Source organism: Hibiscus syriacus, unplaced genomic scaffold (genome assembly GCF_006381635.1).
Source record: "Hibiscus syriacus cultivar Baekdansim isolate YM2019G1 unplaced genomic scaffold, ASM638163v2 tig00111779_pilon, whole genome shotgun sequence".
Taxonomy (NCBI): Eukaryota; Viridiplantae; Streptophyta; class Magnoliopsida; order Malvales; family Malvaceae; genus Hibiscus; species Hibiscus syriacus.
This window is the reverse complement of record NW_024063176.1, coordinates 944,769-1,016,857: the sequence shown is the minus strand read 5'-3', so window position 1 is coordinate 1,016,857 and position 72,089 is coordinate 944,769. Positions and strand designations below refer to the sequence as shown.

General features: G+C 36.5%; 2 protein-coding genes and 3 pseudogenes across 2 annotated transcripts; 2 read left to right on the top strand and 3 right to left on the bottom strand.

The window, feature by feature from the left end:
* Window positions 1–1,346: 1,346 nt before the first annotated feature.
* On the bottom strand, window positions 1,347–4,453 carry LOC120170289 (annotated as a pseudogene).
* Window positions 4,454–5,373: 920 nt separating this feature from the next.
* On the bottom strand, window positions 5,374–7,776 carry LOC120170372 (annotated as a pseudogene).
* Window positions 7,777–15,880: 8,104 nt separating this feature from the next.
* On the top strand, window positions 15,881–26,234 carry LOC120170371. The gene is made up of 4 exons (XM_039178323.1): window positions 15,881–16,049; window positions 16,474–16,766; window positions 17,378–18,232; window positions 25,144–26,234. Exons 1-3 carry the CDS (start codon window positions 15,881–15,883, stop codon window positions 18,071–18,073), a joined length of 1,158 nt encoding a protein of 385 aa, XP_039034254.1. The 3' UTR covers window positions 18,074–18,232; window positions 25,144–26,234.
* Window positions 26,235–37,439: 11,205 nt separating this feature from the next.
* Window positions 37,440–49,167, bottom strand: LOC120170274 (xyloglucan endotransglucosylase/hydrolase protein 22-like). Its single transcript, XM_039178250.1, has 6 exons — window positions 48,898–49,167; window positions 48,621–48,814; window positions 48,115–48,524; window positions 47,051–47,059; window positions 38,037–38,042; window positions 37,440–37,450 (listed from the first exon to the last, which is right to left on the bottom strand). Exons 1-3 carry the CDS (start codon window positions 49,159–49,161, stop codon window positions 48,134–48,136), a joined length of 849 nt encoding a protein of 282 aa, XP_039034181.1. The 5' UTR covers window positions 49,162–49,167; the 3' UTR covers window positions 37,440–37,450; window positions 38,037–38,042; window positions 47,051–47,059; window positions 48,115–48,133.
* Window positions 49,168–53,915: 4,748 nt separating this feature from the next.
* On the top strand, window positions 53,916–54,978 carry LOC120170271 (annotated as a pseudogene).
* The last annotated feature ends 17,111 nt before the right edge of the window (window positions 54,979–72,089 follow it).

Here is a 72,089-nt window from a genome sequence, read left to right as displayed (position 1 = left end):
GAAGAACTGGGGATAATAGGCCTCATAAGAGAGCTCCCAGAACTGAAAACACAGTTATCTACCGGATGCTCCTCATCCAACACGAGGAAGGAAGACACCTCGTCAAAAGCCACGTCAAAAGTCCTAGTGCTGGTGAGTATGGGTTGATCGCCCATGCTAGATCCATTCCCCTATTAATATTAATTAAACCAGCACTATCGTCAAACACGTGCTTCTCACGACTACACTCCACTAAATCAGTTGCATGCTGTCCCCCTTCATCCATAAAAGCTTGACTTTATCGACAGTAACATGCTCCTCACGAAGCTCATTAACAGAGGGGATAGGCACAACATGGAGCCCTGCACAGCCCACGTTATCAACTACACTTTGTCCCCCATCATCCAAAAAAACTTTGGTTTCATTACACCTCTGACATACCTAAATTAAATTGAATTTTATTTTATTTATAATTAATTTTATTTTTTTGATGAATATTTTATGATTTAATCAGTTACTATTGGTGTCGGCTTGAGGGCCATTCATCGGTCCCATCCATCTCTTCGTATTTTATGATTTAATCAATTATCTTTATTCTTTTATTATAAAGCAAAATAGTTTCTCTCGATGTTTGATCTTAGCTTTGTCATTGTTTTCTTCTTATACCTTCTCTTCTTTCTCATCTCTCCATGTCTATTTTAGACTTGAGCTCGAGTTAGAACCTAAACAAATTCAATGCCAACAACTCGACCAAGTCAGATTATGACCGTATTGATCCGAATCTTGTCACATAATTTAAATCTATATAATATTATATCATTACGATTAGATGTTGATTAAAAATAAACAAAATTAAATTAATTTCTTACTACGTATTTACATTTAATCAATTAATTATCTTTATAAATATATATTGCTACCAGGGTTTGAAGCTTGAGAATTGTGGGAAATTGCTGAGCTTGAACTTCGTGGAATTCCACGCATGCTTAGTAGCTTATTAGTTTGAGTAAACTACATCATTCATCACTTAACTAACTTCTCACTCCTATTGTAGTAACTAAAATTTAAAATTTTTAATTTAATCCCTTTTGAATTGCTCCTATTTTAGTCACTAACATTTATTTTATTAATTTTTTTCTATGATGTAGCATATTATATTACCAATTACATATACACTTATTCTTATACATTTCCATTCAAGAAACAGAACTACAAATAATAAGAACAAAGATCAAATTGTTCTTTAAATAAAGGATTAAAATAACATTAGAAACAAATGATGCAAATATTATTCGGACCCGGGATCTCTAGGTAGAATAACTCTCCCTCTCACCACTTGGGTCGCTTGATGGATTCGAATTACACACTTCAAACAGTAAAAGAATCAACTAATCATATAGGAGTTGTAGGGCTGAAAAACTTTGCTATAACTCTTGAATCCAATATCTCTAATGCTTCTTCAGATTTCAAGCAAATGGGTGTCTTGTATTGGCTCAAAGAAGCTCCTTGGGACACAAAGTAATCCATTAGTGCCTCAAAAGTTCCTTGTTTTACAACCCTAATCTCCAATGCTGCAATTATGTTCTCTTTCCTGTACAATCTGTAGGTAAAATGCAACGAATCTTCGATTCGAGAGCAGCATTCTTCCATTACCTTAGGGTCGACCTCGTTGCAATCGTTGCCTTCTTTTGGTTTAAGCTCCCACAATATGACATAGTGGCCCGGTGTTGAAGATGTATCGCTGTAGCTAGTGAACTCTGTCAGGATGAATCCAATAGGATCGAGAAGAGTCTTTGCTTCTGTAACTGCCTTCAATAGGTCTGCTTCGCTTGTTTTTTCCCAGTCAACGGCTAGAGCAACATTTTGCCTCCCCACGAATCGGAATTGAGGTGTATTGTTGTAGAAACCGGTCACCATAACAACGTCTCCGACTCTATATCGATATAATCCTGAAACATCAGATCATTATCCGATGCGTTAGTATCGGCATTTGATTAAATTTGGTTTATGATTTAGAAGTAGGAGAAATTTTACCTGAAGAACTTGTGACAAGCAGTTCGTAACATTGACCAGGCTTCACATTTACAAGCTCAACAGGTTCAGTATCTTCACCGTTGCTGCTGGCTTCTATAGATTCCTTGTGAGACACACCACTAAACTCAACCTGATTTCGAGATTCCATAACACATTCGTCCTTTATCGGAATGAATTCGTAATAAACCTCGATGGGGAGAAACGTGTACAAGACATCCGAAGGTTTACATAGAGGATCTAAGTTGATCCCAAGGGCACCTTCCGAGCAACCATAAAAACCAGACACTAAAGGGAGCCCTCCGCAATAGAACTCAAGTTCTGCAGTGTATTGCATCATAGAGCCTGTACATACAGCACCTATGTACTTTGTTTTAGGCCATAGCTTTCTGATGATTCCATCCCATGAGTTGAAACTACATATGTTTTCTATCAAGTCAGCCAGTTCCGGATTAGGCTTCAAGATCAATGACGCTGCATTTCTGCATCCCGAGTCAGTGATTCGATCGCTTAATGACCAGTTCGTATATCAGAGCATAGCTCTTGCCAATTATTTTCAAGAATTTTGAAACTCTTAGAACCGTAGATGCGAAGAGTGAACCAATCATGACAACCTCATCTTGTTGTATTAAACCGAAGAGTAATTGACAGTACATGCTCTGTCTGGTGTCTCGGCAAACGATGGTCTCGAAAGGGCTTGTGTAAAGCTTAGGCAAAATGGCTCTAAAGCTACTCGCATTGTATACTCTTGTCGAGGCCGCGCTTGCCTTGAGGCCAGAAGGAGTTTCAAGCTCTGGTTTGGTAAACATGAGTTCCATTCTTTTACCGGCTTTGTCTATGTCACCCATGTGCCTGCAATGAATGTGGTTATACGTGAGACAAAGTCACCAACATAACAAAGGATACCAATCTCGATGTTCATTTTTACTCGACCACAAATACGAATTGAAGGGTCTTTGAAGAGTCATCTCTCTATACTCATATCTAAATATAAATGATTTACGAAAAATGAATAATGAGAGTAACGTCATTGGTTTTAGAGCAACCTTTTAACAGCAATATCTATAGGTGTACATGGATGGACTGAACCGAAGCAAGCAAGGAGACAGGCATGCCCTAAAAATTTTAATTAACGTATATTTTAGATATTTTATATATTTTTTACTGATAATATGTTTACATCCCCTTAGCAAAGGATTCAAATAAAGGCAGGGTAACAGAATAGTGACCGCTACTTAGCGAGTCCGAAACTGTTATTGTGAAAAATTGCGATGTGAAGCAGAATAACATTAACAGTGATGGATTGCAGCTGCAATTTAACAGTTAGCAGCTAATTGTGGCAATAGCATGCCGGTATTGTTCCATTATTCTATTTATAAAAAATTCATTTTTTTTATAAAAAGATCAACTCCTTTAAAAAAAGAGAAAATAACTTCAGTGACCGAAAATACCTTATAATATACGATTTTAACCAACTTTTTTTTGGATTTGCGAAAATAACCAACAAATTCGCAACGCGAATTCCAATTTCGCAACACAGTTTCCAAATTCGCAACGCGAATTTCCCAGATTCTCAACTCAGTTTTGAAATTCGAGTTGCGAATCTGGGAAATTCGCGTTGCGAATTTGGAAATTATGTTGCGAAATTAAAGTTTGCGTTGCGAATTTGATGGTTATTTTCGCAAATACAAAAAAAGTTGATTAAAATCATATAATATAAGATATTTTCGATTACTGAAGTTATTTTCTCAAAAAAAAATCACAATCATGATACCTGCAAAAAAAAACACAATATCGTCTATAATGTTCATAACTACGATAAACACAACGAGAACAGTAACGCAGCCGCAACCACAACTGCAATCACAATTTAAACCACTACTCTTCACATTAAATCATGCATTGGCCATGAAAAGATATAAATCAAGTTATAAGCTTGAATAAAATTAGTATGGGATTGCTTACTTTTTCATCACAGACCGGAACAAGTTACCAAACATTGCCGTAAAGTTATCGGTTTCAGAGATGACAGGTATGAGCTTCGGCTTCCCACCTGAAGTCCCACTACTGCATTTAATCAAACAGATGATAAACTCATAAGAAAACAACGATAAAACACACAAAGAGAAGGCAAAGAAATCCCCTGCCTTCGGAAGAATCCAGTGATGGGTGCTGCTAAAAGTATATCTGAAGAAGCCTCCCCACTAGCAATCCGGTCGATGTATGGCTTAAGATCTTCATAAGCAACAATGGGTACGTTCTTCTTGAAGAGTTGCTTATCGGTTTGGCCATGGAGGAACCGCCTTAAATACTCTGTTCCTGCGTTTTCACGAAGCATTTCACCCAGTAACTGGTCTTGGATTTGCTGGGCATTCGTGGTCAGTTCCTCCAACAAATTCAACCCAGATTCGTAATCATTTGTCGCCATCAAATAATACTGGAAACGAGAAAGATCTTCGTTTTCTTTATGTTATGGAAGCTCTGTGTTGTTGAATAATTTAGAGAAATTTAATACTGAAATCACTCCTTCAATTATTGAATAATTTACCTCAAATGTCATTGTAAGTCATTAAAGGTATGATTTTCCTGATTTCCAGTTTGATTGTATACTAATTTTACGTATGGATAATCAAGCATACATCATTATAAAGATTTTTTTTGTTTGTTCCAAATATTGTCATGATCAAACATAAATGACTAGATCTTGGAAGATTCAAATACAGCATGTGTTCCGTAAAGATAATCGAGTCATCGTTGGCATTTGTTTTAAAGAATATTCGATTGAGTCAAATTAAAAAAATATAGAGTAAGCTGAATTAATTTGTCTTATTTTCTGATTCAAATTTTATTTAAAAATTTTAAATGGAATTGGGTTGTTTGAATTATTTTTTAAATCTAACTATAATTTTTTATAATATTATAGCACATATTGATTTGAATTTAAATGAATTTTTATAGACATGTAAGATATGGTATATGTTTATTTGAGTTATTTTTAATTATGATTAAATTGGTAGAATATATAAATTTTGGGACTAAAACTACTATTATAGTATATCATGCGATTCTGAAATTGTTTATAAAACAATGGAACCAAATTATGGTAATGTTAAACAAGAAAACCATAGCATAATCCTAATTAACAACAAGAGTGTTTTTAGAACTAGGAAGGATTACACATTTTTTTTCTAATAGTCGGGATGATTATAAACTAATTTATACTCAGAATTTTTCTGAGTCGTACACACCCTATAGACAGCTATTCGGACCTGGGATCTCTAGTTAGAATAACACTCTCTTCTACCACTTAGGTCGCTTGATGAGTTCGGATTACACACTTAAAACAGTAGAATAATCAACTAATCACATAGGAGTTCTAGGGCTGAAAAACTTTGCTATAACGCTTCAATCCAATACCTCTAATGCTTCCTCAGATTTCATGCAAATGGTGTCTTGTATTGGCTCAAAGAAGCTCCATGGGACACAAAGTAATCCATTAGTGCCTCAAAAGTTCCTTGTTTTACTACCCTAACCTCCAATGCTGCAATTATGCTTTCTTTCCTATACATTCTATAGGTAAAATGTAATGAATCTTCGATTCAAGAGCAACATTCTTCCATTACCTTCGGGTCGACCTCGTTGCAATCGTTGCCTTCTTTTGGTTTAAGCTCCCAGAATATGACATAGTGGCCCGGTGTTGAAGATGTATCGCCGTAGCTAGTGAACTCTGTCAGGATGAATCCAATCGGATCGAGAAGAGCCTCTGCTTCTGTCACTGCCTTCAATAGGTCTGCTTCGCTTGTTCTTTCCACGTCGACACTTAGAGCAACTTTTTTCCTCCCTATAAATCGGAATTGAGGTGCATTGTTGTGGAAACGGGTCACCATAAGAACGTCTCCAACTCTATATCAATATAGTCCTGAAAACATTAGATCATTATCCGATGAGTTTGTATTGGCATTTGATTAAATTCAGATTATGATTTAGAAGTGGGAAATTTTACCTGTAGAACTTGTGACAAGTGTTCATAACATCGACCAGGCTTCACATTTACAAAGATCAACGGGTTCGGCATCTTCATCATTGCTCTTCATTTCTAAAGAGTCATTGATTGACACACCGCCAGACTTGGACTGATTTTGAGTTTTCGTAACACATTCTTCCTTTACCGGAACGAATTCGTAATAAACTCCACTAGGGAGAAATGTGTAAGAGACATCTGAAGGTTTACATAGAGGTTCTAAGTTGATCCCAACGGCACCTTCCGAGCAACCATATAAACCCGACACTAATAGGAGTCCTCCGCAATAGAACTCAAGTTTTGCAGTGTATTGCATCATAGCGCCTGTACATACGGCAGCGATGTACTTTGTTTTAGGCCACAGCTTTCTGATGATTTCATGCCATGATTCACATCTACATATGTTCTCTATCAAGTCGGCCAATTCCGGATCAGGCTTCATAATCAATGATGATGCATTTCGGCATCCCGAGTCGGTGATCCAATCACTTATTTGACCTGTTCTTATATTAGAACAAAGCTCTTGCCAGTTGTTTTCGAAAAACTTGATACCCCTGAGAACCGTCGATGTGAATACCGATCCGATCTTGACGACCTCGTCTCATTGTATTAAACCGAAAAGTAATTGACATTACATGCTCTGCTTGGTGTCCGGGCAAAAGATGGTTTCAAAAGGGCTTGTGTAAAAGCTTAGGCAACATGGCTCTAAAGCTACTCCCCTTGAATAATCTTGTTGAGGCCGCGCTTGCCCTCTGGCCAGAAGGAGTTTCAACCTCCGGTTTGGCAAACATAAGTTCCATTCTTTTACCGGCTTGGTTTATGTCCCCAACATGCCTGTAAATGGACAAGCCGGTCGTTGATAAAATATTAAACAATGAATGTTGTTCTTCAAACAGACTTCCAAATTTCATACACTTGAAGTGAGATAAGTGAAGAACTAGAACCTACTTGTGCTGTTTTCTTTGACACCAAAAATCGAGAATAAAAGAAAGAAATCATCAAATTGAATGTATGCAAAATTGTCAAATGAGAACTATTCATTGCATTCGCTCCCTAAATATGGATTATTCACCCAAAATCTAACTTCCACTATTCATATTAGATATTAGACATAATGTCAAAATTAGCTCTCAATGTTTATTAAAATTGTCATTTTGATCTATTTTTTTTAAGAATTTTAACTCAATGTTTTATTTTAGTGCAAAAAGATCTATAATATTTAGTTGAATAATTACTTTAATTCTTATTTTTAGTTTTAGAGTATTTTAACCTTCAACATTTTATTTTAAAGATGAAAATACTTCTATTTTGAAGTCTTAATCGTTTATTAATCAAGGGTTTTCATTCATAGAAAAAATCTTTTACTTAAAATGAAATATTGTGATCAAAATACTCTGAAAAATGAATAAGGAGCAAGATGATTATTTTGATAAACGTTGGATTAATTTTAACATAGGACTTTATATTACTCACAAGTAAAATGGGGACAGGTTCGGGAAGGAATTACTCACTTTATCATCAGAAACCGCTGCAAGTTACTGGATATTGCGAGTCTGTCGGCACTTTCAGCCGTGACAGGTATCAACTTTGGCTGCCCACCTGAAGTCCCACTACTGCATTTAATCAAACAGCTGATAGACTGATTAAACAATTTATCTAACGCATTTGTGGTCTTGTATGAAAAATTTCATGGATATATTATACATGTAGACCTTATTATGTTGTCTCTTCTCTAATTTAGTCATTGTGTTATGAAGTTTTATTTTAGTCTTTAATATTAATTGATTAAACAATTTATCTAACGCATGATTTTGTTTGGTTCCTTTTTATTGTTGATGTATGTAATATTATAATTGTTTCTTATTTATGTAAGTATATATTTACTTAATATTCCTTAATTAACTTTATATGTTTTTTATTACTCATCTATGTTATTTTATTCTATCTTATTTAGCATAATTTAATTATTTCTTTTATCAACATTTTATACATCCCTTGTACTTGATAATATCTTTTAAATATTTTATTCGAATGTTTTCAAGAACATTCTATCGTAAAATGGGCGTGAAAATCACAATTTTATGGAAGTCGTGCGATTCAAGACGACATTCAAACGATAAGTGAACTTGAAACATATCAAATTTATTTTTATAATAATAATTAATTCATTCTTTTATTTTAGTTTAGTTTAATGGCAATATATGTTTCTTAAAATGTTATGTTATTTCATGAAATTATCGATGTTCAATTTATATTTGATTGATGATTTTCTTGATAATATTGAGGAGGGACATTTCTTGTATATAGGAGAAATATATAGGATATGTTGAAATTCTAGATGGCTGCCATTCTAGATGGCAGCCGGTTGAATTCAAAAATAGGGGCTGTTGTGTTTTGTTGAATTTGAGCAAGGGTAAATCACACATTTAGTCATTGTACTTTAGGGTATTTTCAAAGATTAGTCCCTAAGTTTCAACTATAAATACCCTAGCTCATTTAGCTTCAAAATCATCCCAAAATCTTCCAGTTCTCTCTCAAGTGTGTTTTGTAAACACTTGTAATTTTTCTCTTCAGTAAAAGATCTGCAGCAGTCCGGAGACGTAAGCACAATTGGCTGAACTCCGTTATCAATTTTTCGGGTATTATTTTCCGCTTTTATTTCGTATTCTCACTAATCTGGCTATAGGGAAATTACTTGTTCTCGTTATATTTCCTAACAACTGGTATCATGAGCTTTTGGTTGTGAATTTTGCCAATTTTTCTGCGGGGTTACTATTCACGTGAATAGTGAATTTCGTGAATAGTGAAATTTTGTCGGCGATACGAATTTGTCGACGGAGGTGTTCAAATACACGGCGGTTCGCAGAAATTGTCAAAAACGATTCAAAGAAACCAGATTCGAGTGGGAGCGATGGCTGCAGACGAAGGGAAGGTGAAAATTGAAAAGTTCGATGGTGCGGACTTTGGCTTTTGGAAGATGCAGATCGAAGATTTTCTGTACCAGAAAAATCTATATCAACCCCTCTCAGGAAAGCAACCAGAGGGCATGAAGGATGAAGATTGGGCTCTTCTCGACAGACAAGCCCTCGGAGTTATCCGACTGACGTTATCCCGCAATGTTGCTTTCAACATAGCAAAGGAAAAGACCACGGCAGGTCTTATGGTGGCTCTCTCCAGTATGTATGAGAAGCCATCGGCCTCAAACAAAGTTCATTTGATGAGGCGATTATTTAATTTGCGGATGACGGAAGGGGCATCGATGGCACAACACCTAAATGAACTCAACACAATCACAACCCAGTTGAGTTCAGTGGAAATTGAATTCGATGATGAAGTTCGAGCTTTAATTCTCTTATCATCTTTACCAGACAGTTGGAATGCTACTGTTACAGCAGTCAGCAGTTCGTCGGGAAACAGCAAATTAAAATTCGACGATGTTCGGGATCTGGTACTGAGCGAAGAAATTCGACGGAGAGAATCGGGTGAAGCATCAACCTCCTCAGCCTTGCACACGGAGTCCAGAGGGAGAACTTCAGAAAGGAATTCAAATCGTGGCAGATCGAAATCCAGAAGGGGAAAATCAAGAACAGGAAATAAAGATTTTACATGTTATAATTGCGGCAAGAAGGGTCACTTTAAAAGAGACTGTCGAGCACTGAAGAAAGATACCAGCGCACAAGGATCTGCCAACATGACAGAGGAGACAGGTGATGCCATGATTCTAAGCGTCAACAGTCTGATTGAATCATGGATCTTGGATTCAGGGGCATCTTTCCACTCCACGTCATGCCAAGAAATCATGGAGAACTATGTCAGTGGTGATTTTGGGAAGGTTCATCTTGCTGATGATGAAACCTTGAAGATCGTCGGAAAAGGAGACATCCGACTAAAGCTGCCAAACCAGACCACCTGGAAGCTGACAGGAGTGAGACATATTCCTGGTCTCAAAAGAAATTTGATTTCTGTAGGACAACTTGATGGAGAAGGATACAGTACAACCTTTTCAGGCTGTGAATGGAAGATTACCAAAGGAGCACTCGTCATTGCTCGTGGTAAGAAGACTGGTACTCTCTATGTAACCTCAAATTTAGAGAATATCATTGCAGTAGCAGATGCTGATGGAAAATCAAACCTATGGCACCAAAGGCTTGGCCATATGAGCGAGAAAGGAATGAAGATACTTCTGTCAAAAGGGAAGTTGCCGGATCTAAAGAATGTAGATGTCGGACTATGCGAGGATTGCATCTTTGGCAAACAAAAGAAAGTCAGTTTTGCAAAGATTGGCAAGACACCCAAGGCAGAAAGGTTAGAATTGGTTCATACTGATGTATGGGGACCATCCCCAGTTCCATCTCTTGCAGGCTCACTATATTATGTCACCTTCATCGATGATTCAACAAGGAAGGTGTGGGTTTATTTTCTGAAGAAGAAATCAGAAGTCTTCGATATCTTCAGAAAATGGAAGGCCATGGTGGAAAATGAGACTGGTTTGAAAGTCAAGCGGTTGAGGTCTGATAATGGAGGAGAGTACAGAGACAGTAGATTCAGAGATTTCTGCGCAAACAATGGGATCAAGATGGAGACAACAGTTCCCAAGACACCGCAACATAATGGTGTAGCAGAGCGCATGAACAGAACTCTGAATGAACGTGCCAGAAGTATGAGGATACATGCCGGCTTGCCCAAATTTCTATGGGCTGAAGCAATCAACACTGCAGCTTACTTGATCAACCGTGGGCCCTCAGTTCCTTTGGATGGCAGAATACCAGAGGAAGTTTGGAGCAAGAAGAAATAAACCTTTCACACTTAAGAGTGTTTGGTTGTATTTCTTATGTACACATAGACTCTGCTGAAAGAAGTAAGCTTGATGCTAAGTCCAACAAATGTGCCTTTGTTGGTTATGGCGGTGATGAGTTCGGTTACCGGTTTTGGGACTATGAAAATCGGAAGATCATCAGAAGCAGAGATGTCATTTTCAATGAGAATGTGATGTACAAAGACATGTCAATTGTAGAATCAAGTAGTTCAAATACCAAAGCTGAAACAAAGGAATTTGCTGAGTTTGAGGAGATTCCTGGAAATGATGTTCAAATCAATCCTGAAGCAGTTCAAGAAGAACCAAGCACACCAGAACTGAGACGCTCCTCCAGAATTCCTAAACCAACCCAACGGTATTCTCCTTCTTTGCACTACTTGTTGCTAACTGACAATGGTGAACCAGAGTGCTATGATGAAGCAATGCAAGTGGAGGATTCAGTCAAGTGGGAGTCTTCCATGAAAGATGAGATGGACTCGCTTATGCCAAATCAGACATGGGAATTAGCTGAATTACCACAAGGCAAGAAAGCGCTCCATAACAAGTGGATTTACAGGATCAAAGAAGAGCACGATGGGAGCAAACGCTATAAAGCAAGATTGGTAGTCAAAGGTTTTCAGCAAAAAGAAGGTATTGACTACAATGAAATTTTCTCTCCAGTCGTAAAACTGTCTACAATCAGACTGGTGTTGAAAATTGTAGCTGCAGAGAATTTACATCTTGAGCAGTTAGATGTAAAGACAGCTTTTCTTCATGGTGATTTGGAGGAAGAAATCTATATGAGGCAGCCAGAAGGCTTCATAGAGGCAGGCAAGAAAAACCTGGTATGCAGGTTGAAGAAGAGCTATTATGGTTTAAAACAAGCTCCTAGACAGTGGTACAAGAAGTTCGATAGTTTCATGGGTAGCAGTGGTTTTACCAGATGTCAAGCAGATCATTGTTGCTACATCAAGAGGTTCGACAATAGCTTCATTATTTTATTGTTGTACGTTGATGACATGCTCGTTGCAGGCTCAAACATGCAAGAGATCATAAACTTGAAGCAAAAATTGTCGAAGCAATTTGCAATGAAAGATCTGGGCGCTGCAAAGCAGATTCTTGGGATGAGGATCAAGAGAGACACAAAGTCGGGGACTTTGATGTTATCACAGGCTGAGTACATCAACAAAGTACTCTCCAGATTCAACATGCAAGATTCTAAACCAGTAAGTACACCTTTAGGTGTTCATTTTAAACTCTCCAAAGAACAGTCACCAAAGACGGAGGAAGAACGTGCACACATGGTGAAGGTGCCATATGCCTCAGCAATTAGAAGTCTGATGTATGCCATGGTTTGTACCAGACCAGATATTGCTCAAGTAGTGGGAGCTGTTAGCAGGTACATGAATAATCCAGGCAAGGTACACTGGGAAGCAGTTAAATGGATCCTCAGATATCTACGGGGTACTACAAACAAAGCACTTTGTTTCAAATGTGGAGATACGATACTGACAGGCTATGTAGATGCTGACTTAGCCGGAAATGTCGACATCAGAAGAAGCACTACAGGGTATGTTTATACTCTAGGAGGAACTGCAGTGAGTTGGGTTTCTCAACTACAGAAGATAGTTGCTCTCTCCACAACCGAAGCAGAATATGTCGCTGTTACGGAAGCCAGCAAGGAGATGGTTTGGCTCCAAAGTTTCTTGGAAGAGTTAGGCAAGAAACAAGAAAACAATGTCTTGTATTGCGACAGTCAAAGTGCTATCCATCTAGCGAAGAATCCGTCTTTTCATTCCAGGACAAAGCATATACAATTGCGATATCATTTTATCCGGTCTCTTCTGGAAGATGGGATTTTGAAACTTGAAAAGATTAGTGGAGCTCAAAATCCGGCAGACATGTTGACAAAGACGGTGACAACGGACAAACTGAAGTTGTGTTCAGCTTCAATTGGCATGCTAGAATAAAAGACTAGAAATACTGCTGCATCGATCAAGGTGTGAAGACAGATTAAAATCAGTCTTCAAGTGGGAGATTGTTGAAATTCTAGATGGCTGCCATTCTAGATGGCAGCCGGTTGAATTCAAAAATAGGGGCTGTTGTGTTTTGTTGAATTTGGGCAAGGGTAAATCACACATTTAGTCATTGTACTTTAGGGTATTTTCAAAGATTAGTCTCTAAGTTTCAACTATAAATACCCTAGCTCATTTAGCTTCAAAATCATCCCAAAATCTTCCAGTTCTCTCTCAAGTGTGTGTTTTGTAAACACTTGTAATTTTTCTCTTCAGTAAAAGATCTGCAGCAGTCCGGAGACGTAAGCACAATTGGCTGAACTCCGTTATCAATTTTTCGGGTATTATTTTCCGCTTTTATTTCGTATTCTCACTAATCTGGCTATAGGGAAATTACTTGTTCTCGTTATATTTCCTAACAGGATAGTCTTCACATTGGAGGACGTACAAATCCTGTGATTTCTTCTCAATTTAAGGATTGTTTCTTAATAAATAATTTGAAATAAATTAATCAATATTTAATAAATAGATCGTAATTTAATTTTTCATTCGAATTTATAATTTCCACCACGAAAATATACAAGCGATTAAGTACCAATTTTTGGGCGTTGTGGGGGTGTTAACCCTTCCCCACACGTAATCGACTCTCGAACCTATTATGAATCTTTGACAAGCGCAAACTAGTTTTTTTGTCTTTAAAATTATTTTTCTTAAAATTATTTTAAAGAATGTTTTTAGGTATTCAACCTATCTAACCCAAAGGTCGATGATGACTCCAAATCAATTTAATCAAAATAAACACAAAAATTCAATTTTTCCAAATAAGTCGTAAATTTGAGGTTTTCATCGAAAACTCATTCGTTCGTCAAAAAAGACGTTAAGACAAGCTTAACTTATTAATTGCCTTTTTCCTGATATAGGTGAGCTTGTATGTGATATGATTCCGCTCCTGTCAGTATATGCATGCATTTACACATATAGTACTTATTTTATCAATAATTGTTTCCTACTCGGTCTGCTAGAGGATTCTGTAAGCATTTTGGAATCCACTATTGGTCCTGTAGCTTGTGTTCACTTTTGAGACAACATTGTTATGGTCTTTTACCGTAGCTTCTTGTCCATTTAAAGTTTCTTTCGTGAATCTTCCCCTTTTAACAACATTCACCTTTCTGTACGCATGCATGTCCCCATTTTCTGACATTCCTTTTTGTAGGTTTATTTTGCTAGCTTGGGCCACTTAAAAAATGTTAGGGCAGCCCATTGTAGAGGAAGAGCGTTAAAATGCACCAGAAGTGGGAGACCAGGAGCAACAATTGGATGTCGTGTTGACCGGTGTCCTAAAACATACCACTTGGTATGTGTTTTGATATCTTTTGTCCAAAGAAGTCTCCTTCAATACATCCTCCTGAGTTCCACTGCTTCAGTTTTCGTTTGAGAAATATGAAGATGTTCATGTTACTTTCTTATTGTTGACATTCTATTTTTTGCAGCCTTGTGCAAGGTCTAATGGTTGTATCTTTGATCATCGCAAATTTCTCATAGCTTGCACTGATCATCGACATCTCTTTCAACCTCAAGGAATATAATATTTATCCAAGATAAAGAAAATGAAAGCTAAGAAAATGAAGTTGGAAATGAGGAAGGTATCAAATGATGCATGGCGAAAGGATATTGAGGCAGAAGAAAAATGGTTGGAGCATTGTGGTGAGGATCGATGAAGAGTTCTTGAAACGTGAGGGCAAGAGACTTCATCGAGACTTGTTAAGAATAGCACCCGTCTATATTGGAGGCTCAGAGTCTGATGGTGGGAGATCTTTTGAGGGTTGGGAATCTGTTGCTTGCTTGCAGGGTGTTATCCGGTGCATGAAGGAAGTTGTTATCTTACCACTGTTGTATCCCAAGTTCTTTGATAATCTGGGCCTTACAACACCAAGAGGTGTCCTTTTGCATGGATATCCCGGAACAGGTAAAACTCTTGTAGTGCGAGCATTGATTGGTGCTTGTGCTCGTGGGGATAAACGGATTGCATATTTTGCCCGCAAAGGTGCTGACTGTTTAGGGAAATATGTTGGTGATGCTGAACGTCAGCTGAGGCTCTTGTTCCAGGTTGCTGAGAGGTGTCAAATTTTAATAATATTCTTTGATGAGATAGATAGATCAGACACATAGTTCAGTTGTGTCCACACTGCTTGCTCTGTTGGATGGTTTAAAGTCCCGGGGCTCAGTGGTGGTGATAGGTGCAACTAATCGCCCTGATGCTGTTGATCCTGCATTGAGGAGGCCTGGAAGATTTGACCGAGATATTTATTTTCCACTGCCATCAATGGAAGACAGGGCTGCAATCCTTGAACTTCATACTAAAAAATGGCAAAAAACCAGTTACTGGATCTATGCTGAAATGGGTTGCAAGAAAGACTGTAGGGTTTGCTGGTGCATATTTATAGGCCCTTTGTACTCAAGCAGCTGATATTGCCCTGAGGAGGAATTTTCCTTTGCAGGAAATTGTCTGCTGCCGAAGAGAAAACTCCGGGTGCTAAACGTGTTCCTCTTCCTACTGTCAGAGTTGAGGAAAGGGATTGGGTGGAAGCTTTGTCATGTTCTCCACCTCCTTGCTCACGTCGATAAGCTGGAATGGCTGCTCAAGATTTAGTTGCCTCTCCTCTTCCTGCTGATCTCATTCCTTGTTTGTTAGAACCATTATTCACTTTGCTTGTTTCTCTCCATTTGGATGAGCGCCTCTGGTTGCCACCAGTTCTTTCTAAAGCTGGTGGTGTGATCGAGAGTGTGATTGTTTCCACATTGCATGAAAAGAGACTACCCAAGGATCATTGGTGGTTGCATGTTTGGGATCTTCTTCAGGACGGAGAGGTTATCAAACAGATAGAGAGAAGGCTATCATGTGCTGGAATGCTAATTGGACAGAATTATGATGCTTTTGTAGGTGATGTTAGTGATTAGGTTGGCAAGTTTGAACATCCAATTTTGCGTAATGGCAGTTCTAGTTTGTCACAAAATACTTATTTGACTTCAAAAAGGAAAATGGGGTTTCGAATATTAATTGCTGGCTGTCCAAGGTCTGGCCAAAAGCATCTTGCTTCTCGTCTGCTTCACTGTTTTGTTGGGAATGTTGAAATACAAAAAGTCGATTTAGCTACAACTGCACAAGAAGGGCATGGTGACTTAATTCAAGGAGTAACTGAAATTTTGAGTATGTTTTTCGTACTTTATCATTATGTTCTAGGCAGCATTAGTTTTTTGGTACCACCTGTTAACTTTTTAACTAACCTGGGATATTTTATGTGATGCTGACCTCTGCGCTTTTACATGTGTTTCCCCACCTTTTTTCCTTGTATGCTCCTTGGATCGTGGTTTAGGCTGCTTAGTGATTTTGTAATCTAGGAATATTTCTTTTTTGGCCCTCTTGTAACAGATAGTGTATTAGCTTCTAATGGATTTCCTGAACATGTATGACAATTATTCAGCTTCTTGTGTGATGCTTTCTGCTTTTATTCTATCTTTTCACACCATGTGTTTTAAGCTTAAAAACATCTTCTTTTGTGAATGTTAGACTATAGGGTTTCTTGATCTAACTCGTTGGGAAATCCTTATTAACTATTGAAATTCAATGTCAGTGAAATGTGCAAGCATGGGATCAAGTGTAGTGTTTATTCCAAAAATAGATTTGTGGGCTGTAGAGACCATTAATCAAGTTTCTGAGGAGAGCAAATCATATTCACTGTTAGCTCATGCATCCATGGAGGAAGATCCTCAACTTGTTGGAAAGGAAAATGAATCATCTGAGCAGCAATCTGAGTTTACTGAAACAGCAGAGGGTACAGCTGCTGTCCAAAGTGTCTCGCATACCTGGAGCTCATTTGTTGAGCATGCGGAGTCTATTTGTGTGTCTACATCCTTGATAATTGTGGGACGAGTTATTTTGATCACTTTCTTTTCTTTTCAAGATTTAATAATTTATTTTGTTGCTCGAGTAGCTACGCTCTACTTGTGGAGCTTTGGAATGAAAGTAGTTTTTGCTTTGTTGGATATCTGATTTATATTTCTATTTTCTTCAAGAGTTCCTTGGGTTGCTTTGCACTTTTTTGACTTCATTTAAATCTAAGCGCTGATAAATGTATTTCTATCACGTAAAATTTCTTCAGTTTGACAGTAGAGGTTAATTTGATAGTTACTGATTATCAGCTTTCTTGTAAGCTGGTTGATTCAAGAAGGAATTGGAGAGTTGACTTACTTGCATTTGAGAAAGCAATAGGGTATAGCTTCTTTTTTCTCTAAAAATGACATGGATGGATTGACTGATCAAAACTAAAATACAAACTCGGAACATGGTGCTTGAGTTCCTTTCACTTGATTATGACATTGTCAAGTCAATTGTTATAAATGTGTTGGTATTTCAGTATTATCCTTATTCAATCATATTCTTCTCTTAATATACAAGTCTTGGTCCCCCAACCCCTTTTCCTGTTTATCATCTCTTTCAAGCATGTCTAAATCTTAATGCTTCTCATCTCCAAACAGGCTACTTCAGAAGTTCCACACATGGAACTCCCCGACAGAGTAAGGGAATTATTTAAGAGTGATTTACCAGATTGTAGTCAGAGAACTACATTAGGGCACACGGTGACCAGATTCACAGTGCATCTCGGCAAGAATTTCAACCATGATATGGTTATCAAACTGTCTGCTGCAGAGCTATCAAGGGATATCCTTCAATCTTTTGTTCATTTAATTCATCAAAAGTCTCATGTCCATGAAGATTCCAAAAGAAAAAATTATGTCCAAACCCATGCAGCTGCAGAAAATGATGATAAATCTCATGATTTGGGTCGTGAAGTTGGTTCACAAACTTATGGTGATTTGTCCGTCACAGTGCCGGCAGAGTTGGCACAACCAGCCAACATTAGAAATTTGAAGGGCAAATCAAACTTGAGGCTGGCAATATCTTCATTTGGCTATCAAATTTTGCGATGTCCTCATTTTGCAGAGCTTTGCTGGGTGACAGCAAAACTTAAAGTGGGTCCTTATGCAGAAATAGGTGGCACCTGGAAGGGCTGGCCATTCAACTCTTGTATCATTCGTCCCACCAACTCATCGGACAAGGAAACGGTTGCTTGTGGCTCCAGCAACACTAAAAAGGAAAGAGAAATTTGGTTTGGTCAGAGGTCTGGTTGCAGTTGGTTTAACAGCATACAGAGGCTTATATGCATCACTTAGAGAAGTTTCCTCTGAGGTGCGGAAGGTTCTTGAGCTACTAGTTGGGTGGATTAATGCTAAAGTTAACAGTGGAAAAGACAGATATCAGTACGTTCATATTCTGTCTCAAGTTGCTTATTTGGAAGATATGGTTAACAACTGGGTTTATTCACTGCAGAGGTACATTAATCTTGTTACATATGTTGGATATATGAACTGCAAAACTACACCGTTAGCACTGACTGAAAATATAAACAGTAATTAAGAAGAACAGATTCGTAAACCGTGTCGTGGTAAGAACCACTGCCTTAGAAACGAATTCGCCTCGATGTGTGTAATCGCTGCAGTAGGCGGACCGTCCCCCGAGGTTAACACGGTCGCTCCAAATTCCGTACACCCGAAACCGGAGTGGACTGCTGGTGGTATGGTACTTCTGATCGGAAAGCACTTAGAGAGAACTCACGGAGAGAACTTTAGAAAACACTTTGTAAGTGAATTGTAAATGTTTTTGGAGTGAGTTGAGAAGCTTAATATAGCTCTCTATTTATAGGCTAGAAATAAGGTTAAAATCGTCCATAAAAATTTCAGGATTAAACCTCTTATTTGTAACAGCTGAAACGTCTAGATGAACCTGACTCAGAAATAGTCTAGGTTCATTGTATCATTATCCAGCTGTTATAACTCCCGAAATTATATCATGTAACCCCTGGAATTAAATCAAATAACTCCTGTAACTCCTGATATTAACAGCTTGTCTCCTCTGTACAAAGCTGTAAATCAGTCCAGGTACATCTTAACGTTTCTGATTTAATTTAGGAATAAACTGTTTAATTTCTGATAAAAAAATAATAATTCAGCTGTTATTATTTGAAATTCAAACAGTCCTCAGCAGCCTATAAATATCAGTTGATCCACGACCTCGACCACGACCACGACCACGAGCCGAGCCGAGCCGTGCCGTGCCGAGCCGAGACGAGACGGACGGACGGCGGCGGCGGTGCGCGAGAGCCCCCCTTGTTCTCTATCACTCAACAAGGAAGTGGAATGTCAAGCCTTAAATACCATTCCCAATAGTGTTTCCAACACTATGTGGGATTGAGCATTACCAACATTCCCACACTAATGCGAAAGAAATCTTCTGAAACTCGAAAACAAGCTTTCCAGAAGAGTAATAGCGAGATTAGTTGCTTAAGCACTAGTGAACATATCTGGAACTAGTACATAGTGATGATGAGCAATCCTTCTCTTAGATAAGTGAAACTAGTCTGGAACTTTCTAAGATCAGGGTAAACTCATAACACACAACTAACCCCTTCATCCACCTGAGTCCTCGATGTGTAAGATATATATACAAACGTATATTTGGCCATCTTACCTCAGGATTCTAGTAAGTGTGCTAGAAAAATAGTCCAACATTTTTCATAGAAGGCGGCTAACCCTTCTCACTTACATAGGTTATTTCATCAAGTTTATCTCAACATAAACCACCCTTTAAAAAGGAATATGAAATAATTAAGAGCTTTTATAATAGCTCAACCTCACAAAGGGTTTGGTGACTTTTTTCAAGTTCATTATAAATGAACCACCCAAACTCTGGGCTAAGAAGTCATTAAGAATAAATATTCAACCTCATTTATCGGTAAATTCAATAAGTCCTTCTCACTAGAACCATCCAACTACTTGGATTTGAATTTATTAAGAGTTTAACAAACTCAACCTTTCTGTCGGTAAGTTCATCATTTCCTACCCACTCACTCTGGGATATGAACTTATTAAGAATAGATATTCAGCCAAAATCGGTAAATTCATCAAGTCTTTCTCACTAAGACCACCCAAAGCCTGGGCTATGAATTTATTAAGAGCAATTAAGCTCATCCTGGGCATGCACATTATTCATCATAGGGATAGGCAGTAGGAATGTGCACTATGAGTCTTTCCATGGTTTCGTTTGACCACATGGAACTTAGATAACTAAGTTGGGTATCCACCATGAATTCCTCAACCAATGGGCTTTAGACCCATCCCCCTCGATGAATCTAGGACCAGCTTCCGACTTAACCCTTTGGTAAGTGGATCTGCTAGGTTCCTTTCCGACTTCACATACTCTAAAGAGAGCACTCCATTCTTTATCAAGTGTCTAACTGATTCATGTCTTATGCGAATGTGTCTTTTCTTACCATTGTAAGCTTGGTTCTTAGCCACACATATTGCAGCTTGTGAATCACACAACAATGAAACTGGAGGAGTCGGTCTTCCCCACAACGGAATATCTGCTAACAAGCTTCTGAGCCACTCGGCTTCTTGCCCAGCTAGGTCAAGAGCTATAAACTCTGACTCCATGGTAGAACGAGCAATACAAGTCTGCTTTGATGATTTCCACGAGATCGCTGCTCCACCCAAAGTAAAAACATACCCGCTCGTAGAGCTTACCTCATCATTATCAGAAACCCAGTTGGCATCACAATATCCTTCCAATACCGCAGGAAAGCCAACAAACTCAAGTTTCCATTCACAGTACCCTTAAGATACTTTAGTAAGCGTTTAAGCGCAATCCAGTGCTCACCACTCGGATTATGAGTATATCTACTTAGTCTACTCACGGCATAAGCAATATCAGGCCGAGTATAGTTCATTAAGAACATTAAACTTCCGATTAATTTAGCATATTCAGTTTGGGAAACACTACTTCCTTTATTCTTAACTAGATGTATGCTAGGGTCATAAGGAGTTCGAACAAGGACGACATCAAAACTGTCAAATTTCTTTAGCACTTTCTCTATATAATGTGCTTGACATAAAGAAAATCCCTTCTCAGTTTTGGTAACTTTGACTCCTAAGATTACATCTACTTCTCCCAAATTTGTCATCTCAAACTTAGTGGACAAGAAATTTTTAACTTTGTTAATGGACTCAATGTTAGAACTGAAAATCAACATGTCGTCAACATAAAGACTTATGATAACACATTCAGTTTCAAACATCTTCGAATACACACAAGCATCCGAACCATTCACAACAAAACCAAAACTAAGAATAGTTTTATGAAATTTCTCATACCACTGTTTAGGAGCCTGCTTAAGTCCATAGAGTGACTTTTTGAGTCTACAAACTTTGCCTTCCATACCAGGTGCCTCAAAACCTAGTGGTTGCTCCATGTAAATCTCCTCATCTAGATCCCCATTCAAGAAAGCAGTCTTAACATCCATTTGATGTACCTGCAACTTATGAATAGAGGCTAGTGCAAATAATGCACGAATCGTTGAGATTTTTGTAACGGGAGAGTATGTATCAAAGTAGTCTAAACCAAACCTTTGAGTGAACCCTTTGACGACTAACCTTGCCTTGTACCGCTGAATCGAACCATCTGGCCTTAGTTTCTTCCGGAAGACCCATTTGTTGGAGATTGGTTTGAATCCCTTAGGCAAGTCAACTAATTCCCAAGTATGATTAGACATTATCGATTCTAGTTCATCATTAACAGCGCTTTTTCAAAAACTAGCATCGATAGATCTTATAGCTTCTTCAAAAGTTTTAGGATCCTCATCTAATAGAAAAATTTGAGCTATAGGATCTGAAATGAAGTCTAAATCATTTATCTCAGAAATAAAGGAAGTAATAAAGTCTGGTCCAAAAGAGGTTTCAACTCTTTGCCTTTTACTTCTTCTAGGCTCAAAATCAATTTGTTCAAAAGACTAGCAGGATTACTAGAAGAAGTTGATGGAATATATTCTATTTGTGTTTCAATATTTATTCTCGGTTCCTTTAAAGGAAAAGTATTTTCAAAGAAAACAGCATCTCTTGATTCACAAATAGAATAATCTTGTAAAAGCATGAATCTGTATGCAGCACTATTCGTAGCATACCCTATAAACACTGCATCAACGGTTTTAGGTCCAATGGTGGACTTCTTAAAATCTGGCAAGCCCACTTTAGCCAGACACCCCCACACTTTCAGGTATTGTAAATTAGGAGCGTATCCTTTCCACAATTCATATGGGGTAGAATCTAATTTCTTATGAGTAACTCGGTTCAAGATATGAGTTGCCGATAGAATGGCCTCCCCCCATATGTTATCAGATAACCCGGAACTTATTAGTAAAGAATTCATCATCTCTTTTAAAGTTCTATTTTTCCTTTCGGCTATACCATTCTGTTGAGGAAAATAGGGGGCTGATGTTTCATGAATTATGCCATTCTTTTCACAAATATCTTTTAAGAAATTAGATCCATATTCACCACCTCTATCAGATCTAACCCGTTTGATTCTCCTTTCTAACTGATTTTCAACTTCTGCCTTATAAATAAGAAAGAAGTTTTCAGCTTCATCTTTAGTTCTTAGGAGATAAACTTTTGTATATCTTGAATAATCATCTACAAAAGTTATGTAGTAGTGTTTTCCTCCTTTACTTTCAGTGTTTCTAAAATCTGCTAGATCAGTATGAATAAGTTCTAACAGTTCAGTCTTTCTATTAGAAACAGTCTTAAAGTGAGGTCTAGTATGTTTAGCTTCTACACAAATCTCACATTTGTTAAAGCTAGTTGTGTCTAGTTTAGGCAGAACATTCATATTCATTAATTTCTTTAAAGCATGAATATTCAGTGTCCTAATCTAGCATGCCACATATCAATGGATTCAACAATATAAGCAGAAGTGGTAGCTTTATTTTCATTAAATTGAGTTTCTATGACAAATAACCATTGCTTAAAAACCCTTTCCCCACATAATCACCATTTCGGGAAAGTACAAGTTTATCTGCCTCAAAAACTAACTTAATGCCTGCCTTATTCAGAAGCCCACCACTTATCAAATTTCTACGCAAGGCAGGTACATACAGAACATTATTTAAAGCCAGAGTTTTACCAGAAGTCAACTTGAGTAAAACCTTGCCTTTGCCTAGCACTTCAGAGCTGCTAGAGTTCCCCATGTACACACGTTCACCAGTGTTTCCATCCTCGAACTCGGTGAAAAACTCCTTCCTTGCGCAGAAATGCTTCGAAGCGCCAGTGTCAACTACCCATTCTGAACTGTTCTCCACCAGATTAACTTCTGAGACCACCGCAGCAATGATATCATCATCTTCTTCTACAACGTGCATCTGTGGCTTGTTGTCATTTTGGCGATCTGAGCGGTGTTGGCATTGGTAAGCTTTGTGGCCAGGTAAACCGCAGACATAACACTTGAACGTCTTTCCTTCCGGTTTGGCCTTTCCTGACTTCTTGAAGTTGGTAGCCTTCTGTGGTTTCGTCTTTTTGTCTTGATTCCCACGTTTCATGATCTTCTTAAATTTAGACTCAACCAAGTTAGCTCTAAAAGATAAATTACTCATAGAATTAGTAAGCTTATCTTTTAAACGGTTGGCTTCTTCAATCTTCATATGGCCCACAAGTTCTTCAAGCGAAATGTCTCTCTTCTTATGCTTAAGAGAGTTGCGGTAATCGGACCAGGACTTGGGCAGCTTCTCAATGAGTACATTGGCTTGCAGCACCTCACACATTTGCATCCCTTCAGCGATGATGTCAGTGACTAAGTTCTCATAGTCATGGACTTGATCCATTATTGGTTTGTCGTCTGTCATCTGGAATTTGAGCCATTCACCGACAACGTACTTCTTGATCCCTGCATCATCCGCACCATACTTCTTGTCGAGAGTGTCCCATATTGTCTTGGCACTCCTTTCTCTAAGGAACATATCAAATAGTTTATTTGACATGTGGCTGAGCAAATGTCCTCGTACCGTCTTGTTATCCTTCTCGTATTTCTCGTAGGTAGCGAGAGCGGCGGCGGCAGTTGCTAAGGCATCATCATTGAGGATCGTATCCGCATCATTACCGACAGCTGGGGTTGGTGGCATGGTAGGTGGTGGCTTGAGCAACACGTAATCAAGATCAAGTTGCTCGAAGAATATCAGAATTCTTTGGGACCACCTTCTATAGTTCTTTCCATCAAGTGCATCGAGCTTGGAAAGATCGGGAATGAGTTTGCTCAAAGGTGTCGACATGATTGCAGTTTATGGAAATTCGTTTCTAAATTGTTGGATATATGAACTGCAAAACTACACCGTTAGCACTGACTGAAAATATAAACAGTAATTAAGAAGAACAGATTCGTAAACCGTGTCGTGGTAAGAACCACTGCCTTAGAAACGAATTCGCCTCGATGTGTGTAATCGCTGCAGTAGGCGGACCGTCCCCCGAGGTTAACACGGTCGCTCCAAATTCCGTACACCCGAAACCGGAGTGGACTGCTGGTGGTATGGTACTTCTGATCGGAAAGCACTTAGAGAGAACTCACGGAGAGAACTTTAGAAAACACTTTGTAAGTGAATTGTAAATGTTTTTGGAGTGAGTTGAGAAGCTGAATATAGCTCTCTATTTATAGGCTAGAAATAGGGTTAAAATCGTCCATAAAATTTCAGGATTAAACCTCTTATTTGTAACAGCTGAAACGTCTAGATGAACCTGACTCAGAAATAGTCTAGGTTCATTGTATCATTATTCAGCTGTTATAACTCCCGAAATTATATCATGTAACCCCTGGAATTAAATCAAATAACTCCTGTAACTCCTGATATTAACAGCTTGTCTCCTCTGTACAAAGCTGTAAATCAGTCCAGGTACATCTTAACGTTTCTGATTTAATTTAGGAATAAACTGTTTAATTTCTGATAAAAAAAAATAATTCAGCTGTTATTATTTGAAATTCAAACAGTCCTCAGCAGCCTATAAATATCAGTTGATATCTTTCACATTTTCCATTTGTTTCTTTCAAAGAGAAATTCCTCAAGAATTTTCTCTAAAAAGATAGTATCCGCGCGGACGTGTCGAAGACACGTATTACCACGACCACGACCACGACCACGACCACGACCACGAGCCGAGACGAGACGAGACGGACGGACGGCGGCGGCGGTGCGCGAGAGCCCCCCTTGTTCTCTATCACTCAACAAGGAAGTGGAATGTCAAGCCTTAAATACCATTCCCAATAGTGTTTCCAACACTATGTGGGATTGAGCATTACCAACACATATGTTTGGGTTCATATATACATGTGTATAGATTATAATCTAACAAGAGATTTGATTCATTTGCAGTTTAGATCAAGATCTTCAAATAAAAGCAGCAAGTCCCATATGCTTTGGGATCTCATGGTAATTATTCTACAGGTATGAATGATACAGATAGATCAGGAAGTTGCCCTGAATCCAAAGGTCCAAGTGCAAACACCAAGGAATCTGCTGTGCAAAATACTGATTTCATTGATTTAAACAAAAAGGATGACAACGAGGAAAAAGATGAACTTTTTGAAGAAGCTGTGCAGGGGATAGGCATCAGTGGTAATAACATTTCAGATGAGCATCTTAATTCTTCTCCCGCCAACCAACCAGCTTGTGTAGATGAGAAGAATGCGACAAGTAGTCTGTGTGCATCAGAAAGTACTAGAAGTCGTATAGTTGAGGGAGAATTAACTGCTCAAAATACAGATTCCATTGACTTGAACAAGATGGATGATGATTGTGATTCTAGTCACAAGGGAGAAGTTGCTGCAGTGGAAGAAGCTGTAGTGAATGTAAGTCTCTGTGATAATACTATTTCAGAGCATCATAACTGTTCTGTGGCCAATGATCAGCTTTGTGTAGATGAGCAGAACAGGACAATGCCTGGACCAAGTGGTTCAGTAAGTATCGGAAATCCTATGCTTGTGGGAGATCCTTGGTCTTCAAAACAATGTAATGGATTTGCACCGAGCAAAAATGTACTTTCTGAGAATAGATTTTGTAGTTCAGATGAACTAGACAGTGTAAAGTTCTCTGGTTCTGGGAAACTTGCAACCACATTAATGCTTCTGAAATTGAGATCACTATCACACCTGAACTTGGTAAGCCTGACGATCATGAACACAAAAAAGATCCCGATTTCACTTCGAATGGAACTGCTCTTCTAGCTGAACCCAAAGTTACATGCTTTTACCGTTGCTGCTCTGGCTGCCTACATACCCTCCTTGGTTTGATGCAAAAGCTTCTGCTTAAGGAATGGAAATCAGGTGATGATCGTTGGACAGTAGATGATGTTTATGATACAGTTGCATTACTGTCTATGGATCTTCTTTCAACTGTCAGGAAAGTTTATGCTACTGGATGTAGCATCAATAAATTTGATGAAAACCTGAGTAATGAAAATCATGGTAAGTGTTGAATAATCGGGTAAAGAAAACAGAAAGAACACAATAATTTTAACGAGGTTCAGCAATGTGCTTACGTCGTCGGTACCTTAGGCGCGCTAGAGTTTTTTATTCAATTCAATGTCTCATAAGTTTAGGTTACATCTCCTTTTATAATAAATAAACACTGGTACATATTTACAAAAATAACCCTATACCATACCGCGGGGTCGCGACCCCCACACCCACAACCCACATAATCGTAACCCCCACTACGAGACTTTCTCGGTATATTTATGAGCCATATCTAACAAAATCTCCACCTTTGCGAATATCTCGCCCCTTAGGAAACTTTCAATGTGGGTTGGGTTACCTTACTTCTTTAATAACACGAAACACTCAACAAGTCCAAGCAATGCATGAATTTGTCTGTCGTAACTGGCTTGGTGAACATATCAGCAGCATTCTCATCAGCATGTACCTTCTGAAACAAAATCTCTCCAGATGCAACCAACTCTCTGATCTTGTGAAACCTTACATCAATGTTCTTAGTTCTAGCACGATATACCTGATTCTTAGCCAAGTGAATAGTACTTTGATTGTCACAAAGCAACTGAACTCCACCTTGCTGAACACCCAACTCCTTCACTAAACCAATAAGCCATAAAGTTTCTTTTGCTGCTTCAGTTACTGCCATGTATTCAGCTTCAGTTGTAGATAATGCCACAACAGATTGAACAGTAGACTTCCAACAAATAGGCCCTCCACCAAGAGTAAAGACATACCCTGTCGTAGATCTTCTATTATCCAAATCACCCGCATAGTCTGAATCCACATATCCTACAACCAAAGGATTATCCTACTGACTACCAAAAACAATTTCATGTCCCACAGTACCCTTTAAGTACCTAAAGATCCACTTGACTGCTTCCCAATGTTGCTTACCAGGTTTAGACATGTACTTACAAACTTGACTAACAACATGAGCTAAATCAGGACGAGTACATATCATTGCATACATCAAGCAGCCAACAACATTAGAATACAGAACCTTTGCCATATCTTCAACTTCCTTATCTATCTTAGGGCACTGTTCTGATGAGAGCTTAAAGTGATTCGCCAATGGAGTGCTCACTGGTTTTGCGCTGCTCATCGCAAAGCTTTCTAGAATTTTCTCAACATAACCCCCGTTGAGATAGCCACAGTTTCCTTGAGTCTCTGTCCCTACAAATTTTCATTCCAAAAATTTTCTTTGCAGCACCTAAATCTTTCATATCAAATTCCTTACTCAATAAAGTTTTCAAACTGATAACATCATCCAATTTCTTCGCAGCAATTAACATATCATCAACATACAGTAACAGAAAAATAAAAGAACCATCATCAAGGCTCTTAACATAGACACAACAATCATACTCATATCGTTTGTAGCCAATCTTGATCATATAGGAGTCAAACCATTTGTACCATTGTCTCGGAGACTGTTTCAACCCGTACAAAGATTTCTTCAATCTGTAAACTAAATGCTCGTTTCCAGGTTGAGTGAAGCCTTCAGGCTACTGCATGTAGATCTGCTCCTCTAAATCACTATGCAAAAAAGCAGTTTTAACATCTATCTGCTCTAAATGCAAATCCCAACTAGCCACCAATGTAAGTACTGTTCGGATTGAAGTGTGCCTGACCACAGGAGAAAAAATTTCATCATAATTAACTCCTTTCTGCTGTGAAAAACTCTTTGCTACCAAACGAGCCTTGATGATGGTTTCTTCTTATACACCCATTTGCAACCAATAGGCTTCTTACCCTCAGGAAGGCGAACTAACTCCCATGTGCGATTTTGATTCAAAGACTCCATCTCCTCAACCATGGCAGCCATCCACTTGTCGTTTTCCTGACTAGTAACAACATCATGAAAAGTAATTGGATCATCACTGCTAACAATAAGTGCAAAAGAGACCAAGTCTTCAAAATCCAATCTGTTCGGAGGCTTTATATTCGTCCGTCTCACCCTGTCTTTGGCGAGACTATAATCCTGCAAATCATATGTAGCGGAACCACCAGAAGTTGGTTGAGAAGTTTCTGTTTTCTCAACTGGAAACTGCTCGAAATCAACCACTGTCGTGTCTTTCTTCTGCTGCAACATGGGTTGTTCATAAAAAAAACATCTCTACTGATCACAATTTTCTTCGCAACTGGATCCCATAACTTGAATCCTTTGACACATTTCTTGTAACCCAGAAAAATGCACTCCTTCGATTTTGCATCAACTTTGGATCTCTTATTAGCAGGCACATGCACATAAGCAGGACAACCAAAAATCTGTAAGTGATCAAAAGTAACATCATGACCAGTCCGTATCTCTTACAACTTTCTCAACCAATGATTCCCTTGATGATCTATTGATAAGATAGCACGCCATTGTTAATAGCCTCAGCCCAGAAGTTTTTGGGAAGCCCTACATTCAACCGCAAACATCTGGCTCTTTCATTCAACGACATGTTCATTCGTTCCGCAATATCATTATGTTGTGATGTCTTGTGCACTGTAAAATGTCTCTTAATCCCATGCTCCTTACAGAAGTTTAGAAACTGTGAATCTGTGTACTCCGTACCATTATCAGACCATAAACACTTGATTTTTCATCATGTTTGGTTTTCTACCTCAGCTTTCCACAGCTTGAACTTCTAAAAAACGTCAGACTTCTGTTTCAAAAAATACACCCAAACTTTTCGTGAAAATTGTCAATAAAAGTAACATAATACCTAGATCCACCCAAAGACGATGTCGTGGAAGGCCCCCATTATCAAAATGCACATAATCAAGAATCCTTTTAGTTGTGTGCTTTCCAGTCTTGAAACGAACTTTAGTCTGTTTACCAAGAACACAATACTTGCAAAAATCGAGCTTATAACTTTTAACACAATGCAACAGATTTCTTTTATGTAATTCAGCCATATCATATTCACTAAGATGAGCAAGACGCATATGCCACAATTTGGTAGTATCATCACATGACTCAACAGAATGAACTCCACCTACAATGATACTCCCTAACAATCTGTAAATATTCCCTGCAGTCGTCTTTCCTTTCATCACAGTCAAAGCTCCTTTAACAATTCAAATGGTTTTCCTATCCTCATCAGCCTTAGGGATAAAACTATTCTTGTGCAAAGTGCCCAGAGAAATAAAATTCTTCTTTAAATCTGGGATATGTCGAACACCACACAATGTCCGAACAAAACCATCATACATCTTAATTCTGACATCACCAATACCAACAATATTGTAACATCGATCATTACCCAAATAGATAGAACCAGAATTAACCGACATGTACGTCGAAAACCATTCCCTATTTGGCGTGATATGATAAGAACATCCAGAATCAAGAATCCAAGTATCCGTCAATTGAGTCATTGAAATAGAGAGCATATCACCCTCACTGCAATCAAAATTGTCATCCTCGACCACATTCACAGACTTGGATGAGTCATCACGCTTCTCATCAGTCTGCTTTTTCAACTTCGGACAGTCTCGCTTCATATGTCTCACCTCCTTTCACTTGTAATATTGAATTGTCTTCTTATCCCTAGATTTGGATCTGAAATTTCGCTTCCCAGACCCTGCCTTCTCTGGCTTCTATCCACGGTCTCGATTACCCTTGACATATAAGCTATCAGCTTAAGAGTTTTCCCCTGTATTCTGCTTCCGCTGGTTGCGAGCCAACAAGGCTGCAGTAATCTCCTCAACTTTGATAGTCTCTTTCCCATATGTAAGAGTAGTCACTATGTGTTCGTAAGAGGGAGGCAACGAACACAACAAAATCATTGCTTTATCTTCATCCTCAATTTTCACATCAAGCTGAGCCAAATTAGAAACGATTTGATTGAAGACAGTCACGTGTTAAGCCAAATCATGATCATCCTGCATCTTCAGCCCATACAGCCGCTGCTTTAGATACAGTTTAGTCATTAAGGATTTGGACATAAACTGACTTTCCAACTTCCTCAAAATTTTATCTGGAGACGATAGATGCATGACGTGATACATGACCTCGTCTACCAAACATAATCGTATGGTTCCTATCGTTCGATGCTGCAATTCTTCCCAATCTTTCTCCTCTATCGACGCCGGATTTGTAGGTCGCAAAGCCTTCAGGATCCCATGCTGTTCCAACAGATCCTTCACCCTTGTTTGCTATAATTTGAAGTTACCTTGACCATCGAATTTCGCAACTTCAAATTTGTCTCCTAACATCTGATACCAATTGTTGAATAATCGGGTAAAGAAAACATAAAGAATATAAGAATTTTAATGATGTTCAGCAATGTGCTTACGTCCTCGGTGCCTTAGGCAGCGCTAAATTTTTTATTTAATTCAATGTCTCATAGGTTTAGGTTACATCTCCTTTTATAATAAATAAACCCTGGTACATATTTACAAAAATAACCTTGTACCATACCACGGGGCCATAGCCCCCGCACCCCCAACCCACATAATCATAACCCCCACTACGAGACTTTCTCGGTATATTTATGAGCCATACCTAACAGTAAGTTATCGAACCGTCCAGGATGGAGTAGATGCCATTGCAAAAGCACGGAAGATAGTTTAGTTATTCCAACACAATGTAGGTGTCACTCTGTAGGCACCAGTTCTCCAAACATACAAGCTGGTTTGGATCCATAATTTGTTTACAGATATGGAGTGATGGTTCCTATAGATTCTAGAAAAGAAGTTTCTTTTCACTGTAAATTCGATACGTTGTGCCTCTGCTATCTTATAGAGTCTCTCTCAATGACTAAGGAGCCTTCCGAATGATTTTTTTTTACAGTACCAAGGAATGAGCATTGATATATCATATCTTCTCCCGAGGTATACTTGACTAAAAGGGTCATTAATTTGTTTCCTACTCAAATTGCTTCCCCAAATTTATTTCTCCTGGGAAGAAGCTAACCTGCATACTATGTAAATATCATCCAAGGTTACTGCAGTCTGGGTACTGTAAGTACGTTTTCTCATGGCCATCACATAATAATATATTCGTATGGAGGTTTGTCATTGTGGTGTTTTTATTTTGTTGTATTCTTTTGCTTTTCATGAATTATACATTGATGCATACTATCTTCTTAAGTAGTGTGATTTTTTGGCTCAAAGTTTTGGAGTTATTGTTGTTTCAGATTATCTTTCAATATTGAATACTATAGGCATTCCGTAAATGTTTATAATATTTAGGTTCCTTTAGCTATGGGATGGAACTGTGTTTGATGTTAACCTTGCATTCTCTTGTAAGAGTAAATATTTTCATTGTTGCCGTCGTTTGGATTAGGTGTAATTGAGCCAAGCATGTCGGTAGATGAGTTTGACTTCTAAATTTGAGGTTTGAAGCTCGATCGAGCTTGCTTGAATTTTACTTTTTACTAGTTTGATTTGAGATAAGAATCGAATAGGTCGATCTCTTTCAAGCAAGCTCATTCACTTGATAAAAAATGAGTTTGAGTCTCCATGTTTGAATAAATTCGAGCTTGGGTTGAGCTCGAGTTTGAATTACCAAATGAAAATGTTAACGAGTTTCTGATTAACCCCCAAGCATAGGTGATGATCTTATCGGATCAGACATGCAGTGTGCGAGCTCAAACGTGGCTCAAACCTTTTAACCTCAACAAGCTTCTAATTAACCACCATTATTGTTGAATCACCACTAGCAGTTTCCTCTGTAACCAATGGTGGAGCAGCTGCCAAAGAGTGAGAAGACGATGTCGATGGCTGTAACAAACTCGAAGGCTCTGGGAACTACTCCATTCATGTTGAGAGTACATAACTTTGAAGTTGGAACAAATGATTCGATAATTCAAAATGAGTTGTTTTGATGCTCAATCATACAAAGGAAACTTTAAGGCACAAGAGATTTGATCTCTCCTTTAAACATTCATATGGCTTCACACCCCACGTATAGCTTAATTGGTTCATGAAATCCTAACTTGAAATCTAGTATCATCAGAAATTTGAATTCCGATATTTGCAAAGCTCGAACCGTGACGTCTTTTGTACAGAGAAAAACACCATTCATAGTTTCAAACCGATATCAACATGTCCTACTTATCCACCATTACAATTGGTTATGGATATTGTACTTGCTTTATCGATTTGCACCAGTGCTGGTGGTAAGAAGTTGTAGTAAGGTCGATACGACTGGTTTAACTCACCAACTCCCCGCTGGACAATCAGATCTTTGAAGCTTGCCTTTAACACATTCACGAGATAATATATGAGCAAATGAAGAGGAATAACAAGTAATACTTTACAAAAAGCATAGATTGTAAACTTTGTTTAAGCTCACCTGATAGGCTAATGATCTGAGGTTGAGAAATTCACAATTGCAATAGGGTATAATTGATTAAGGGTGCTTGAATTTCGAGCTCGAACGCATTGGCATGGTTGTCGAAGGTGATGTGTGAGAAAATCTCCATCAAAGACCCCATCTTGTTTGATGCTTTTCTTGAACCTTGATTCCTTATTTGAGGTTGAACATGAAGGCCTTTCCCTGAAAAATGATGCAAAATAAAACATAAAAAATGGGTAAAGGAACTTAGAGAAAGAGAAGTCGGGATTTAAATCTGAAATCACAATCGAACCTGAAACTCGGGGTACCAGATTCGAAATTGAATATGCTACCATTGATACTCGAAGCTGCTTCGACTTGTCCATTTATAGAATGAAAAATTAGAGGATACTTGCTGTAAATAGGGGACCTAGAGCATTGTCCAGAGAGAAAGGATATGATCTCCTCATGCCAACCACCTACAATTTATAGCAACCCAAAGGTCTAAAAGAGAAAGAATGATGCATTCTTAAGTGAACTCGAAACTCAGTTCAACTCGTTTATGTAATCACTTCAAAAAAAAGATGGTATCCAACAAATTTAAGGTTTGAATCCCAACATAAATCCTTCCCCTATAGGATAAGTTTAACTGAGTAGTCTAAGAATAGGGGAATATATTGCAGATGCTAAATACCAATCCAATTGGTTCATGCTAACCACCTACAATATATGGTAACCAAATTCACATACACAAAAGAGAAAGAATAATGAATTCTTAGTCAAACTCGAAACTTAGCTCAATTGGTTCATGCAGTCAGTTACCACTAAAAAGGGTCTTCCTACAAATTTAAAGTTTGAATCCCAACATAAATCATTCCTGTATAGGATAAGTTTCACTGAGTAGTCTAAGAATAAGAGAATAGATTGCAGATGCTAAATATGAATCCCGAACGTATTCGATATCGATAAAAGGCTATCCATAATAGCTTTGGTTTGAAGGGGGCTCCATTTGAAAATTCAATATAGATGTAGATAAAGTTCTTGATGACAAATTCACTTGCATTCATTAAGTCAAACCCTAATTCTTTAATATGTCAACAATGACAGCAATGGGGCAATTACAATAACACAAAATCGATAATTCTTATAATTGAAGAAGGTGTTTGTTGAAATGTCTGTTGTGTTGCTTCCCTTTGCATCAAACCAGGCAAAGGCCAAATCAGTTCGGATTCATAAGGCAAACTCAAATTTGTCCTGAAACCAAACAAAGATCCAACACAGAACACTCTTTTTTAATACCGTTATACTCACAATCACAAGAACCCCACAATTTATTTCTACCATTACGACAAACAACACAGCCATTGCAGGTCAATGGAATAGTTGTAACACCCCGACTTTTAATCAAGGATTGAATTGTGAAATATTAAAGTTTGGAATTAAAAATTAAAGGAAAATAAGGTAACTATGGACTAAGTTGATTATAGGATAGAACCTTTGAGCAAAAAATATGAACTCTAAGGAAATCAATGTCCTTTTCTGTAATTTACCCATAACATTTTGGAAAAAAAAAGGGAAAACGTGTGGTTTAAGATTTGAATCTGTGTCCTACTGCATATCAGGCAAATACCTTAGTCGTTCAACCTAAGTTGCATCTAATATTTAATTAATATAAATCTTTTATATATTTTCAATATATCGGGCCAATTTTAGGCCTCCTTCCCCGTAAAATCAAACCCCCGTGAAGCACAAAACCACCCCTCGTCCCCAAGCTTTTCCCTGCTGTTCAACCAATTTTGGCCATCCGTGGCGTCGACCGTCACCATCATCAGCATCAGCGACCTCCCGCGACCAAAACCCCTATAATCCCTTATTATAGAACACTGTCGATCGTTGTGAATCAGTGTTCGTTGAAAACTCGCAGGCCACTGTCAATTTCGTTAATTTCTTGTCGAACTCGACGTTATTCTGCCCTCCGCATTGGACTCCTCATCATTGTGCACTTAAAACCCAGCTGGTGGAATGCTCCACCGCCACTCAGTCGCCGTTCGACAAGGGTAAGTTCTCGGTGTCTTTTTCATTTGGTTTTTTGTTCGATTTGGTTAATTTTTGGGTTGATTAAGATTTTTTTAATATTGGAGCTATTGGAGTGATCGAGCGACGTCCCCAACCCCGTCGCTTCTATCAAGCTCTTCGACGCGTCGCCATGTGCGTGTGGGGCTCCTCCCCGGTCATAGAACACCCTCGAACCGGGTTGAGTCAACTCGGACCGAATCGAGTCAACCTGAATTAGCCTGAGTCAACTCGAACAGGGATTACCCATTAACTTTGACCCAAACTGTTAACTTTGACATGATCGTTGACCAAACCCGTTGACTTTGACCAAGTTTGACTGTTGACTTTGACCCAAAAAGTCAAATTCTATGTTTTTTGACGTCTTTAGTTCGAATCCGAAGTCCATTTCACCAAATTCAAACCCAGTAAGTTATTTATCACTGATTTACCTTCCTATCTGATTCGATTTTCACGTTTAAGTTCAGTTTCTGATGCAAGTTGTTTTGCTATGTACCCAAGATACTATGGGACATCGAATTCAAGTTCAAGAGCGATGGTGTTAAATGGTTGACCGTTATGGCTCCAAAATTGAGGTAATACATTACTACATTTTGCATGCGTTATGGAACATGTTGGTATTGGTTAATGCATTAATGAATATATTTTGTCACATGTATGTAGTTAATCATCTCTAAACATGATCCGAATACAATAAAAAGTATATAAATTGAATATGACTTGGATGACACTATCAGAAATTAGAAGTCTAGTAATAAATAAATCCAAGTTCATTGATTAATCAGTGCAACGATTAATCGCATAAACCTTAAATTCTGATTATTCATGCCAAAAGTTGTAATTCCGAAAAATACCCTAGATAAAAAGTTATGAAATTACCCCTAAGATGTGAAAATAACATAGAATTGCCCTTGTCAATGGATTTGACATGATAATTCATTTTCGACCTGATAAAATTTCTGATTCACCTATTAGTTTTATGATTTGTTCGAAAAATCATTGATAATCAGTTCATAAGCTCCGTAAAGGCTCAAGACCTAGAATTACCGATTTCTAAGCAAATACTTAAAGACTAACACAATGGAAGTACTTTTTATGTCTGAATTGTTCAAAATGATAGAAAAAATGAACTGATTGAATTAAATGGAAATACTGGATTGAATGAAATAACCAAAATATTGAATGAAATAACCAAAATACTTGAACTCCAAAATAACCAAAATACCCATAAACTTTAACTTGATCAAAATACTCCGAGCTCTGATATGACCGAAGTACCCTTGAGCTCCATAATAACTAAGATATCCTTGAGATTCTAAATTATTTAAATACCATCACGACTTGGACTAAGGGTATATCTTTAGATAATTCTAAAACTACTGATAAAATTAAAGGTTGTATCGCTCCTAAAGGTTGAAGCATACCCTAAGCTTATCGGTCATGCTTGTTACTGTTAATATTCGAGAGTTAGAATAATTATTGCATGAATATATTTATGCCTCACCGAGATCTATTCAATGAAGATTTTTGAAGGTGGATTTGTTCGGTCACATAGTACAGTTAACATGAGAAAAAATCAATATCCATAAAGTGTTCCTACTAGAGTCTTGCTAATTATTACAATGATGAGAAATGTTTAGCTTGATTGGACTCATAAGCCGATAATTCGTTACAAATTTGGAATATTACAAATCATCGTTTTACTTTTATTGAGTTAAATACTAAAACATATCATAGATCCAAAATGACTAAAATGCCCTTGTGAATCTGATTTACGAAATCACCACTAAAATATCTGAGTCTTAAGTAATTCTGATACAACAGTTCTTGAATACCATTTAGATATATCCGATTACTAAATGATCTTGATGTATCGCTTTATCAATGATTGATTAATCCATTAGTTATCGAATCTTTTTTAAATGGGATATCGGTTCTGAAATTCTATCAAATTACAGAAGTTTCGTTGTTCCCTACCCGATAAATACCAAGTACCTCCAGAAAATAACTGGATCTTCTAGTGTGTTCTGTATGTGATATATGATTGTTTTATTTGTTCTGAAATGTGATTTACTAAAGTTATTGATTTACTGAATCTTTTAACTATTCGATATTCTGATTTACTCATGTATTGATTTACTGTTTATGAACTATGACTACATGATATGTGCTCTCTGATTACATATTTTCACTGAAAAATATAATCATGTCTGATTTATGGACCATGTAATCTACTATTTACTGTATGAATCGATTTATTAGGATAATGTCTGGGTAGGATTCTGGAGTATGGAGGTTCAACTCTGATCAAGCCGGTAAATCCTTACGGACTTAAGGTGACACTTGGTAGGCTCTGAGGCCCCAAGGTATTTCCTTAGGTAAGCTCTAAGGCTACAAGGTACTCTATTGAGTAGGCTCTTAGGCCTTAGGTAACACTCTTTGGTAGGCTCTCAGACCCAATGATACTACCTTAGGTTGGCTCTTATGCCCAATTGGCCTAGGGTAAGTCCTTATGGATGCAGTTCTGGGGAACTACATATCGATGTTCAGTTTGAGGGTATTATTGTTGTCTTAAAATATGTTTTAAATTGTTACTGTTTTAAAAGATCAATACACTTCCTCTGGTTTTGTTGGAACACACTAGAATCTTCCTCTTAGTCCCTTGAATTTGTTTTTCTAAACTTTACCTTCAGATTGTAAGTTTCTCGACTGTTACCTGTAAAATTAATTAATGAATATGAACTCACCGCTAGAACCTGATGATGTCTATATCATTAAGCAAATTTATGATTTACCTTATACCCAATGACCTATTGCATTCATCTGGTAGTTCTGTATTACTGAGCTTCCCAAAGCTCACTCTGATACTTACCATTTCAGGTTAAAGAGTTTGATTTTATGCTTTTATCAACATCAGTAAAGGAGTTCTACCAGCATTGCTTGTGGAGTACGGTGCATGTAATTAGGGGGCATGTAGATTGTATTCTGTTTTTTATATTCGAGTCTGGAACTTGTTTTATTAATGGATATTGTTGAATTCTATTTTTTAATATATAAATGATTTTTTGAAATTGTATTTTATCTATAAATTATTTTACAGTTTTAAATGGATTAACAAAAATTTTAAATTTTCCAAGATTTTCAGTTTGGGTCGCTCTGGTGACCTTAATGTGACACTTCAGATCTGATCGAATCACTCGTATCGGTCTAAGGATGTTACATTTAATGGTATCAGAGCTTAGGTTGAGTCGAGTTTTTTGGGTAGATCGGCCGATTGAATATCATACAATGTCTGGTTAGTACATGCCCCTAGGTTATGATCGTACTCTTCTGAGTCGGGAATATGATGTCAAGTCATCACTCTGTAATAAGTATACCTAAGTATTATGATCATTAAGGTTCGATCTGTGAAGGAAAAGAATTTTGTTAACATTTGTCTAGATTCTGAAAATCGCCTCGTAAGTGATGTATGAGTTATTTGTTCTAAAATTCTAACCCGACTCATGACATGAATTTGAGTTTTGTTACCCCAAATGTTTTATGATGTTAAGCTTGTAACTAAACTTTATAAGTGAAGTTTCGAGATAAAGAATTCCTATCCTAGTGGATGGAAAAGCAAGGTATTTGGTTCAAGCTTTGACTAGGTGACTTCCTACCAAAGTTATGCATTAATTAACTGAATTGAGGAATTTATGGAATCATTCTTGTTCTAATTTTATGAGATTGAAACCCAATAGGTGCCAAGTCATGTACCTCAATGATTTGATCAGTAAGTAGTTAAAGGAAAATGTTTGTGTACTTTGTAAAAGTGTAATTCTCGAGATGATTTTGTTACGTATGAAGGAAAAAATTTATGTATGTATGTTGCGTTAAAGGTTAAACAAGTGTTATTCTGATGATTAAGAATTGATAATTAAGGTATATTTGGTTCTACGAGGAGAAATTTGTTCAAATTTTGAAATTTTGATAAAGAATAGTTCTAATGAGAACTCATATTTAGCTAGTTAAGGTTTAGTATATTAATCGTAATCTTGTAACAGGATACTTAGGAGAAAGAAGAATTGATGAAAGCTCAATTTCCACATTTCTTTAACTTAGGTAAATTTCGAGGACGAAATTTCTTTTGAGGAGATGAGAGTTATAACACCCCAAATTTTAGTCATGATTGAATTGTGAAATATTAAAGTTCATAAATAAAAATGAAAGGCAAATAAGGGAGCAATGGACTAAGTTGATTACATGATAGAACTTTGAGCCAAAAAGATGAACTATAAGGAAATCAGTAGCCTTGTGTGAAATTTACCCATAACTTTCTGACAAAAAACGTGTGGTTCAGGATTTAAACTTGTACATTGCCGCATATCAGGCCTAAACCCTAGCCATTCAGACTAAGTTGCAGTTGATATTTAATTATAAATATTTATATATCTTCAATAAATCAGGCCAATTTTAGGCCCCATTCCCCCGTGAAATCAAACCCCTGTGAATCATAAAACCACCCCTCATCCCTAAGCTTTTCCCCATTGTTCAACTAATTTCGACCATCTGTGGCATCAACCGTCGCCATCATTAGCATCAACGACCTCCTGCGACCAAAATCCCTCTAATATCTTATTGTGGAACGTCGTCAATCATCGTGAATTAATGTTCGAGTGTTCGTTGAAAACTCATCGGCCACCGTCAATATCTTCAATTTTTGACCGAACTCGACATTGCTCCACCTCACCTCTGCCAATACTGGACTCCCCGTCATCGTCCACTCAAAACCCAGCTGGTGGAAAACTCATTCGTTGCTCCGTCGTCGTTCATCGAGGGTAAGTTATATTTTTTCTTTATTTGGTTTTTCGTTCGATTTGATTAATTTTTGGGTTGATTGAGATGCTATTTTTTATGTTGGTAAATGCTGGAGTAATCAACCACCGTCCTCGATCCCGTAACTGTTGTCATGTGCTGTCATGCATCACCGTGTGCGTGTGAGGCTTCTCTCTGGTCATGGAACACCCTTGAACTGGTTTGAGTCAACTCGAGCCAGGTTGAGTCAACTCGAACTGAACCGAGTCAACTCGAACCAGCTTGAGTCAACTCGAATGGGTCTGACCCACTGACTTTGACCTGACCGTTGACCAAACCCATTTACTTTGACCCGAACCATTGACCTTGACTTGATCGTTGACCAAACATGTTACTTTGACCCAAAAAGTCAAAATTTTTGAAAAATCATATTTTATGTTTTTCGACACCCTGAGTCTGAATCCGAAGCCCGTTTTTTCAAATTCGAACCCGATAAGTTTTTATCACTAATTTACCTTCCTATTCGATTTGATTTTTACGTTTAAGTTCAATTTCTTACGCAAGTTGTTTTGCTATGTACTCGAGATACTATGGGACGTCAAATTCAAGTTCAAGAGCAATTGAATGGTTTTAAATGGTTGACCGTTGTGGCTTGAAAATCGAGGTAATACATTACTACCTTTTACATGCTTTATGGAACATGTCGGTATTGGTTAATGCATGGATGAATATATTTTGTTAATTGTATGTAGTTAATCATCTCTAAACTCGATCCGAATACAGTAAAAAGTATGTAAACTGAATAAGACTCGGATGACTCTATCAAAAATTAGAAGTCTAGTAATAAATAATTTCAAGTTTAGTGATTAATTAGTGCATCAGTTAACAGCAAACTTTAAATTCTGATTATTCCCGTTAAAAGTTGTAATACCGAAAATACCCGGATAAGAAATCATGAAATTGCCCCTGAGATGTAAAATGACATGTAATTACCCTTGTCAGTGGATTTGACATGAGAATTCATTTTTTACCTGATAAAATTACTGGTTCACATATTAATTTCTTGACTTGTTCGAAAAATCGTTAATAATCAATTCATAACCTCTGTAATGGATCAATACCTAGAATTACCGATTTCTGAGCAAGTACTTACTAACACCATGGAAGTACTTTTTATGTATAAATTGTTCGAAATGACGGAAATAAATGAACTAATTGAATTAAATGGAAATACTAGATTGAATGAAATTAGCAAAATACCCCTAAACTCCAAAATGACCAAAATACCCATGAACTTCAACTTGATCAAAATACTCCGAGCTCTGATATGAGTAAAGTACCCTTGAGCTCCATAATAACTAAGATATCCTTGAGATTCTAAATTATTTAAATACCATCATGACTTGGAATAAGAGAATATCTTTAGATAATTCTGGAATACTGATAAAATAAAGGTTGTATCGTTCCTAAAGGTTGAAGCACGACCTAAGCTTATCGGACATGCTTGCTACTCTTAAGATTCAAGAGTTAGAATAATTATCACATGAATATATTTATGCCGCATCGAGATCTGTTCAATGAAGATTTGTGAAGGTGGATTTGCTCGATCACATAGTGCAGTCAGTATGAAAAAAATCAATATCCATGAAGTGTTCCTACCATAGTCTTGCTAAGTATTGCAATGATGAGAAATGTTTAGCTTGATTGGACTTATAAATCGATAATTCATTATAAATTTGGAATATTGCAAATCATCGTTTTGCTTTTATTGAGTTAAATACTACATCATCTCATAGATCCAAAATGAATAAAATGCCCTTGTGAATCTGATTGACAAAATTACCCCTGGAATATTCGAATCTTAAGTAATTCTGATACAACAATTCTTGAATACCCTTAAGATATATCCAAATACTAAATGATATGGATGTATCACTTTATGAATGACTGATTAATCCGTTAGCTATCGAATCCTTTTTTTAATAGGGATATCGTTTCTGAAATTTTGTCAATTTGCAGAAGTTTCATGGTTCCCTACCTGATAAATACCAAGTACCTCCGGAAAATAACTAGATCCTCTAGTGTGTTCCTTATGTGCTATATGATTGTTTTATCTATTTCTGAAATGTGATTTACCGAAGTTAATGATTTACTGAATCTTTTAACTATTCGATATTCTGATTTACTGATATATTGATTTACTGTTTATGAACTATGACTGCATGATATGTGCTCTCTGGTTACATGTTTTCACTTGAAAATATATTTTAAACTATTACTGTTTTAAAAGATCAATACACTTCCTTTGGTTTTGTTGAAACACACTAGACTCCTCCTCTCAGTCTCCTGAATATGTTTCTCTAAATGTTCCATTCAGACTGCAAGTTTCTTGACTGTTACTTGAAAAATTAATGAATGAATCTGAACTCACCGCTGGAACTTGATGATGTTTGTATAGTTAAGAAAATTTATGTTTTACCTTATATTCGATGGCCTATTGTATTCATCTGGTAGTTCTGTATTACTGAGCTTCCCAAAGCTCGCTTTGTTACTTGTCATTTTAGGTTAAAAAGATTGATCATGTGCTTTTATCGACATCAGTAAAAGAGTTCCACTGTCATTGTTTGTGGAGTACGGTGCATGTAATTAGGGGTATGTAGGTTGTATTCTATTCTTATATTCTAGTCTGAAACTTGTTTTATTACTTGATATTGTTGAATTCTATTTTTAATATATAAATAAATTTTTTGAATTTATATTTTATTTATAAATTATTTTACAGTTTTAAATAGATTAACACAAATTTTAAATTTTCTAGGATTTTTAGCCTGGATCACTCTAGTGACCCTAATGTTACAACCCAGATCGGATCAGATCACCCATATTAGTCTGACAGGGTGTTTCAACAGTGTTTGCGGTACTAAAAAGATCGGTTTTCATCGCGGAAAGACGATCTAAACATTGAATTCGGGATAGGCAAAGGAAAACATGATGCTGATGTCGGTGCTGAAGTAGCAATTGATGGCAAAAAGGAACCATCTTTCTTTTGTTGTTGTTCAATCCTAATCTTCTCGAGTTGAGCCACACCAAGCCCTCTTTGTGGGACTTCTTTAGGCCTTTGTTTCTTGGAAAATCTACCAATAATATTGTTTCCGCTACCACTATTACTCTTAGTAATTTGCTCCTCTTGAGCCATTGTTTTCACTAGCTTCCATATATGACACATACACAAATTTTCCCGAGAAAATTATGGATTCAAAACAAAACCCAAGAATCTGTAAAGCATCTAGAAAAACACCCAAAGCTTAAAAAACAGATTAAAAAAAACAAAACAAAAGTATTATCAAGATAACGCACAAGAAAATAAAAAAAGTTTCAATATAAATAAACAAAATAAAAGATACCCAAACTCTTGGAAGTCAAGAGAACAAACCCTTAAGCTTAGCCAAGTTTTAAGCTAAGATTAGTGAGAGAAAAAAGTGGAAAATAAGAGGAAATCACTATATCTTTGAGGTTTCTGATTTTGAGAGTTTGTCTGAGATAAAAATTAAATAAATTAATTATATGCTAAAAGGGTTAATTATTAAAATTTCCAAATTATCGGTCCAACTCTTCCTCTTTTCATTCCTAAAGTCTCCTCTTTCACCTTTGTTTCTTTTATTTTTCTCCACAATAATTTTGTTTTCAAACTTTTCAAATCATTTGGTTGGTTTATGTAATTATTTTTAAATATTTCATCAATCCTAAGCTAAATTGAGTATTGTTTGATAAAAAAAGTTAATTAATTATTAATTGTAGGATAAACTACGTTAACAATTGTCGTCTCAAATTCATACATTCTGTTATTTTTGTTTTAATTCAAATATTTTTATAAATACAATTTTTTTTATTAATCTAAGGTGATTATATATTGTATTTATTCTAAAGATTCTCAATTATTAGATAATAAAAATTCAAATATCTTTATAGTCTCCTTTAAAGAAATAAAAATCATTGCTTTAATAACTGACCTTTAATATAAATATATTAATATGATCTATTATATATATATAATTTAAGAGAACAAATCATTTTTTTCAAAATTTTTACGGGGCAAGTAATTAAAAAAAATCAACGGACATATCGATAGTAATTAATCGGGTCAGGTTTTGGTCCATTTGAACCATATTCGAGTATTATACTATCTGCCCGGCCCGACATAATTATATATATATATATGTCTGTGTTAGGTAAAATAGGAAATTAATTGGAAAATATTGTAAAGAGAGTTATTATACAATTATCTCCAAATATATAAAAGTCAATTATAATATTATTATTGATTTAAATCGGATATTTTTTACCCTAAACATAAACCGGTCTAATCAGACTTTATCTTTTACAAACCCAACCTTAGTCAAATTTAATTTTTTTTAAATGGCCTTATAAGATCGAATTAACTAAAAAATCGATCAGATTCAAGTAAAATACCCATGGTAGATCTCATGTTATGTTCCGCCCTTGATTATACCACTTGTAAATAAGAACACAACTTTATGGCATAACCTAAAGGATTAAAAGGAGATCAAAGCATATTCTTTGTCTTGCTCTTTATTTAGTTCACACTTTCAAAAGATTAAAATTAAAGGATAACAAAAATAATCCTGGATTTGGGGATTTGTCGGTTAATGTTCATCATTTGAACCGTCCAAGAACCTGATTCAAATTCATCTAATAAGTTATTCAAATGTTTAAAATTTCAATTCCAATCATAATTTATAATAAACTTTAGGATAAATTACACGTTTAGTATCTAAACTATAATTTTAGTCCATTTTATTACCTAAACTTTCATTTTTTTAAAATTATACCTAACGTTTAGTTTTTTATCCATTTTAGTACCCTAACGTTAAAAATTTAACGGATGGGCTTGTCAGCAGCCACATCTACAGTCGTCGGCCATCGTATTCATTGGCCAATGAAGCACAAACTTTCTAACTTGCACCTTTTCGACCCCCTAAACACAATTTCGACCTATGTTTTACCAAGAAAAGCATCAATCTCCCCAAATCAACAATGGACTCTTCAATTTATTCATCCTCCGATCTCCATGGCCCATTGTCCGATGGGCTTGAAACTGAACTATGTTGGTTGACTCATCATTCTCTCGTGGTCCACAGTTCAAATTGATTATTTGTCCATCGGAGCTATGTCACGTCAACCCGTCCGTTAAGTTTTTAACGGCGGTGTACTAAAATGAAACAAAAACTAAACGTTAAGTATAGTTTAAAAAAACAAAAGTTTAAATACTAAAACGGATCAAAACTTATGCATAATTTACCCTAAACTTTAACTAATTATAAATAATTTATGAGTCCGACCCATCTTTATTCTTCATTCTTGTTTGGCATTTAAACAAAAAATTCAATAAATGAAATGTGAGACATAACACAATCAGTCATACCTTAAACCTTTCGAATTAGACCAAAATGAATATAGAATTACAATCTCTAACAATAAAATATGTTAAATATGATCATAACATAAATATACAAAATTATCGTATCTGAACCGAATGAGAATTCATCTCTATCCTTAAAAAGTTAGAATCCAATCAAATGGAATCCATATGAACAAACTCCAAATATTCTACCAAAACAGGAAGTTAGTAACATGCATCTATATATACCAACCCATGCAACCCACTCTATGCAAACTATCAAACCCTAATTTAAACTTTCAAATGGCTAACTTCAATGTTTTCTTCGTGTTTTCCCTGCATGTTTTGTTCTTGGTTTCGAGTTCTGCAACTCGTCCGCTCCATGCAACCACGGTTTCCGATCAAGCATTTGAAGATGAAACGGAAGTACAATCATCGTTTTACGAATATGACTCATTTCGTCGTCAACATTCATCACAATCGACCATAATGACGTCTGCTACGTCTGCAACGGTTATAAAAACCGATCGAGAGACAAGAAGTGCGTGAGACGAATCATGAATCCATACAATTTAGAAGCGATAGAAAGCGTACGTTGATGGAGGAAGGCAGGGATGCCATTAAAGGTAGCATAAAAAGGAATGCCGGAAATCCCTTAGTGTCAAAGAGACAAAGTCCGGGTGGTCCTGATCCTCATCATCACTGACGATCTTGTATTTTATAACAAATGATTGTCCAACTTCACTACTAGTATACATTGGACGTTGGACAATATATACGCACATGTATACGTATGTATCTGCGTGAATGAAACTTTTTTAAATAATATATTCCTTAAACCTTAGTTATGATTTTCAAACTCTTTATTTTTATAATAAAAATATATATAAAGTGTAAATAAACGAATAACTAATGTATTGCAACGTATATAAATTGAATGAAATTTGGCCTTACTCCATGCTCTTTGCTGTACGTGCCAAATATAGGTTGGATCAAATCGAGTTTTTATTTGACTCGAATTTGATTTAAACATTTTATCACTTATTTGTTGACTATTTTAACTCGGATTTAAAGAGATTTCATCTAATCCGAAATTAGATATGATTACTATGGTAAAAATTCATATCCAACCGACGTAAATATATATATTTAAACTATATTTTTATGACATACATTATTTCTTTTTATTTTAATCTCATTATCTTATTCATAAACTATAAGATTTTCTCCCTTTTCAAGTATCATTCTTCAACATATTTTATAGTCATTTTAGACATCAACGATCTTGTCTTATTATTCTATATCACTCAATCAATTTAGATTTTATCAAAACTTATTTAAAACCACTTAAAATAAAGATAAAAAATATATCAATTTTAGGGTTGATGCTCCATCAAATTTGACAAATTTGGAGAATCCATTCAAAAATTCGAATGACAAAAATTATTCCGAAAATATATACATATCTTAGAATTAATGTCATGGAAAGGTCACCAGAGGATATTATAACATTAGAAAAACTTTGGACAAATTTTCATATACTTTGAGTTGATTTTGTGAAAAATTAATCAATAAAAGAAGAAGGATAAATACAAATATTTTGACATTAATTTTATTATAAATAGCCACAAATGACGATAAAATGTAGACGATGTCCAAAAGGACTTAAAGGTTTCTGCATAAATAGAAGGATAACAATCATATCACAACGTTGTTAATGATTTAAAGTCCCAATACTCCAAAAAAATAACTCAAAAAATTTAATAATTTAATGACTAAAACAAAACAACATCTAAAGTTGAATGATTAATGATATAATTTTTCCCATAAATATGAATAAAATTTTAAATATCCAGAGGCGCGTATTCAAAGAATTAGATGCGGAATTTGGAATCTTGGGGTCCGAATTGATAAGTTAGTTAAACTGAAAACTTTTGAGGTTGGCTCTTCCATTTCATTTTCCTTTTTATCCAAAATCTTCCTTTTTTATTTTTTTTGGTGGGCATCATTTCCAAGCTTGGATTCTACACTCTTTAACCCAATTTTTTTTAAGTAATCGGTAATTTTATTTAAAATAAGAAAAATCTTAAATTACAATAAAGATTTATAATCAAAATCTTAAATTAAACACATAAATATTAGAACAATTTCTTATAATCATTGATACAAAACTAACAACTTAAGATCACATAAAGATCATACAAGGAAATATTAAAATATAGTCAAGAAAAAAACTCGAACAAATATAGATATAAACATATCTAATTGCATCGGAAAACAAACCACAAAAAGGGATCAAGCTACTGAAAGATCACTCACAAACAGTAAATCAGACTCGAGTGACGTGAAAAATTATCTACGAACGCATAACGAGTATCCAAATCCAATCTGAGGGTTCAAAACAGAGAATATCAACTATAACAGATAAGTCAAATCTTGATCAATCATGGCGATGTCAAATCAACTCTTAAAAAAAAATAAAAACAACAGTCAAACGACAGGAAAACATGTCAAAAGACATAAAAAAACGTGTCATACATGCAAATTTATTAAAAATAAAAAACAACAAAAAATAAAGATGTAATAACAAAAAAATAAGAGGACGATAAAGAATATAAACAGTCGGCAACCAACATAAAAACTAGTATCGCCGCTGATCAATAAAGACAAAAAAAAGGATGAATGACTTACCAATAAGTTATAAAATATGACTTATAAAGTCAACTAACTCAAACTTTTTTGTCTCGACTTAACTCCATCGGATCCAATACTCGCCCATATACGTGTGATTTGTAAAAGTTACTTTGTTTGTTTGCTTGATTTTCAAATATGTTGATACTAATTGGGTAAATAAAGATAAATATTTTTGCAACATAACATGTAACTTTGCTTTTATGTTTTATTGCTAAATTTGTTTTTTCCTGTCGCACACCAAATAAAAGTTTATTGTTATTAACAAAATTGGCCGAGGGCCATAAAGTTGCCAAACGGAAGAGAAATAGTTACACAGCAAGTCGTATAAACGGCAAGTCTCGCATTTCTTATAATAATTATTAGGGATGAAAGCAATATTTTATATTAAGAAAAAAAATTTATAAAATAAAAAAGTTATAAAATTTTAAGAGGATGAAATTTTTTTGACTGAATAAACTGAATGAATAATGATAACATAATTTGTTATCTTATTAAACTTATATTACCCGTTAAAAATATAAAATAAAAAATATATATATTTTTTTTCTAATCACAAATATATTCTTTCAATCCAATTTACTCTTTCTCAAATATAAATCAAATATAAAATGTGTGTGCCAGTAGTTAACGAACGGTGCATTCTTTAGGAAGTCCCTGAGGGAACCGATTGGTATCAGTGCAATAGTTGTAGATCATGTAGTTTTTCTGCACCCATCTCAGCCTTTGTTGGCTGCCGATATCCAGCTCCTGCAACAACCACGAGCTCGGAGAACCGGAGCTCGACGAACACGATGACTTTCCGGCAGACCAGACACAGGCATCAGCTTTGTAATTCCTGTAAGAAGCAGTGAAGGGAGCTTTGCTCCAATCCGTCTTGATGAGTCCACCTCGAGTGGCCCAATCGTCGGCGTTCCAAAGACTCGAATACACCCTCATCGGCTGCCTCTTCGGGAACGGAACGCCGAACGATTCCAAGTTCTTGAACTCTCTGATCGGAGTGCCGTCAATAGAGAAGCTGTACATCAACATTAAAAACAAAAACACATGCACAGAGTCAAACAACGAACATCATCGGAAGCTGTAAAGAAATCAAAACGGAATAAAAACTTACATGATGCGTCGAGGGTTCCAAAGAAGAGAATAAGTATGAAAATCTTTGGTGGGATCGAACCAAAGGTGAAACTGTTGCTCTCTGTCTCCTTTCCCACCGCAATACACATTCGTATGAACCGTATAAGGCTCGCCGGAAAGGTTCCCCAGGAACTCGAAGTCTATTTCATCCCAAGTGGATCCTTGTGAACGAAGCTGTTGAGCCAAATACATTTTCATTTAGTACCAAAAGACAAGAGTGAAATCAAAGATTGATTATGATTAAGTGAACAACTTACGTAATAAGTAGTAACAGTGCCAGCAGAGTTTCCTGGAACAAGCTTCATGTTCATATCAATCTTCCCAAACAGATATTCATTCTTGGATTGAAAACCAGAGCCTGAGAATCTGTCGAGTGTGAGCGTCAAAAGCTGGCCGTTTTCCAGAATCTTGCCCCTGCCATTTCCCCATGTAACATCTATGTCTTGCTTAAAGTTTGCAGCTGAAGCAACTAATACAAGGCCTATTAATACAGATAGCAGCAAGCCAAATGAAGAACTCATGGTGATTTTCTGGGTTTTGTTTTGATGGATTGAAATTGTAAGTGGAGTGATATATATAGGGGAGAAGGAAGATGAAGAGAGGTAAATGGAAGTTTCGTGGGTGGTGTGAGTTGTAAACAGCTGGAGAATAGTGAGTAAACTCGGTGATGGAGATGGCTGTTGCCTGGTTCCATCCATGCAAGAGTAGTTTAATGAATTTGGTGCCGCCTTTCAATGTTCCATCACCATATACGCATGTAGCATTTACTGTGAATACATATGTTTTAATCCAAACCTAGCATGAGATGATGAATAAAAATATAAAAATAATCGATTCAGATTTCCGTAGATTAAAATTTTAACTCGAATTAATTTAACTCATAATCATATTTGTATGCTCTGATGTTTTTAAATGAAGTAAATTGAATTGGGATAATTGTCCTCGCCTCTACAATACCTTATTTGGATTAATCGATCAATTGATCAGATACCAATGATTAATTCAAACAAATAATACTTAAATGATAGAATCAAATATACCTAGAGATGATAATTTAATCTGAAATTGATGGATTTAGGGGTTGTTTGTTTACTTCAGAATGATTAAGCGTTAAATGATTCAAATGCTGAATGATTCAGAGGCTCTGTATGAATTAATTCTGAATGTGACATGATGTTTGATAATGGCTCTGAATAATTCAGAATGTACTTTCGTGCTGAATCATTCAGTACTGTTTTGCTGAATCAGTCAGCACTGAATCATTCAGAGGTACGAAACAAATGCACTGAACCAACGCTTAATGGTTCTATTAAGAGGCAAACAAACAACTCTTTAGATTTAACCCAACTTGATAGAATTATATTTAAAAAAATTGACTTCAAGTTGGATTTTATATAAGAGTGAGGTCAGATCAAATTCGAATAAATAAAATATATTATTCAAATTAGATTGAATCAAATAAAAGAAATATATTTTTGAATCGGATTGAGTTAAGCAAAAGTCCGACTAAATCTGTTATCGATCTCCAAGTATACCACCTCCACAGGCAGAGGCTGTATCTCGGGAGTTGGTGGTGTTAATTAAATGAGTCGTTGTCAGATTGGTTGACACTTTGCATGGTCAGGTCAAAAACTATATGACGGGGCCAAACGCGTATTGACAAAAATCTCAACCACTTGATCCTCACGTCAAACAATATAATTATAATTATCATCACAATTAACATAAGTTTATTTATTTACATAAACCGTATATAATTGTATGAATTGATGTATGAATCAAATGATTTTAATAACTAAAGAGATGAATGTTATTTTTAAAAGTTTAGAGTTTGAATTGATATATTTATATAAATACTTGAATATTTATTATTAAATAATTAAGAATCTTTTAAATAAATATTATCTTATAATTACTTTAAACTATACAAAATAGAAAAATATGAGTTGTTAATTTTAATCATCATATGATATGTTTAATATAATGATTACATAATAGATATTAATATACGTATTATTGAAAAATTAGATAATATATTTTTATATGAATCAAGTATTCAGTGGTAAAAGAATTATTATTATTCTTTAAGGTTACGGATTAGAACATAGTGAAATTAGAAGTGTAAGATTCAATGTTAAATGGTTAAAAATTATCTTTGAACAAATACTGTATAGTACTTACCATATATTAATAAATAATAATAATATAATTTTATTTACTAAATTGATATTATTCGATTTATAAAACTAAAATCAATTGAAAATTTTAAAATTATTAACCAACATTGAAGTGGGACTCCAAGTCGGTGGATAAGTATAAAAAGAAGATAGGATTGGAAATTAACAGCTGGCCGTCAAACAATTAATGTAAAAATATATATATATATTTCAAAAAGAAATTATATATAAATTTAAGATATAATATTGTTATACGTTATCGAGTGACTTAAATAGGTAAGAGAATATAGTCTTCTTTAAAAGTTTTTATGTTCAATTAATTATATTTACAAGATATGTGTTATTAATAATTAAGAAATATTTTAAATAAATATTATATTATAATCATCTTAAACTATTTAAATATATATATATATATATATTATTTTTAATATAAATGGTAAAAGAAAGTACAAGTATATAACAAATTATCTAAAAGATAAAGATATTAGTAGTCACACAATTATATTAAAATAACTTTTTAAATATTATAAAATAATAATAATTATTAATATATTATAAAATAATTGTGAAAGTTATTATGTTATGATAAAATAACTATTAAATTATCAAAATTTAATATTATTTTTTGTTTAATCTCCGATATTCAATCTTTAACCAATTATTCCAAATCAAGTTTTGTAAAGGTCTATTATGAGGGCGACTTTTAATCCAATTTGTTACATTTATAAACGTTAGGATTCAAACTTCTGGTCCAACTTAAGGAATTTAGTATATCGTAATACTAACCAATTTATTGTTGATAAAATTTTATACCACATAAATTATTTTAACAATTTAATAAATTTAATAATTATTTTAGAATATTAAAAATTTATTAGTGAAAATATTTTATATAATTTAATATCTCAAACATATTTATCTTTATTAAAATATTTATCTTTATTTTTATAGAATTTAACATCACATACTTTATATCATCTCATATATTATATAGAATGAATCATTTTTAGTGTGGCTATAGTGGCCCATGGAGAAGGTGTTTGGTGGATGCATATCCACTTAATTTCAAGTGGTTGGCAAACACACTTATAAACGAAGTGTTTAAATTTAAGATCTTCAAAAATAATAATTATTTTTTAATCATTATAATTGTTTAGTTTGTATATTTTTTAATTTATTAAATAATACAAAAATATTGTTTATAATTGATTAAATTTCATCAGCCTGGCTGCCAATGCAGGCGGTGGTTTATTCTGACTGACAAAGCGGTGGAAACGGCGCAGCAAGGCCGATGAGATCCGGACAACGGCTGTCAGTGCGGTGCTGTCAGTGCGATTTAGGAGCCGATAAGATGTTTAAGTAAACTCTTTTGCTTTCAATTTACAATTATTCCACCGACTTCAAACCCATTGAACCTTCCTCTCATATGCCCCCTTTGGTATTCCATCAAACCCAATTGGAATAATGCCACCTACTTTTGTTGTTACACCAACATAAATTTGTTAAATCGAACTCATCAAACGATATTTATGATAGAAAAGAGTGTTATATTCTTTAGAAACTTTAAATTCGAGCAAGGTTATTTGTAAGATGTGTGTATATTTATTTTTAAATAATATTTTTTTAAAAATAATTTATTAAATCCTCAATGTCTTTATGTCTTGCTCTTATAGATATAAGAATTTGATGGATCTTGAAATACATCTTATCTTATAACATCTTTAAAAATAATGTCCTCAAGCCACTTTTGTTTAATTCTAGGTCAGGTCGATTTTTGAACCACTTAAATCATATATGAATATAATACTTTTTTCTCTTTCGTCAGATCATTTCATAAAGTTCCCTTAATTCAAAATTTGAATTAAATTTAAATAAAAATATACATTCGATAAAATATAAATATATGAAAATAATTTTTATTTTTGTAAAATAAAATAGACATGATGAAAAAAATATAGAGATGAATATTATATTAGTTATCTCTAAATATAAAAAATAATTAATTATACTATTATTCTTAAATCAAATTATATATTTATGATTCTAAATTTTAATAAAATTTAAACTCATTATTTTATTTAAAAAACTCTATTTAATCAGAGTAAATCTAAATACATCAAATTCAAGTCAAATATCTAATATCCCTATAATCAATTCCAACAGCTAGCTAATAGCAATGGCCTCCGGCAAAATCTCGTTGATAGTGCGTTGAAATTTTTTTTTTCACGAAATAGTGGGATCGTCAGATTAATTGCTCAAGTGGTGTCCTCTACAGTACCGGGGGTAGGTCGCCATGCACGCCCGGCGACCTACCAGGTCGCCATGCACGCCCAGCGACCTGGTAGGTCGCCATGCATGCCCTGCGACCTACCAGCCAACGACCTCCATGCCCATGCACGCCCATCTCGCCAAAGGAGCACGCCCATCCATGCCCTGCTGCCTGCTCGCGACCTTGCCGGGACTCCATGGCCCCGAGTGTCCCATGCATGAACCGTTCCTTGGTCGCCTCGAGTGCCCCATGCATGAACCGAGCCCCGAGTGCATGGCACGATCTCCCCATGCATGAATCCTTGGTCGCCCCGAGTGCATGGCGACCTCCTTGGTCGCCGGGCGTGCATGGCGACCTAGGAGGTCGCTGGGAGTGCATGGCGACCTATGGTTGGGTTGTGCATGTCCCATGCAGAGCAAGCCACGTCGTAGGTCGCCCGGAAGGCATGGCGACCTACGGCCACACTGTTGATTTCGCCCTATTTCAGCAAATAATGTTGGGATAACGTTATTTCGTGAATTATTTATTTTGAGGGCATTATATCGTGAGTAAAGCCAATGGCCTCCACATTGACGTAATTAATCAGACATGTAAAGGCGGCGCCAAACCCATAAATATTACTGGCATGAAACCAAGCAACGGCCATCGGCATCATTAGATTTGGACCATTTCTTTTCTCCAATTCTTGCAGCTGTTTACAACTTGAATACACCCACATACCAGGAAACTTCCTCCACTCTTTTCTCATTATCTTCACCAAATCCTTCCCTATATATAACACCCCCAACACACTCAATTTAAAAATCACAAACCCCAAAAGAAGAAAAAACCCCAGAAAAGAATGAAGCTTTCTTTGCTAGTTTCACTAATAATCGGCTTTGTATTAGTTGTTTCAGCTGCAAACTTCAACCAAGACATAGATGTTACTTGGGGAGATGGCAGGGGAAAGATTCAGGAAAACGGCCAGCTTTTGACGCTCACACTCGACAGATTCTCAGGCTCTGGTTTTCAATCAAAGAATGAATATCTGTTCGGGAAGATTGATATGAACATGAAGCTTGTTCCAGGCAACTCTGCTGGCACTGTTACTACTTATTACGTATGTTGCTTACTTAATCGTAATCAATCTTGATTTCTCTCTTGTTTTTTGGAACTAAATGAAAGTTTATTTGGCTCAACAGCTTCGTTCACAAGGATCCACTTGGGATGAAATAGACTTCGAGTTCCTGGGGAACCTTTCTGGCGAGCCTTATACGGTTCATACGAATGTGTATTGCGGTGGGAAAGGAGACAGAGAGCAACAGTTTCACCTTTGGTTCGATCCCACCAAAGATTTTCATACTTATTCTCTTCTTTGGAACCCTTGACGCATCATGTAAGTTTTTATTCCGTTTTGATTTCTTTACAGCTTCCGATGATGTTCATTGTTTGACTGTGTGTGTGTGTTTTTTTAATGTTGATGTACAGCTTCTCTATTGACGGCACTCCGATCAGAGAGTTCAAGAACTTGGAATCGTTCGGCGTTCCGTTCCCGAAGAGGCAGCCGATGAGGGTGTATTCGAGTCTTTGGAACGCCGACGATTGGGCCACTCGAGGTGGACTCATCAAGACGGATTGGAGCAAAGCTCCCTTCACTGCTTCTTACAGGAATTACAAAGCTGATGCCTGTGTCTGGTCTGCCGGAAAGTCATCGTGTTCGTCGAGCTCCGGTTCTCCGAGCTCGTGGTTGTCGCAGGAGCTGGATATCGGCAGCCAACAAAGGCTGAGATGGGTGCAGAAAAACTACATGATCTACAACTACTGCACTGACACTAAGCGGTTCCCTCAGGGACTTCCTAAAGAATGCACCGTTCGTTAACTACTGGCACACACATTTTATTTGTTAAATTTTTAAATCCTTTTGTTCACTAGTCGTATTTTGTAATTGTAATTAAAAAAAAGTCTTAATTTTCTACAAAATAATAATAGAATAAGATTGAGGAAGACGACAACGATAAATTTTATGTAAAAATGAGATTAATATTTTTTTCATTTTAATTATTAAATTATAAATTATTTCTCTAAATAATTCGTTTTATCATATTATATTTAATGAAGATTTCGTTAGATAAGACTTATTTTAACAGCTATGGAATTAAATGAAAACGTGTAAAGTGATAACAAGTTACTATAAATTATCAAATTTGGACCTCTTACATTAAATTCATATAAATTATTTATCTACTACCAACAATCAATCAATTGAATTAAGACAAGTTTGAATCTTAATATTTATTAATAGAATAAATTGAATTGAAAAGATTGTTCTCGTCTTTGAAATATTCAATTCGAATTAGTCGACTTATAAATGGGATACTGATAGTTATTTTAAAAAATTATTTCTTATCTACTTACAATAATTTAAAGAGAAAATAATTTCAGTGATTAAAAATTCCAGATAATATACGATTTTGACCAACTTTTTTTGGATTTACAAAAATGACCAACAAAATCGCAATACGATCTCTAATTCGCATTGCAATCTCCACTATCGCAAATTCGCGTTGCATTTCGCGTTGCGATAGTTGAAAATCGCGTTGCGATTTTCCATTTCGCGTTGCGATTTTTCATTTCGCGTTGCGATAGTTGAAAATCGCAACGCGATTTTCCATTTCGCGTTGCTATAGTTGAAAATCGTGTTGCGATTTTCCATTTCGCGTACAATGTCGTTGCGATTTTCTAAATTCGTTGCGATAGTCTACAGTTGTTGTTGCGAAAGTCTACAGTTGTCGTTGTGATTTTCCAAATTCGTTGTGATAGTTAAAAAAAAAGATTTTGTTTCTTAAGAATTTTCTCTAAAAAGATAGTATCAGCGCGGACGTGTCGAAGACATGTATTACCACGATCACGACCGTGATCGCGACCACGACCACGACCCGACATGACCCGACCCGACCCGAGACGAGACGGAAGGCGGCGGCGGCGCGCGAGAGTCCCCCTTATTCTCTATCACTCAACAAGGAAGTGGAAAAGCCAAGCCTTAAATACCATTCCCAATAGTGTTTCCAATACTATGTGGGATTTGAGCATTACCAACACTTGTTCCCAATACTATGTGGGATTGAGCCTTAAATAGTGATATTATTTTTGAATGTTTTGCTTAAAATTGCAATAATCGCGATTGATTGTAGATTGACTTTTAATTATGACATATTTAATCGTATAATACTAATGCAATTGGTTGCTGATTCAGTTGTTTTAAGGTGCATGATTGTTAATTGTTTCCTGAATAATCACATTGTATTGGAAACAAGTGTTGGTAATGCTCAATCCCACATAGTATTGGAAACACTATTGAGAATGGTATTTAAGGCTTAGCTTTCCCACTTCCTTATTGAGTGATAGAGAACAAGAGAGACTCTCGCGCGCCGCCGCCGCCGTCCGTCTCGTCTCGTCTCGGGTCGTGGCCGTGGCCGTGGCCGTGGCCGTGGCCGTGGCCGTGGCCGTGGTCGTGGTCGTGGTCGTGGTAATACGTGTCTTCGACACGTCCGCACGGATACTATCTTTTTAGAGAAAATTCTTAAGAAACAAAATCTTTTTTTAACTATCACAACGAATTTGGAAAATCGCAACGTATCTTAACGAATTTGGAAAATCGCAACGACAACTGTAGACTATCGCAACGTGAACTGGAAAATCGCAACGCGAAATGGAAAATCGCAACGTGATTTTTGCAACAAATTTGGAAAATCGCAACGACAACTGTAGACTATCGCAACGAATTTGGAAAATCGCAACGACAACTGTAGACTATCGCAACGCGAACTGGAAAATCGCAACGCGATTTTCAATTATCGCAACGCGAAATGCAACGCGAATTTGCGATAGTGGAGATTGCAATGCGAATTAGAGATCGCATTGCGATTTTGTTGGTCATTTTCGCAAATCCAAAAAAAATTGATCAAAATCGTATATTATCTGGGATTTTTGGTCACTGAGGTTATTTTCTCTAATTTAAATACCTAAATAGAAAAATAAAACTCTATCAACATCATTCTTTTTAAAGGAAGGAAAAGAACAACAACAAACTAAAAGGAGGTGATTTTCTCAAAAAATCACCCTAGGGACCTTTATTTCCCTTTCAAGATACCATTCAGCTTATATTTCTCGATCTAACACCCTTTGCAGAAAGGCGCGCCCCCTGCAGCGTGCTTTACGATGATCTGGCGTCACATGGGTAAGGTGCGCCCCCTGAAGCGCGCCTTATGCTGAGTTGGATACACGTGACTAAAGCGCAGCCCTTGGGGTGCGCCTTACGCCACGTAGGGCTATAGCGCGGGGTAGGGGTTGTGCCTTACCTTTAATTTTGACACGCATCAGAAAGGCGCGCCCCCTGTAGTGCGCCTTAGTTATAATTACCCAACTACCCCGGCCGTTCACACTACATCCCTCCCTATAAATACTCCTATTCTCAATCACTTTCATCACACCAAATCCTCTCAACTTCTCTCAAATACTCTTATATTCTCTTATAACTGTTTAAGGTATATTTTAGTATATTTAGTATTTTTGTTAGTAATTTATTTAAATTTAAATTTTTTAATATTTTATTTAATTAATTTTTTTTACAGATATAAAATGGAAGGCGGTCTACTTCGCTTGGATTGAAATCATATATCTCGATATTTTGCTGATACAGTAACATTTTAACGTTTTAATATAATTTAAATTATTAGTAATAATTTATTTATTTATTTAAAGCATGATTATTAGTTTAAGAATTAATTTTTGTAATTATTTATATTTTAGAAGAGAGGTCGTATATTAGATCCTTTTATTAGGAACCTTAAGTTAGCGATACCTACCCGTGTCTGGTCGTATTTAGCAGAGGCTGGATTCGGTCACATAGGTAGATATAAAGGTCACTGTAAAATAGAACCAGACCTTATTTCTGCCTTAGTGGAGCGGTGGAGGCCGGAGACCCACACATTCAATCTTCCGTGCGGAGAGTGCACGATTACACTTGAGGATGTTGCTATGCATCTGGGGCTTCTGGTGGATGGAGATGTGATATCAGGGATGGCGCACGGTTCTTGAACTGCTTTTGTGCCGGGATTATCTAGGACGTGTCCCGGAAAGTTTTAACGGTGGTCGGATACCGTTAAATTGGTTAGATGCCAATTTTCGGGAGTTGAGCGAGGACGCCTCTGATGATGAAGTTAAAATGTATCCATGGGCATGCATACTGCAGCTGATAGGAGGGTTGCTGATGACGTAAAAATCACACAACCAAATTCACTGTATGCGGTTGCGACATCTTGACGACTTTCATCTGGCCAGATCATTCAGTTGGGGCTCAGCAGTTTTGGCTTTCCTGTATAGGGAGAGCGACTGACTACAGGAAAAATGCTATCGGCGGATGTCTCCTTCTGTTGTAGTCTTGGGTATGGTATCGATTGCCCTTTTTATGTCCCGTTGTGAAGAACTCATTTGTATTTCCGCTACTATTGAGATAATTATAAAACTGATTTCGTATATTAATCATTTTATACAGTGTATAATAAATTTTTTTCCTTGAATAAGTGATCTACTGACAGGAAAAATCATCAGGAGCTACCTGATGATTTAGAAAAAATTAGGGTGCTAATCGATCAGAAGGCTGGTACACAGATATGCATTTTAATGCTTAAAAATCGATTTTAGATTATAGTTATATAATTAGATTATTATTTTGATAAAAATTATATATATCTGTTTTAGTTTGAATGGGTGACATATTCTAATGATGATGTGAGGATGACGATCCCACCTGAGTTAACGGGCCCATCAGATGTTTGGATGGCGATGGTTCTTTTAATTTGTAATGTGATCGTCGAGTGGCACTCCACTAATCGCGTGCTCCGGCAATTTGGTTGTTTTCAACCAATTTCGGAAGCACCTCGCAATATGGACGAGTTGCATAACATAGATCGACGCGGCAAGTCAAATACAGATTGGCTGGTAAAGCATCATGCGTGGGTCGTGCTGTAGGAGGATCGAAATCGACTATTTCCCTATAAAGAGCCCATTTATGATGACCTCTTGACGGTTGCTGATGATTATTTTGAGTGGTTCAACGGTAACGGGTAACTGTTTCTGCTTTCTGAGGCTGCACGAGGGCGGACCTTTCAGCGACGTCGATAGAGATGTTCACCGTCACAACACCATCATCTCCCAACTCGTGGACAGAGAGTAGGTGCTTCCGGTTCATCCTCAGCTGCACCAGCATGACCTTCATAGCAGCCACCGACTGCAGCGACTTACATACCACAGCCATATATGATAGTGCCACCATCATTCCCTTACCCGATGTCGCCGCCGCTGCCACCGTCACCTAGTTTTATGACCTCGGCGCCGCCACCGTCACAGAGTTATATGACCCCTCCTGGAGGATATTATGTGTCTATGTTTGCAGATCTGACTTAGGGTTCATATACTGGTTATTTAGCGGGTGCAGCCTCATCACCCATGGCCGCCGCGCAGACACTTCTTGTACAGTTTTCACACAGTGTGATGTTTGGGTCATACACCTCCAGGGTTCTTATTCTATGGAGATGCTACATTATCATCAACTTCTCATCAACAAAATGTATCTGCTCATGATGATGACGACGACGATGACGACGATGATAATGATGATGATGACAGCGATGACTCACAACTAGTTATATGAAGAAATCTTCCTTGAGACCGACAACCACCGCCATGTGTCGGATATAATATCTATGTTGGACAAAGGGTGGTTGCCACATTGGACCCAAAGACTCCATTGCTGCTTTGATCCCAGCTCCGCGATCTGAAATGATACAGATTTTTTCCCTCGTGATAATATGTACACGTAAGTTTCGGAGGAAAAAAACCCAAGAATCTGTATCTTCTCCTTCAACAAGAGCAAAAGCAACTGGAAGAATGTTACGATTACCATCTTGGACAACTGTCAATAATAAAACTTGTTTGTATTTACCATACAAGAAAGTCCCTTCGATCTGGACCATAGGCTTGCAGTATTTGACAGCATTAACACACTGTGGGTAAGTCTAAAAAACCCGATAGAATTGGCATCGATTGCGAAAAACTCGATCATTATGGTATGCATAGGAGATTTTGATGTCCACAATTATCCCAGGATTCAACCTCCGCACCAGCCTAAACTAACTTGGAAGTTCATTGTAAGATGCATCTTATTCGCCATGAAGTTTGACAATGGCATTTTGTTTTGCCAACCAAGTTTTTTTGTAGGAGACAGTATACCCATACTGCGATTGTATAGCTGAAATCAACACAACAATAGCTATATGGAGCTTGCTTTTACCATGGGCATGATGGCTTGGCAGATCACTTCAGAGTCCAAGTTGAGATGATCTTGGTTGATCCCTCCAACACAATATGTGTGAGGACCGTTGTATACTGTTAGTTCTCATTTATTATTTTTCCTCTTCTTCTTCTTCGATACGCGAACCATCCAATTGCATCCGTTTTTACGTCGGGCACAGTGACATACATATTTTTCTGTCGTGGAGCGGTCGACTCTAGATTGAACATAATTACGGATATTGTAATTTTTTTATAGCCATCATCGTTTCTTCTTTGCTTGAAAACTCCATGCCTAAAGATAACTCACCATTATTTATTGATGAGCAATATCCATAGTCACCGAGATGAGGCATATCCGCAAATTCTAGCCCGTATATTGCACCATAATCAACTTCATACATGTGTGCTGGAGGGTCAGTTTGTGCCACATTTGAGGGAACTTCATCTGCATCATCATCATCATCGGAGTTGAATTGCGGTGATTCTGGCTGAATGAATAGTCCAGTCTCAGCATTATCCGCACAAGCCTCGCGAAGCGGTTCTTCTGGTGGAGATTATGGTTCCTTCATACTCTCTACATTTAGGTCGAAGAACCTACTACTTGCACGCCTTCCCCTTGAACTAGAAGGCATATCGACATTGAAATCGAAAAAACTCGCAGTCGAATGCCTCCCCCTGAAGCTTGAAGCCATCGTGTCAAATGGAAACTGCACAGATTGTTGCGTCGATGACATCTCCATATTAAGGTCAAAGAAATTTACATATGAATGCCTTCCCTTGAACTGGACGCGATGTTGCCATATGGATTGTTCGTGGACCCACCTCGGTACATATCGTAAGGAGTTGCTGATGAATGTCTCCCCATTGAAGTTGATGTGACGGCACCATGATGCGGATTTCCCATTTTGGCATTAAAATCATTACACATTACTGTAGTCGGGCTGTCAACTTGTTTAGCCAGCCCATAGTGGGAGCTTAATGATTGACCCCGACTAGCACGCATTTAAACAAACTTTGCATACATCTGAATATCACTGTCTGAATAATTACTTTGAGAATCAACCATCATTTTAACATCTTCATTGTTCGATAGTTCGAACGCTGTATAAGTTAATGACAACAATGATGTTGGAAATCTGTACTGCAACGACGACATTCTTCTACTACTTCCAGCATGAACCTTCCTCGAAATCTTCGTATCAGCTCCTCAATAGTTATGTTTCTCTTGAATGGTATTTTAACACGCTTATTTGATACGAAAACAACACCGGTTTCATCTTCTCGAATTTCTCCATCATAATAAACAATAGTTGAAAGTCGCGCCATTCTTAGAGTTTAAAAGTGCGACAATATTATATCTGCAAAAAAACAACTAAAACAAACCTAATTAAATAAATAATATATGAATGAAAATATAACACAATAAATTTTTACACATAAACATAAATAATTTAAATAATATAATTTTATATTATTATCTGCACCGCAAAAATATTTCGACATATGCTCTCGCTTTCCAATTTTACAAATACAGAAATTAATTTAAAACAATTAGTATAATATTTTTTCAAATAATCATATATAATTATAAAAAATATTATAACAAAATTACCTTATAAGGAAAGATCGAACGAACTTCTGAATCAAATATAATAGGATTGTCGGGTGTAATTTACTGGTTCAAAGGATTGTTGTATTAATTTCTCGGTTGAGAGGGAGTTGTGAGAGAGTTCACGGGGAGGTGACTATTTATAGCGGAGAGACGATGCTTAAAACCCGAGAAGTTCGGGTAAATTATGCAATGCGCGGTCCCTGCACCGCACCTTGCATTATGCATGTATGATAATTGAAAGGCGCGACCCTTGCCCCACGCTATAGCCCTACGTGGCGTGGTGTAAGGCGCACCCCAGGGGCTGCGCTTTAGTCACGCGTATCCAACTCAGCATAAGAGCGCGCTTCAGGGGGTGTGCCTTACCCCACGTGTCGCCAGATCAACGTATAGCGCGCTGCAGGGGGCGCGCCTTTTTACAAAGGGTGTTAGATCAAAAAATATAGTCTAAACAGTGTCTGACAAGGAAATAAAGGTTTCTAGGATGATTTTTTTTTGGAAAATCACTCTAAAAGGAGAGATGAAGAAAATATGGGGCATATAATTAGTTGTATATTGTTGAATGAAAAGTCGGTCTTCCTTCTACCGGAGAGGGAGATAGACAAAATTATCTATATAAAAAAATGATCTCAATCACACACCCATATATGTAACAATCTCTCAACTTTTTTTTCTTCTAAATGAACTGAATATAACGTTGGTCACAACAATTTCGAAAATACAGGAAGAAGCAACATATCCAAACTGAGCCAGGCCATTAGCTGCATTGATATGTGTGTCGAACAGAATGAACGCTGAAATGGTCCAACTCTTCAACTTTGAATATCGAGTGAATAATAAATATTATTTTAATAAAATTTTATGTAAACTGTGTTATAAATGGGGATATAGATCGGACTAAACAGACGGTGATGGTAACGTCCGTACGTTAAATTTGTATTTTATTATTATTATTATTATTCTTTTTATAAAAATCACTAATTTTATTCAAAATAATAAATATTCTAAATTATAATCAAAGTTTATAATTATAATCGTAAATTAAACACATAGTTAGGATAAATTCCTATAATTATTGAAACAAACCTAGTAATTTAAGATCACATAAAGACTATATAAGGAAAATATTAAAATCTAACAAAAAAAATTCAAACAAAAATAAATACAAACAGATCTGATTGTATCGGCAAACGAACCACAAAAGATGATCGAGTTACTAAAAGACTACCTACAAACCGCAAATCAAACTCGTGCAACATGAAAAGCTATTCACAAACGCATAACGTATATCCAAATCCAATCTGAGGGTTCAAAGCAATGAAGATCAATAATATAACATATAAACATCATTTTGATCAGTCGTAGCGATGTCTAATAAACCCTTAAAAAAACATAAGTGAACACAACGACCAAACGACTGAAAATGTGTCAAAGGGTAAAAGAAAACGTGTCATAAAGGCAGATCAAAACGTATCATATAGGTAAATTTTTGGTGGAGAGAAAATAAAGATGTAATATAAGAAAATAAAAGGATAATAAAAATATCGACGATCAGTAATTAAAATTAAAATTGATGTTGTTGCCAATCAATAAAGATAAAAAAAGATGAAAGATTTACCAATAAAAAGAATTTAAGAAAAAAACTAAGAGAAAAAAACTGTCTTTTATTATTCAATAGGAATAAATTCAAAATATTATATTGAAACACTTAAGGAGTTTAATATCTAAGCAATGAAAGATATATTTCTTTACAGTACTCATATTAATAAGGGTAAATTAATTATTATTTTTTAATATTTTAATAAAAATAAATAATAGCATTATTTTACTTTTATTAAAATTTAATTTAATTGATAATATTAAGAAATAAAAAACATCGTGATATCAAAACAAAAAAAAAAACATCTTTTCAGAAACTTAACTTGTTCTCCTCTTACCGAATTTTAATGAAATGTTTCTTTTATGACCAAAAGAAATAAATATTGAGTAAACTACACAAATTGTCCATTAAAATTCTTTCCTAAATTTATAGTGATGTTTTGTTAAATCTCTCTACCATTAAAAGTTATAAAATGTCATTCAACTATTCATATATTATAATCACGTCTTTTTTATTAGACAAAATTGTTAATACGAAATAAAAATAATAAGAGAAAATCGCCTCAGTGACCAAAAATGCCTTATAATATACGATTTTAACCAACTTTTTTTGGATTTGCCAAAATGACCAACAAAATCGCAACGCGAAATAAAAATCGCAACGCGATCCCCAGAATCGCAAATCAGTTTCCAAAATCGCAACGCGATTCTTGAAAATCGCAATGCGATAGTACAAATTCGCATTGCGATTTTCAAGAATCGCAACGCGAATATGAAAATCGCAACGCGAACAAATAAATCGCAACGCGTATCCGTAAATCGCAACGTGTATCCGTAAATCGCAACGCGTATCCGTAAATCGCAATGCGTATCCGTATATCGCAACGCGTATCCGTAAATCGCAACGACAATACGTAAAATCGCAACGCGTATCCGTAAATCGCAACGCGATTTTTAAAGCGCCATTATAATCGCTACGTATATTTTATTTTCAAATTACAAAAACGAATATTAAGACAAAATCCCGTAATCGTAACTCATAACCTAAAACCTAAAATCACAACTCAGTCCCATCTCCATCTCTCACTCTCTACGGCAAAATCCGTCCCCATCTCCGAAGATTTCCGTCCCCATCTCCGGCGAAATCCCTCACAACCATTCACGGTCAGAAATCCCTCACAATATTCAGAAATGGAAAATCAACCTCCGAGGGTTAGTTTTTTAATTATTTTTATTTTGAAATTTTTGCAATATTGTAGGTTTTTCATATTGAAACTGATGATAAGTTTACTGGTCATTTCAATAATAGATTAACCATTTCACTTAGATTTCATTTCGCGTTACGATTCTCTCGTTGCGATTTTCATTTCGCGTTGCTATTCTCTCGTTGCGATTTTCAAGTTAGTATTTGTCTTTGTCTTTGTTCTGTCTTTTGGTTGAAGTAATGCAATCCATTCAAGTTTCAATTTGCAGAAGATTCGCAACGAGATAAATGAAAATCGCAACGTGAAATGACTATCTGCAACGAGAAAAATGAAAATCGCAACGAGAGAATCGCAACGCGAAATGAAAATCGCAACGAGAGAATCGCAACGCGAAACCAAAATCGCATTGCGATTTCATTTCGCGTTGCGATTCTCTCGTTGCGATTTTCATTTCGCGTTGCGATTCTCGTTGCGATTTTCATTTCTCTCGTTGCGACAGTCATTCTCTCGTTGCGATTTTCATTTCAACCAAAAGACAAAACAGTGTTGCAAATTTTAGTTTCAAGAATAAACTACTACTTTTTATGTTTATTGTTTTTGGTATATCTTCACAGTGTAGTTTTTGGTATATCTAACTTGGTATGTTTATTGTTTTTGTAGAAATTTTTTTCGGCTTCATTGACATTAAGGAATAAAGTTAGCCTAGCCACTACAATTGCTTCGAAGCTTTCACCTGCACAAAGACAATTGTTTGAGGAAACCTGCTTCGGGCCATGGCTGAGAGTACAGCATCCGGGTGGAGATGCTAATTTGACCCATTTGTGGCTTCAGACCATGACATCAAATCTACCCGACAGTATACAACGTGGTGAGGAAGAGATATGGTTTCATTTTCCACCAGCGTATACTTGTTTTGGGCGGAAGGAGTTCTGCTTAATCACTGGTCTACGATTCGGACACGATGATGTAGGCCGGTACACTCGTCATATCGCCCGCCCATCATGGTTATCCCGGGTTTTTCCGGATGAGTCAATGGAGAAGCCGAACCTACACGTCGACGACCTGAAGAAATTGTTTAATAAGAAAGCTGGTTTCACTCGGATGGATGACGTCAATGTTGTCCGAGTATGCATTCTACTACTTGTGTATGCTGGCTTTTTAGGCAGAGAGGCCAGACAACCTATTCTTCGGGAGCTAATAATATTGGTAGAGGACCTGAATGCATGGAATCTGTTTCCGTGGGGTTCGTATATATGGAAAGCTACCTGGACTAAGTTGTCTACTGCCTTTGATGACCGCAAAAGTTTGCGTGGCGATGGGTCGAAATACACTTTGTCAGGCTTTGTTTGGGCCTTTAAGGTAAGAATTTCTATAATGTTTCTAAAATTATAATTAATTATTTAACAATTACTAATTTTGTTATTATATTGTTTGTAGATTTGGATATTCGAGGCTTTCCCCAGCATGCTACATATGCAATAAAAACGTCAAATGATATTCCCAGGGCTATTTCCTGGAAGAGGAAAAATCTGTTGGATTGGGAAGACTTAATACCATATGCGACAATAAATAATGTAAGTTAACACAAATACTTTCATATAATATAAACAGTTATTAATAGTAGACGTTTAACTTTGTTTGAGTTTTTATATTGTTAGGAGGCCAACATTCCATTACAAAGACTGACACCCACGAGGAAGAGCTTGCCACTGATTGGTGGCAAGCTAGTCAGAGTTTTTTTGATGGCACGGATGATGAGCAGCATCCACTTCCTCCAATTCGAGAGCCATCACCTCACCCAGAGCCATCACCCGATCGACCCGACTATACACCTCTAGAACGAGAGCCATCACATATCCCGTCACATCATCGAGCCTCTTCTCCACCATCACCTCATGATAGGCGACCGGTAAAGAGGCCACGACATTTATCTCCTTGTTCTCCACCTCCACGGGAAGAGTTACGTGATGAGGTCAATGCCTTGCGTGAGGAGATCGGTACTCTACGCGATAACGATGGTGCATGGCGTGTGGAGGTGTCAACTTTACGTGGTGAGGTTGCCGCTCTACGTGAGATGATAGTATCGTTGCAGAATGAAGTTCATACTCTACGCAACGAGGTAAGTTTAAGATTTTCCATATTTAACTTAATGATAAATTTACTCGTAATTTCACTTAGATTAGCCATTTCACTTAGATTGCTTAGTAAATTTATTCGGTTGCTGCCAATTCTGCTAAACTGTGTATTCTTTAACACTGTGAAATAGTATTTGTCTTTGTTTTGTCTTTTGGTTGAAAGTAAATTTGTTCGGTTGCTGCCAATTCTGCTAAACTGTGTATTCTTTAACACTGTGAAATAGTATTTGTCTTTGTTTTGTCTTTTGGTTGAAAGTAAATTTGTTCGGTTGCTGCCAATTATGCTAAACTGTGTATTCTTTAACACTGTGAAATAATATTTGTCTTTGTTTTGTCTTTTGGTTGAAAGTAAATTTGTTCGGTTGCTGCCAATTCTGCTAAACTGTGTATTCTTTAACACTGTGAAATAGTATTTGTCTTTGTTTTGTCTTTTGGTTGAAAGTAAATTTGTTCGGTTGCTGCCAATTCTGCTAAACTGTGTATTCTTTAACACTGTGAAATAGTATTTGTCTTTGTTTTGTCTTTTGGTTGAAAGTAAATTTGTTCGGTTGCTGCCAATTCTGCTAAACTAATACCCTGAAGTCAGTATTTGTCTTTGTTTTGTCTATTGGTTGAAGTAATGCAATCCATTCAAGTTTCAATTTGCAGAAGAAGAAATAGTTTACTTTCGCAACACGAAACTTAAAATCGCAACGAGAGAATCGCAACGCGAAATGAAAATCACAACGACAGAATCGCAACGCGAAACCAAAATCGCAACGACAAAATCGCAACGCGAAACCAAAATCGCATTGCGATTTTCATTTCGCGTTGCGATTCTCTCGTTGCGATTTTCATTTCGCATTGCGATTCTGTCGTTGCGATTTTCATTTCGCGTTGCGATTTTGGTTTCTCGTTGCGATTCTCATTTCGCGTTGCGATTTTAAGTTTCGTGTTGCGAAAGTAAACTATTTCTTCTTCTGCAAATTGAAACTTGAATGGATTGCATTACTTCAACCAATAGACAAACAAAGACAAATACTAACTTCAGGGTATTAGTTTGAAACATATTTTTCTTTGTTATCTGATGCATTTTGTGAACTATGATAGAATAATGACTTGGGTGAATACAATGCAAGTTTGAAACATATTTGTCTTTGTTTTCACTGTTTAAATATCATGTCTATTTATTTACTGATTTTTGTATTTAATTATTTAGCGGCCCGATAGAGTGGATGCTTTACGTCGGGTTATGCTTGCACGACGGAGTTCACGCATCAGACAGCGTGCACGTGCTATTAAGTCTCCGTACACCCCAATAGTGCGAAGACACCGCAAGAAGAAGCCCGACTCGCCTGTCATCCCTCAAGACTCCACTCCTATCGTTGAAGAGGCCCCCCCTATCATTCCTCGAGAGTCCCCTCCCACCGTTCAAGAGGCCACTGTCATCATTGAAGAGATTCCTCCCACCATTCAAGAGCCCGATTCACATGGCGTCATATGTAGGCTTATTGAGAAACCCTCTGACGTGCCGGACATAATGGATGAGAGTTGGCTCTCGTATAAGTTACCGGCCAGTACCATTCCGGTATCGGAAGTGGAGAGGAAACAACTACCAGACACAATTCTGGATAACACCCTTTGGGCTAAGACCGCAGTTGATTTTTATCTACATGAGCAGAGCCAGGGGTGTTTCACTGACATATGCAAGCTCACCGATGATATCTATTTGTTGCTTGATCGGTCTTGGTGGGGCGTATTATTAGGGGTCGAAGACAATGGCTATTTCGATGGGGGGGTAAGTCTTATATTTTTCTTATATTTCAATTTGATTAATTTTTTTTTAATTTATGTAAGTCACTAATATATGTCTTTTTTTGTAAAACAGCATATCGATGCGTGGGTGACACGTCTTCTAATAATAAGAAAACTTAAGAAAAATAAAAATATACGATATACAATTATGCCGACGTCTTTTAACGCCGTTCACTTGAAGAATGCACGAGATGAATCATTTGATTTGGGCAATGGACAAGCTAAACTTTATCCTGCATGGTGGGAGGTCGATAAGGTTAGTATTTATTTTAGATTGAGTTTAAAGGTTTTATGAAATAAGTGCGTAAATGAATGAATTATTACTTATGATTGCAGTTGTTTATCCCTGTTTTGGCACGTAAACATTGGATTCTCGTCGAGCTTCAGCTCCCATCCCTTAAGACAATAGTGTATGACAGCATGATAAATTACATATCATTGGCTGATTTAAGAGATATTATTAAGGGATGGAGCTCTCATTTGGCTAAATTCTTGGATGCGATCAATTATTGGACTCGTTCTGGAAACAAGAAGCCAAAGAAGCTCAATATTACAGTTATTAGAGACGAGACCGCGCCACAACAAACGGAAGGAGCCAGAGGAGATTGTGGTCCTCTCGTATGCTTGGCGTTGGAGCGTTTGACGACGGGAAGCACCAAGTATCTACCTCCCACCGATAGAGATAGAGCTGCAGTAGGCTTGTGGTTTCGGCATTATATGGCTAAATCGATATATACGAGACGCTGCCTACCTGCATCCGCATTATAAAAATATCCATAAACAATTGGTAAGTTTATAGACTTTTGGTTTGAAAATGTTTGGTTAAGTACCTAGAATTCAATAATTTGCTGTTTGTAGGTTTTAGATGTGTAGAAAGTGTTGTTTGAGCAAATGTTTGGTTTCTGCAGGTTAATCTCAGAAGTGAACTGCGTGAAAATGATGTATGGCTACAAAAGTTGATTCAATAGTTTAATTGATTGTTTTTTGATTGTTTAATTGATTTGTAAAAGTTGATTCAATAGTAGATGATTGGAAATAAGAATTATTGCTTATTTTTTGATTGTTTAATTGATTTGTAAAAGATGATTTGTAAAAGTTGATTTGTGTAATTGATGCGAACATAATTCTTATTTGTGCTTGTTTAATTGATTGAAATGTAATGGTTGATTTTGTTGATTTCAATCTGCATTATGTTGAAGGCAAAAATGACTATCGCAATGCGAAATGAAATCGCAATGCGAAATGAAAATCGCAACGAGAGAATCGTAATGCGAAATGAAAATCGCAACGCGGAAATGAAAATCGCAACGAGAGAATCGCAATGCGATTTTAATTTCGCATTGCGATTCTCTCGTTGCGATTTTCATTTCGCATTGCGATTTTCATTTCGCATTGCGATTCTCTCGTTGCGATTTTCATTTCGCATTGCGATTTTCATTTCGCATTGCGATTTTCATTTCCGCATTGCGATTTTCATGTTGGGATTTTCATTTCGCATTGCGATTCTCTCGTTGCGATTGTAATTTCCGTGTTGCGATAGTCAAATGCATGCCTAATAGTGATAACAACTGAATAACAAGAGTTGGTTAAGTCAAAATGGTTGGCCTGAGTCATTAATTCAACTGAAAATGTTAAAAGTTCACACATAAAATCCACATAATACAACGTTTGCATTTAAAAATCACCTAAGTTAACAGTCCCAAAAGGTGAAGCCAATTGTGATTGGGATTTTAAAGATGATTGCCTTTTGCTTGACACCATATGAGCTTTGGATTTGATGAGGATCCATATTTTGGTAGAGGAAAGATGATTTTGATGGCACTGGTGATCCACATGTCAACCTTGTATGACCACTTTCCTTGCACCGACTACATGTCGATCTCTTCTTCTCTTCACCCTTAGACGGTATACGATCGTGACTTTTTGGTCGGCCAGGTAGCCTTCTGTCCATGGCTGGTGGCAAAACTGTTTGTAAGTCATCTGGTATGTCCCACTCAGAAGGATGTGGAATAGGTAGACAATCTCGGCATAAGTATGTCGATAAACTTCTGTAGTGTAGCAATCCATAGCGTATGCGCTTGAATCATCTTGGTTTAAATGAAGAGCAACTTTTATAACATGGCCACACGGATAACCAGATGCTTGCCATTTCATACAACTACACGTCTTTGAATTTAGATCGACTAGCCCATTTAAGTTATTATCCAGTACTTGAAACAAAGTGTTTGAACATGGTTCAACTCTCCATGACGTTGACTTCACAACACGTTTCGTTATCTTTTTTTCAGTCCATGGTGTACACGATGTTCCAATGTTCCTGTAAATTTAAATAAATAATACTTAGTAAAATATAAATATGATAAGTTACGAATTCAAAGAAATAATACCTGCATGGTTTCTTTTCTTGTAGTACCACTGTTGAATAGAGGCTCGAAAAAACTCCATTAACATAGTAATGGGTAATTTCCGGGAATGACGACTTAGAGCGTTGATTGATTCTGCACTATTAGACGTCATGAAACCATATCTTGCTCCAAGTTGATGTACTCTTGACCATCTTTCAAACCCGACATCTTCTAGTGTTTGAGCACACTGAGGCAAAACACGTCTTAAACAATTTATATGCTTATTGAAATCCACTTCCCGATAAGCTTTTACAGCCTTCCAGTATGTCCATTTGTGCTTTTTTATACCAGCAGACCTTGATTTTAGATTTCTATACAAATGAACACCACAAAGTCCATGAAAAGCATCTGGGAAACACCTTCTAACAGCGTTGTCATTGAGTTTGCCCTATCGGATATGATTGTCAGATTGCTAATAGGACCTATGCAATCCCTAAGATGCCCCATAAACCATGTCCATGAATCAGAGGTTTCAGATTTGCCAACCCCGTAAGCTATTGGCATATCCCATTGTTAGCATCCATGGCTACTGCTAATAAGTTTACTCCAAGGTATCGACCTTTCAAATGTGCTCCGTCAACTATAATAACTGGGCGTATGCAAGTAATAAACGAACGAATCTACAAAATAATATACACAAGAAATATAATCATTTAAATGTGAAATGCATGTAACTAACAAAAATGAGTCAACAAAATTATATTGATTTACTAACCGTAGCACCAATGGCGATAACAGCAACTCAAAGTGTCCATCTCTATCTGTTTTGATATGAGTTACCGACCCAGGATTTTTCAGCTTTAAATTGTGACAATAAGCCGGCAGTTGGGCAAACGATGCTTCTGGCGACCCCCTCAACAATTCCAAGGCATAACATTTGGCTCTCCAAGCTTGAGAATATGATATACTAATCTTGAACCG

What these genes read in the sequence shown, in the direction of transcription:
- LOC120170274 (XM_039178250.1), bottom strand. Translation starts at nt 49,161, where the DNA reads ATGAGTTCTTCATTTGGCTTGCTGCTATCTGTATTAATAGGCCTTGTA. An exon ending in GCACTGTTACTACTTATTAC is followed by an intron (nt 48,815 to 48,897) that starts GTAAGTTGTTCA and finishes TTGGCTCAACAG; the next exon opens with CTTCGTTCACAAGGATCCAC. An exon ending in TGGAACCCTCGACGCATCAT is followed by an intron (nt 48,525 to 48,620) that starts GTAAGTTTTTAT and finishes GTTGATGTACAG; the next exon opens with CTTCTCTATTGACGGCACTC.
- LOC120170371 (XM_039178323.1), top strand. Translation starts at nt 15,881, where the DNA reads ATGGGGTTTCGAATATTAATTGCTGGCTGTCCAAGGTCTGGCCAAAAG. An exon ending in AGGAGTAACTGAAATTTTGA is followed by an intron (nt 16,050 to 16,473) that starts GTATGTTTTTCG and finishes ATTCAATGTCAG; the next exon opens with TGAAATGTGCAAGCATGGGA. An exon ending in CTACATCCTTGATAATTGTG is followed by an intron (nt 16,767 to 17,377) that starts GGACGAGTTATT and finishes ATCTCCAAACAG; the next exon opens with GCTACTTCAGAAGTTCCACA.